The 72,089-nt window shown below is 40.6% G+C and overlaps 1 protein-coding gene across 2 annotated transcripts; it reads left to right on the top strand.

The window, feature by feature from the left end:
- Window positions 1-12,374: 12,374 nt before the first annotated feature.
- Window positions 12,375-48,495, top strand: LOC128701247 (probable RNA-directed DNA polymerase from transposon X-element). 2 transcript variants are annotated; one of them, XM_070088551.1, is made up of 2 exons: window positions 12,375-12,548; window positions 42,027-48,495. In XM_070088551.1, the coding sequence occupies exon 2, from the start codon at window positions 46,166-46,168 to the stop codon at window positions 47,225-47,227; it is 1,062 nt and encodes a 353-aa protein (XP_069944652.1). In that variant the 5' UTR covers window positions 12,375-12,548; window positions 42,027-46,165; the 3' UTR covers window positions 47,228-48,495. The 2 variants fall into 2 exon arrangements, with proteins under 2 accessions (XP_069944652.1, XP_069944655.1); XM_070088554.1 differs by lacking the exon at window positions 12,375-12,548 and adding an exon at window positions 39,642-40,159.
- Window positions 48,496-72,089: the final 23,594 nt, after the last annotated feature.

Raw genomic sequence — 72,089 nt, 5'->3', positions numbered from 1 at the left:
TGTATAAACTAAGGGAGGAGGAAGTTCGGGTGAGATATAAGCGACTATTGGCAGAAAGGTGGGCTAGTGCAAAGATGAGTAGTGGGGGGGTTGAAGAGGGTTGGAATAGTTTTAAAAATGCAGTATTAGAATGTGGGGCAGAAGTTTGTGGTTATACGAGGGTGGGGGCAGGAGGAAAGAGGAGTGACTGGTGGAATGCTGAAGTAAAGGGTGTGATAAAAGAGAAAAAGGTAGCTTATGAGAGGTTTTTACAAAGCAGAAGTGTTATAAGAAGAGCAGAGTATATGGAGAGTAAAAGAAAGGTAAAGAGAGTGGTGAGAGAGTGAAAAAGGAGAGCAGATGATAGAGTGGGAGAGGCACTGTCAAGATATTTTAATGAAAATAAGAAAAAATTTTGGAGTGAGTTAAACAAGTTAAGAAAGCCTAGGGAAAGTATGGATTTGCCAGTTAAAAACAGAGTAGGGGAGTTAGTAGATGGGGAGATGGAGGTATTAGGTAGATGGCAAGAATATTTTGAGGAACTTTTAAATGTTAAGGAAGAAACAGAGGCAGTAATTTCATGCACTGGTCAGGGAGGTATACCATCTTTTAGGAGTGAAGAAGAGCAGAAGGTAAGTGTGGGGGAGGTACGTGAGGCATTACGTAAAATGAAAGGGGGTAAAGCAGCTGGAACTGATGGGATCATGACAGAAATGTTAAAAGCAGGGGGGGATATAGTGTTGGAGTGGTTGGTACTTTTGTTTAATAAATGTATGAAAGAGGGTAAGGTACCTAGGGATTGGCGGAGAGCATGTATAGTCCCTTTATATAAAGGGAAAGGGGACAAAAGAGACTGTAAAAATTATAGAGGAATAAGTTTACTGAGTATACCAGGAAAAGTGTACGGTAGGGTTATAATTGAAAGAATTAGAGGTAAGACAGAATGTAGGATTGCGGATGAGCAAGGAGGTTTCAGACTGGGTAGGGGATGTGTAGATCAAGTGTTTACATTGAAGCATATATGTGAACAGTATTTAGATAAAGGTAGGGAAGTTTTTATTGCATTTATGGATTTAGAAAAGGCATATGATAGAGTGGATAGAGGAGCAATGTGGCAGATGTTGCAAGTATATGGAATAGGTGGTAAGTTATTAAATGCTGTAAAGAGTTTTTATGAGGATAGTGAGGCTCAGGTTAGGGTGTGTAGAAGAGAGGGAGACTACTTCCCGGTAAAAGTAGGTCTTAGACAGGGATGTGTAATGTCACCATGGTTGTTTAATATATTTATAGATGGCGTTGTAAAGGAAGTAAATGCTAGGGTGTTCGGGAGAGGGGTGGGATTAAATTTTGGGGAATCAAATTCAAAATGGGAATTGACACAGTTAATTTTTGCTGATGATACTGTGCTTATGGGAGATTCTAAAGAAAAATTGCAAAGGTTAGTGGATGAGTTTGGGAATGTGTGTAAAGGTAGAAAGTTGAAAGTGAACATAGAAAAGAGTAAGGTGATGAGGGTGTCAAATGATTTAGATAAAGAAAAATTGGATATCAAATTGGGGAGGAGGAGTATGGAAGAAGTGAATGTTTTCAGATACTTGGGAGTTGACGTGTCGGTGGATGGATTTATGAAGGATGAGGTTAATCATAGAATTGATGAGGGAAAAAAGGTGAGTGGTGCGTTGAGGTATATGTGGAGTCAAAAAACGTTATCTATGGAGGCAAAGAAGGGAATGTATGAAAGTATAGTAGTACCAACACTCTTATATGGGTGTGAAGCTTGGGTGGTAAATGCAGCAGCGAGGAGACGGTTGGAGGCAGTGGAGATGTCCTGTTTAAGGGCAATGTGTGGTGTAAATATTATGCAGAAAATTCGGAGTGTGGAAATTAGGAAAAGGTGTGGAGTTAATAAAAGTATTAGAGGGCAGAAGAGGGGTTGTTGAGGTGGTTTGGTCATTTAGAGAGAATGGATCAAAGTAGAATGACATGGAAAGCATATAAATCTATAGGGGAAGGAAGGCGGGGTAGGGGTCGTCCTCAAAAGGGTTGGAGAGAGGTGGTAAAGGAGGTTTTGTGGGCAAGGGGCTTGGACTTCCAGCAAGCGAGCGTGAGCGTGTTAGATAGGAGTGAATGGAGACGAATGGTACTTGGGACCTGACGATCTGTTGGAGTGTGAGCAGGGTAATATTTAGTGAAGGGATTCAGGGAAACCAGTTATTTTCATATAGTTGGACTTGAGTCCTGGAAATGGGAAGTACAATGCCTGCACTTTAAAGGAGGGGTTTGGGATATTGGCAGTTTGGAGGGATATGTTGTGTATCTTTATATGTGTATGCTTCTAAACTATTGTATTCTGAGCACCTCTGCAAAAACAGTGATAATGTGCGAGTGTGGTGAAAGTGTTGAATGATGATGAAAGTATTTTCTTTTTTGGGATTTTCTTTCTTTTTTGGGTCACCCTGCCTCGGTGGGAGACGGCCGACTTGTTGAAAAAACAAAAAAACAAAAACAAAAAAATTTCTCTATGTGGTCTGATTTTGCTTTCTCCCAATGCTATTAACTCTTTGAGGGTTGATCACGTACAAGTATGTCATTGCAGCCAGGGTTGGTCACATATTTGTACAAATAAATTCTAGCACCTTCAAATCAAGCGGGAGAAAGCTGTTTGGCCTACATGTGATAAACTGGCTCTGTGTGGTTAGTGTGCACAGCAGGAAAAAATCTAGACACCAGCATTGCATTGTGGGAGTGATAATTCAGTGTGCCTTTGTCACCAAGCCAAGCGGTAAGGAGGACCTCACTCTTCCTTGAATCGAGACTATTCTCTTCCCAAGTGATAGTTCTAACACAGACTGAAGTGTCACTGAAGATGGGGAAGGCAGTGTGAATTTGTGTAAACAACATTGGCTGGGTGACTGGCTGGTTGGCTGGTCAGTTGGCTGGCTGGCTGGCTGGTCAGGTGGCTGGCTGCCTGGTCAGGTGGACGGCTGGCTGGCTGGCTGGTTGGCTGGCTGGTCAGGTGGCTAGCTGGCTGGCTGGCTGGCTGGTTGGCTGGTCAGGTGGCTGGTTGGCTGGTCAGGTGGCTGGCTGGTCAGGTGGCTGGCTGGCTGGTCAGGTGTCTGGCTGGTCAGGTGGCTGGGCAGGTGGCTGGCTGGTCAGGTTGCTGGTTGGCTGGCTGGTCAGGTGGCTGGCTGGCTGGCCAGGTGTCTGGCTGGCTGGTCAGGTGACTGGCTGGCTGTTCAGGTGGCTGGCTGGCTGGCTGTGTCTGTGTCTGTCTCATAGGTACACATAAATGCAATTATACATAGTGTAAATTACCTAGGATAACCCAAAAAATCCAGACTGGCAAACAATAGTATCAGGACTCAGATATGATGCACTGCGTCATGTGTAATACGTGTTGGTTCACTAGTGGCTCTCTCTGAGACAGAGAGAGAGAAAGAGAGGCAAGCAGACAGACATGTTTGTGTAAAGTGAAAACAAATAAAGCGAAGGCAGTGTACCCTAATCAAATGTCACCACTGTATCCCACCGAAGTGGGGTGGCCCAAATGGAAAAACGAAAGTTTCTCCTTTCAAATTTAGTAATATATACAGGAGAAGGGGTTACTAGCCCCTTGCTCCCAGCATTTTAGTCGCCTCTTACGACAAGCATGGCTTAAGGAGGAAGAATTCTGTTCCACTTCCCCATGGAGATAAGAGGAAATAAACAAGAACAAGAACTAGAAAGAAAATAGAAGAAAACCCAGAGGGGTATGTATATATATGCTTGTACATGTATGTGTAGTGTGACCTAAGTGTAAGTAGAAATAGCAAGATGTACCTGAGATCTTGCATGTTTATGAGACAGAAAAAAGACACCAGAAATCCTACCATCATATGAAACAATTACAGGTTTCTGTTTTACACTCACTTGGCAGGATGTTGGTACCTCCCTGGACGGTTGCTGTCTACCAACCTACTACCTAGAACGGCTTATTTATCTATCACAATTCAACTAATATGACATAATAAACAATATTAATAACATAGAAACATGGAATATACTCTAGAATGAATAAAATAAGTCATTATGTCATGGTGTTGTTGGGTGTATAAGGGCTAGTGAGAGCATTAGCCATCCATAATGGTGGTGAAGCAACAGCTGAGGCACTGATGTTTTTTGTAGCCCTATATATAACTCCAACAACATTGGAGGAGTTTGCAGAATTGCTGAATCACTGAAGAAGGCACCCTCTACCACTATCACAACCACTACCACCATCACAACCACCATCACTGCCACCCTCTACTACTATCACAAGCACTACCACCATGTACCACCATTACTACCACTATCACAACTGCTACCATCACTGCCACCTTCTGCCACCATCACTACCACCCTCTACCACCATCACTACCTCCCTCTACCACCATCACTACCACCCTCTACCACTATCACAACTGCTACCATTCTGCCACCACCACTTTCGTATTTTTCTACAAACCTTTTCTTAAATTACGTATATGTGTTTCTCACATTCTTTACTAAAGAGCTGGCACTAGAATCTTTCTTTGGAGCCATGGTGACTTATTTAGCAGTTGCAAGCACTAAAACAAATGGAATATTATGAAATGTATCATATGAACTCATGGGATCATCCTCACTCACTGATAAACAATGGCACACTGGCTGGGAGTGGACTGTGAGGCGGCTCGGGGCCGTGTGTACACGTCCCAGACAAACGACTATTTGCGAGTCAAACGACTATTTGTGAGTCAAACGACGATTTGCGAGTCAATGTTTTGAAAAAAAGTTACGATTTCCGAAAATAACAACTTTCGAGCCTTACGAAAAACGAGGGTCCACTGTATATATTTCTAGACAATAGTATGTGACTAAAATAGGTGAAAATGTTCACCTGTCAATGTTTGTACAGTTACTGTGTAGTATACAACGAGTGTATACGTATATCCAAAATATGGCTTACATTGAAGATTGAGACACTAATGCAACATATGGGAATCTTTATTGAGGAAATGTTTTGCCTCACAGTGGCTTCATCAGTCCAGTGTAAGGAGAGGAGGAGTTTGAGGTAATCAGTCCCTCAGCCTGGAGTTGATGTGTTCAGTTCATCAATCTTGTAGAAAGTACAGCATAGGGCCGTAGACGTGGCTTATATGCTGTAGTCAGGCAAGGCGAAGCAGGAGGCAGCGGGGTCATAGTGGTACCATCCACTAGTCAAAGTAGGTCTTCGTCTGAAGGTTGGACAAGGTTGAAGAAGCTTTTGTATCAAGATCCCATGATGTTGCAGTGTCTGACAGTTGTGATAAATGGTTTAAAAAACAGACAAGTTGACGATTTAGACACTTATGCATAAGTGTCTTAATCTTCAACTTGTTAGTTTTATCACATGGCTTATATTGGTCTCACAAGCCATAAAAGTTACTTGAAAAAAATAAAATGTTAAAAAATAAAAGAAAAAAGTAGAAAAATAATAAATAAACTATTACCACGTGACCGGCAGTCAGCGATGTTGCCGTAAGCAGCTCACTTTCTGTCAACTTCATGCCTCCATATCTCGGCAAGTATTGATCGCAATTTTTTTTTTTTGGCCTATAACACTCACAAAAATATGCTTTAATCATTTTGTAAGAAAAAATAATTTTTTTCTTTTGAAAATTTTTTGACCCTGAGAACAAGTTTGGGGGAGGGCCTGTCAACCCTGAAAGGGTTAAAGGCATTTTAGGAGCACATGCAGATCCTTGTATCACCCAAATGTTAACATTTTAGGGGCACATGCAGAACCTTGTAGCACCCCATGCTAATGTTTTAGGGGCACATGTAGATCCTTGTATCACCCCACTACTAACATTTCCCCAAGACGACATATTTTCCTCTTATCACTACAGTATATGTATTTTACTCTCAAAGTCTCTCATCCATTGTAGCAGTTTACCTTTTATTCCTCCTATGCTTTGAAGTTTTCATAGGGAACTATATCAGAAGCTTAAAATCTAGATAAATACAATCTGCCCATCAATTGTTTTTTCTTATACAGTTTCTGTGACTGTCATCACAACTAAATAAATTTGATGTACAGGAATTTCCAGACTGCAAGCCAAATATTCAGTGCATTATTTCTTTCGAAGTGGTTGATCCACTGTTTTCTAATGAATTTGCTCCAATATTTTTCAACATTTGCCAGTGAAACTGGCTTATAGTTTAACCCTTAAACTGTCCAAATGTAGATCTACATCCACTCGTGTAGTGCTCCAAATGTAGATCTACATCCACTCGTGTAGTGCTCCAAATGTAGATCTACATCCACTCGTGTAGTGCTCCAAATGTAGATCCACTCGTGTACAAATGTAGATCTACATCCACTCGTGTAGTGCTCCAAATGTAGATCTACATCCACTCGTGTAGTGCTCCAAATGTAGATCTACATCCACTCGTGTAGTGCTCCAAATGTAGATCTACATCCACTCGTGTAGTGCTCCAAATGTAGATCTACATCCACTCGTGTAGTGCTCCAAATGTAGATCTACATCCACTCGTGTAGTGCTCCAAATGTAGATCTACATCCACTCGTGTAGTGCTCCAAATGTAGATCTACGTTTCATTTTTCCTGTCTCAAAATTTGGCATGATTGGCCTGAAATGCCTGGTCAGTATAGAATGGGTCTCAGCACTCAGTGTGTGCAATATTAACCCTTTGACTGTCGCGGCCGTATATATACGTCTTACGAGGTACCGTCTTTGACGTATGTATACTCATAAATTCTAGCGGCTTCAAATCAAGAAGGAGAAAGCTGGTAGGCCCACATGTGAGAGAATGGGTCTGTGTGGTCAGTGTGCACCACATAAAAAAAATCCTGGAGCATGCAGTGCATAATGAGAAAAAAATAACTCCGATCGTTTTTTTTAATTAAAATGCCAACTTTGTGGTCTATTTTCGTATAGTATTTATGGTTGTATTCTCGTTTTCTTGGTCTCGCTTGATAGAATGGAAAAAATATTATAGAAAAAGAGATGATTTTGATTGATTTTACTATAAAAAGAACCTGGAAATGGAGCTCAAAGTAGGGGAAATGTTTGATTTTTGCCGATGTTCAAAAGTAAACAAATGACATCAGTGTCCAATAAATGTCCAACTAGCCATTCTAATATGCAGTCATGAATTGGTTCATGTTATTTATGCAATTATTACAGTATTGGAGTAGTCTGCATAATAGTAAATCTTCTATTTTTTGTTTGAATAAAAATTCGAAATAGAAAGCAAGAGTAATATCAGAGGGGCCTGGAGACATGACTGATGAACAAAGAAAATGTTATTTTAGAGCCAGGAATGTCTGCATTGTTCATTCTGGGCCTTATTTTGAAATTGTCATATTTTTTAATTTTCGTGAAATTGGCCAAATTGCAAATTTCTGACCACATTATTGGGTAGTTGAAATTGGTAAATGGGCAGTTTCTTGTACTCAATCGATAGAAAAAACGGAGTTCTAAAGAAATAGCTATAAGTTTGGTCGACTGGAACAATGGAATTAGCCGAAAATAGGGCTCAAAGTGGGCGAAATCGCCGATTTGTGAATATCGCCAAGGTCGCTAACTTCGCTAGAGCATAATTCCGTCAGTTTTCCATCAAATTTCGTTTTTTTGGTGTCATTACAATCAGGAAAATATTCTCTATCATTTCATAAGAAAAAATAATTTTTTTTTTTTTTAAATTTTGCGACACCAGGAGACACCTCAGGATTGAGGGGTTGCGACAGTCAAGGGGTTAATAAAATCTGGGACCACTTAGTGCCTTGTGGGAGCACCAGTTCAATTGAGTGCCAGCTAGAGCAAATAGCATGGCAAACACCAGGGATTCAGTGATGTCATGTTGTATTAGCACTCCCCTCTTAAGAGGAAAGTGATGGATGTGGCCACAAGTGGTCGAGGAAATATCAAAAACCTCGATGATAACCCATGTGTAACATTTGTACAACATCCTTTCATTTTTAATACCATTGGTAGTGTCATCCTGCCAGAATGTCTGATAACTTCTGCCCTAAGTAAAGAGAAACAATTCTGGAACATGTGTAATATGTATTTGGCTGGGTGGCTGCCTGGCTTTGGCTGGGTGGCTGCCTGGCTTTGGCTGGGTGGCTGCCTGGCTTTGCCTGACTTGCTGGCTTTGGCTGGCTGGCTGGCTTTGGCTGGCTTGCTGGCTGGCTTTGGCTGTGTCGTGGGGGTTCATAGGAGATATGATGGTTAGAGTTAAACACACTTGTTGGATGGTAACACATATATTGCAGTGTGTGGAAGAGGGAGGCCCAGCCTGCCTGTCCTATCGCCTGCTTGGATTACCGGGAACTGAGAGGGATCCCAGGCACTAAGGGCTCACAACAGCGTCACGTGACGTTACACAAACTAGTCCCTAGGCCTAGCAAGGGATCGTGTATGTAAAACATATGGATGGTGCTAACTATGATACTCAAATAAGCTATACAACACATGTAGGGGATCAGCAACTATGCTGACAGCTGGCTGGCTGGCTTTGGCTGTCTCTCTGTATCTGTCTGTCTATATCTCTGTCTCTTTCTCACATGTACACATAAGTATGTTTATTATATATAGTGTAAATTACCTAGGATAACCCAAAAATTCCAGGCAAAGTGCTGTACAGTGCTTGTAGATATAAGACATAAATAAGCATGATTGGCAAGTAATACGCAGTGTCACTTTTGCATTGTGTGTAATACCTGTTGATTCACGAGCCGCTCTCTGAGACTGAGAGACAAGCAGACGGAAAGACACACACACAGGCAGATAGAAAGACTGAGACATACAGGCAGACAGAAAGACAGATAAGCAGAGCTAGACAGATAGACAGACAGACAGAGATACATGTTTGTGTGTAACAGTGAAAACAAATAGAGCCAGGATTCCCTGCAGCAGTGCTTTATCATCAAGTGTCACTCCACTGCAGGGTGGCCCGAAAAAGAAAAGCTTTCATCATCATTCACTCCATCACTGTCTTGCCAGAAGGGTGCTTTACACTACAGTTATAAAACTGCAACATTAACACCCCTCCTTCAGAGTGTAGACACTGTACCTCCCATCTCCAGGACTCAAGTCCGGCCTGCCGGTTTCCCTGAATCCCTTCATAAATGTTACTTTGCTCACACTCCAACAGCACGTCAAGTATTTAAAACTATTTGTCTCCATTCACTCCTATCAAATATGCTCATGCACGCTTGCTGGAAGTCCAAGCCCCTCGCACACAAAACATCCTTTACTCCCTCCCTCCAACCCTTCCTAGGCTGACCCCTACCCCGCCTTCCCTCCACTACAGATTTATACACTCTCGAAGTCATTCCGTTTTGTTCCATTCTCTCTACATATCTGAACCACCTCAACAACCCCTCCTCAGCCCTCTGGATAATAGTTTTGGTAATCCCACACCTTCTCCTAATTTCCAAACTATGAATTCTCTGCATTATATTCACACCGCACATTGCCCTCAGACATGACATCTTCACTGCCTCCAGCCTTCTCCTCATTGCAGCATTCACACCCATACAAGAGTGTTTGTACAACTATACTCTCATTCATTCCCCTTTTTGCTTCCGCGGACAAAGTTCTTTGTCTCCACAGACTCCTAAGTGCACCACTCATCCTTTTCCCCTCATCAGTTCTGTGATTCACCTCATCTTTCATAGACCCATCTACTGACACGTCCACTCCTAAATATCTGCATACATTCACCTCCATACTCACTCCCTCCAATCTGATATCCAGTCTTTCATCACATAATCTTTTTGTTATCCTCATAACCCTACTCTTTCCTATATTCACTTATAATTTTCTTCTTTTACATACCCTACCAAATTCATCCACCAACCTCTGCAACTTCTCTTCAGAATCTCCCAAGAGCACCGTTTCATCAGCAAAGAGCAACTGTGACAACTCCCACTTTGTGTTTGATTCTTTATCTTTTAACTCCACACCTCTTGCCAAGACCCTAGCATTCACTTCTCTTACAACCCCATCTATAAATATATTGAAAAACCATGGTGACATCACACATCCTTGTCTAAGGCCTACTTTTACTGGGAAAAAATCTCCTTCTCTCCTACATACTCTAACCTGAGCCTCACTATCCTCTGCTTTCAGTAACCTACCTCCTATACCATACACCTGCAACATCTGCCACATTGCCCTCCTATCCACCCTGTCATATGCCTTTTCTAAATCCATAAATGCCACAAAAACCTCTTTACCCTTATCTAAATACTGTTCACCTATATGTTTCACTGTAAACACTTGGTCTACACACCCCCTACCTTTCCTAAAGCTTCCTTGTTCATCTGCTGTCCTACTCTCTGTCTTACTTTTAATTCTTTCAGCAATAACTCTACCATACACTTTACCATTGCTTAGTTAATTTTAAGCCAGCCCGTAATGCTATGCATAGTATAAGTGGCTTTGGCATGCTGCTCTTATGTGTATTTTTTTGTACCTTTGTATGTATGCTCAAATTGTTAATAAATAAATAAATAAAAAAAAACCAGGTATACTCGACAGACTTCTTTCTTTCTTCTTTCAACACACTGGCTGTATCCCACTGAGGCGGGGTGGCTCAAAAGGAATGTGAGGGAAAAGTTCAACACATAGGAGTAGCGAGCGAGTATATGGTAACGATAGTTTGATTGCCGGCTGCTTGTTAACCCTTAAATGGTCCAAACGTATATATACGTTTTTTCAACATCTGAAAGTATGTATGTAGGTTTTACATTTGAAAACGATAGAAAATATGTAAAAAAAAGTAGATCTACTTTTGTAGCTCTACGAATTTGAACATCGATCTGTTTGGACCGTTTAAGGGTTAACATAGGGTCAGTCTAGCTCCCGCTATCCCCTCCCCCCCCTTTCTCCCCACCCCAAAAGGTGACGTGTGGGGCTCCGGCCAAACAGTAATCACTCGACTCACAGCTCCCAGCACAACTGTAAGTAAAAGCCTCTGCTCCTATTCTAGTTGATATTGGTTGAAAGCTTCACTTTTGAACAATAATATTAAGCTCCACATGAGACTTTTCGATAATCACCACCTTTTTTAAGTATCTTACACTTATCATGGAGAGTGATTTCTTAAACAGTGGGTAACCTGTCTCTCTTTCCAGCTTGGAATGACAGATCGGGTCACCTGCCAACCAACGAGAAGTGTTGAAGGAGACAGACTGAAAAGGTCTTGGGATGTCACTTCATTATCTACCTACTTGATTAATTGTACAGGACACTGCCCCTCATCTTTGTAGTGGTAAAGAACCTGCATTCCTGTCATCTGGACTGACTATTCAAGGCTATAGACTCTGTGAAGAACTAGTCGTTGGGTTGTCACTCAACACCAGTGACCCCCCCCCCACACACACACACATCATCAGCAACAGCTACAATTTCTACAAGACGGTGTCAACCTCAACCAGACACCCCAGTATAACTGTACATATTAGCGTTGAATTCAAATGTCATTTTTTCATTTCATTTTTCATTTTTCTTTCAAGTAGGATACACCTTCATTTTTCAATGTCTTATCTTTGCATTACTAAATAATAAAGTGTTTATCTTTGTGAATTACAGTGGACCCCCGGTTAACGATATTTTTTCACTCCATAAGTATGTTCAGGTGCCAGTACTGACCGAATTTATTCCCATAAGGAATATTGTGAAGTAGATTAGTCCATTTCAGACCCCCAAACATACACGTACAAACGCACTTACATAAATACACTTACATAATTGGTCGCATTCGGAGGTAATCGTTATGCGGGGGTCCACTGTATATCTTTTTCTATTCATTAATTTTCCTGAGGAGGAGCCAGCCTTGGTAATACTGTCTGAAGTTGTTACAGGGCTGAGTAAGCCTTCACAAGGAAAAACGAAAGTTTCTCCTTTTACATTTAGTAATACATACAGGAGAAGAGGTTACTAGCCCCTTGTTCCCGGCATTTTAGTCGCCTCTTACAACACGCATGGCTTACGGAGGAAGAATTCTGTTCCACTTTCCCATGGAGATAAGAGGAAATAAACAATAATAAAAACTAGAAAGAAAATAGAAGAAAACCCAGAGGGGTGTATATATATGTGCTTGTACATATATGTGTAGTGTGACCTAAGTGTAAGTGGAAGTAGCAAGACATACTTGAAATCTTGCATGTTCATGAGACAGAAAAAAGGACACCAGCAATCCTACCATCATGTAAAGCAAATACTGTACAGGCTTCCTTTTTACACTCACTTGGTAGGACGGTAGTACCTCCCTGAATGGTTGCTGTCTACCAACCTACAACCTACAAAACTTATTATTATTTTTATTATTCCATATTAATTCATTTCCAGTCTATTTGTGTACTAGTACATTCATTGGTCTGGTTTTTGCTTGTAAATCTAGTTGTCACTTTTTCTGCTTCAGGGTGGGTGTTCGTGTCAACTGTGTACTTCCTGGTTTCATCCAGACTTCAATGGTGGAAACTGTACCAGAAAAAGTAAAGAACATGATGTTGAAACTCACTCCTCTCAGAAGATTAGCACAGCCTGAAGGTAAAGTGGCAGCAAATACTAAATCACAGTTTAATTTTTATTTAGGTCAGTCTTACCTTCTTTTACTTACATGCAGTATAAATTTTACTTTCTTGTGTATATTTTATTAGTTCTTATTCTTGTAATATTTCTCTTTCTAAGTCCCTTGGGATATGGGATAAAACCCGTTCCTTGTAGCAGAGAACAAAGGACTAGTTATGACCATTGAGGTATAACTTCTTTTAGGAGTGTTGAAGAGCTGGATGTGAGTGTGGGGAAGGTGTGTCAGTCATTGGGTAGAATGAAAGTGGTAAAGCAGCTGGAACAGATGGGATCATGACAGAAATGTTAAAAGCAGGTGGGGATATAGTTTTGGAGTGGTTGGGACTTTTGTTCAATAAATGTTTGAAAGAGGGAAAAAGTACATAGGGACTGGCAGAAAGCATGCATAGTTCCTTTATATAAAGGGATGGGGGAGAAAAGAGAGTGTAAAAATTATAAGGGATTAAGCCTGCTAAGTATACCTGGTAAAGTGTATGGTAGGGTTATTATAGAAAGTATTAGAGGTAAGAAAGAGCAGGATTGCAGATGAACAAGGAGACTTTGGAATGTGTAGGGGATGTGTAGGCCAAGTGTTTATATTGAAGCATATAAGTGAACATTATTTAGATGAAGGTATGGAAGTTTTCATGGCTTTTATGGATTTAGAAAAAGCTTATGATATGGTGGATAGGGGTGCAATGTGGCAGATGTTGCAGGTGTATGGAATAGCTAATAAGTTACTAAATGCTGTAAAGTTTTATGAAGTTAGTGAGGCTCAGGTTAGGGTGTGTAAGAGAGAGAGGAAGATTACTTTCCAAACAGGGATGTGTAGTGTCACTATGGTTGTTTAACATATTTATAGATGGTGATGTAAAAGAAGTAAATGCTAGGGTGTTGGGGAGAGGGGTGGAATTAAGTTACGCAGATTCAAATACAAAATGGTAGTTAACACAGTTACTTTTTGCTGATGATGCTGTGCTTTTGGCAGTCTCAGAAGAGAAGTTGTGAAGGTTAGTGGACGAGTTTGGGAGGGTGTGTAGAGGAAGAAAGTTGAAAGTGAACATAGATAAGAGTGATGAGGGTATCAAATGATATGTAGATGAATGGTTCACAGAACCGACACGTTGTTAAATTAGATACATGTGCAACTCTTGGGTATCTTTATTAAGGAAACGTTTTGCCACACAGTGGCTTCATCAGTCCATACACAGGAGAAGTTTGAAGAACAGGAGGAGAATGCGGTAATCAGTCCCTCAACCTTGAGTTGATATGGTCAGTCCATCAATCTTGAAAAGAATACGGCATATGAGTGGAGAAGGAGCTTATCAACCGTAGGCAAGAGAGGTGCAGCAGTCGTAGGTGGTGTCACATTTGCCCAATGTGGAAGTAGGTCGTGCCCAAGGGTTAGGCAAGCGAAGAATTCCTAAGTATTAAGATCCTCTCCTGCCTATGGTTTATAAGCTCCTTCTCTGCTCATATGCCGTATTCTTTTCAAGATTGATGGACTGACCACATCGACTCAAGGTTGAGGGACTGATTACCTCATTCTCCTCCTGTTCTTCAAACTTCTCCTGTGTATGGACTGATGAAGCCACTGTGTGGTGAAACATTTCCTTAATAAAGATACCCAAGAGTTGCACATGTGTCTAATTTATCAACGTGTCGGTTCTGTGAACCATTCACCTACAATCCTGTCAGACACTGCAACTTCTTGGGATCTTAATACTTGGGAATTCTTCGCTTGCCTAACCCTTTGGCACGACCTACTTCCACATTGGGCAAATGTGACACCACCTACGACTGCTGCACCTCTCCTGCCTACGGTTTATAAGCTCCTTCTCCGCTCATATGCCGTATTCTTTTCAAGATTGATGGACTGACCACATCGACTCAAGGTTGAGGGACTGATTACCTCATTCTCCTCCTGTTCTTCAAACTTCTCCTGTGTATGGACTGATGAAGCCACTGTGTGGCGAAATGTTTCCTTAATAAAGATACCCAAGAGTTGCACATGTCTAATTTATCAACGTGTCGGTTCTGTGAACCATTCATCTACAATCCTGTCAGACTGCAACTTCTTGGGATCTTAATACTTGGGAATTCTTCGCTTGCCTAACCCTTGGACACGACCTACTTCCACATTGGGCAAATGTGACACCACCTACGACTGCTGCATCTCTCCTGCCTACGGTTTATAAGCTCCTTCTCCGCTCATATGCCGTATTCTTTTCAAGATTGATGGACTGACCACATCGACTCAAGGTTGAGGGACTGATTACCTCATTCTCCTCCTGTTCTTCAAACTTCTCCTGTGTATGGACTGATGAAGCCACTGTGTGGTGAAACATTTCCTTAATAAAGATACCCAAGAGTTGCACGTGTGTCTAATTTATCAACGTGTCGGTTCTGTGAACCATTCATCTACAATCCTGTCAGACACTGCAACTTCTTGGGATCTTAATACTTGGGAATTCTTCGCTTGCCTAACCCTTTGGCACGACCTACTTCCACATTGGGCAAATGTGACACCACCTACGACTGCTGCACCTCTCCTGCCTACGGTTTATAAGCTCCTTCTCCGCTCATATGCCATATTCTTTTCAAGATTGATGGACTGACCACATCGACTCAAGGTTGAGGGACTGATTACCTCATTCTCCTCCTGTTCTTCAAAGTTCTCCTGTGTATGGACTGATGAAGCCACTGTGTGGCGAAACGTTTCCTTAATAAAGATACCCAAGAGTTGCATATGTGTCTAATTTATCATCAAATGATATAGATAAGGAAAAATTGGTTATCAGATTTGAGGGAAGGAGTATGGAAGAAGTGAATGTGTTCAGATATTTGGGAGTAGACTTGTCAGCAGATGGGTTTATGAAGGAATAAAGGTGAGTGGTGCATTGAGGTATCTGGAAAGACAAAGTACATTATCCATGGAGGCAACAAAGGAAATGTATGAGAGTAAAGTGGTACCAACACTCTTATATGGATGTGAGGCATGGGTTGTGAATGTTGCAGTGAGGAGGCGGCTGGAGGCAGTAGAGATGTCGTGTAAATATTATTCAGAGAATTCATAGTGTGGAAATTAGGAGGTGTGGAGTTACTAAAAGTATTATTTAGAGGGCTGAGGAGGGGTTGTTGAGGTAAAAAATTATGCAATAATAACTGACATAATCCATGCTTAACCCTTTGACCGTCACAACCCCAAATTCTGAAGTGTCTCCTGTTGTCGAAGAATTTAAAAAAAAAATTATTTTTTCTTATGAAAATGTTATGATTAATTTTCCGATTGTTTTAAGCCCCCCAAAAATTTTTGCGATCAGTATTTATCGAGATATAGAGGCGCAAAGTTGGCAGAAAATGAGCCATGTATGGCAACAGTGGCAAATGCCGCTCACCTGGTAAACTTTGGTTTACTTGCATTTCAAGGTTTCTTGTTTTTTTCACTATTTTATTTTTTGAGGTAACTTATGTGGCCAGTGAGTCTAAAGTAAGGTGCAGTGTACATATATACACTCGTTGTATACAAGACAATAAGTGCACAAACATAATTATCAATATATTGTTTACAAGACTTGTTAATGCAAACAAACACTACAAAAAATTGTTTATTACTGTTATTCTATAATACAGTAGGGCCCCACTTATATGGCAGGTTAGGTTCCAGACTACCGCCATAAAGTGGAAATCGCCGTAAAGTGGAACACCCCTTTTTTTCACTTATAAATGCATATAAATAATAGCTAACATATTTACACTAATATGTATTAAATTAGCAATAGAACTAGGCATTAAAAAAAATAAAAAAGTAAAATACGTACACATATAGTACACTCATTACTTACCTTAAAATATTTATAGTCTTAATCTGTGGTGAGACAAGTAATATTTATTGTAAGAAATCAAGTGTGGTGTATATGGTAGCCAGCCAGGCCAACCCACTCACACATAATATTCTATAACATTTAAGCATCCCAGAGCTAAAAATATATATATACAATTTACTCATTACTTACCTTAAAATATTTGTAGTCTTAATGTAGGGTCAGAGGTGAGTAAACGAGATAAAACGAATACAGTGGTCCCTCGATAATAGTTGGGCTCGATAGTCGTTCTTTTTGGAAATCGTCGCTTTATTTTCGTCCAGACATTGACTCACAAATGGTCGGTTGACTTGCTAATCGTCGTTTGTCCTGGACGCGTACTCACGGCTCTGAGCCGCCTCAGCCTCCCTTCCCAGCCAGTGTGCCATTGTTTACCAGTGAGCGACGGTCCCCTTACTTGTTCATACGAAATATTTCATAATATTCCATTCATTTTAGTGCTTGCAAGTGCTAAATAAGCTACCATGGCTCCAAAGAAAGCTCCTGGTGCCAAGCCTTTGGTAAAGAAGGTGAGAAATATGATTGAATTTAAGAAAAACATCATTGAACAATATGAAAGTGGCATATGTGTGGCCGAACTGGCCAGGATGTATAACAAATCCCGTACAACCATATCTTCCATCGTTACCAAGAAAAAGGAAATCAAGGAAGCTGTTGTTGCAAAGGGGGTAAATATGCTGACAAAAATGAGATCACCAGTACTCAAAGATGTTGAGAAGTTATTATTGGGGATAAACGAGAAACAATTAGCAGGAGATAGTCTTATGACATCGATTATTTGTGAAAAGGCTAGGCAGTTGCATGACAATCTTTAAAGAAATTGCCTGCAACGAGTACTGATATTTGTGAATTTAAGACCAGCAAAGGTTGGTTTGAGAGATTTAAGAACCGTAGTGGCATACACAGTGTGATAAGGCATGGTGAGGCTGCCAGTTCGGACAAAATTGCAGCTACAAAATTCGTAAGTGAATTCAAGGAGTACATAGAGGCTGAAGGACTGAAACCTGAACAAGTGTTCAGTTGTGACGAAACAGGCCTCTTTTGGAAGAAAATGCCAAAGAGGACCTACATTACTCAGGAGGAAAAGGGACTGCCAGGACACAAGCCTATGAAAGACAGGCTGACGCTCATGTTCTGTGCTAATGCTAGTGGAGATTTCAAAGTGAAGCCGTTACTAGTGTACCATTCTGAAAATCCCAGAGTGTTCAGGAAAAACAATGTTATGAAGAGTAAATTGTGTGTGCTTTGGAGATCTAATAATAAGGCATGGGCCACGAGGGAAATTTTCGTCGAGTGGTTCAATGAAGTGTTTGGCCCTAGTGTGAAGAATTACCTCCTGGAAAAGAAATTGGATCTCAAGTGCCTCCTAGTAATGGACAATGCACCTGCTCATTCTTCAAACTTGGATGACCTAATTCTGCAGGAGTTTGGGTTCATCACAGTAAAGTTCTTGCCCCTGAATACCACTCCTCTCCTCCAGCCCACGGACCAGCAGGTCATTTCAAATTTTAAAAAAACTCTACACCAAAGCAGTGTTTCAAAAGTGCTTTAATGTGACCTCAGACACTCACTTGACCCTTAGAGATTTTTGGAAAGAACACTTCAGTATCCTCCATTGCATAAGCCTTATAGGTAAGGTTTGGGAGGGAGTGACTACCAGGACTTTGAACTCTGCTTGGAGAAAATTGTGGCCAGATTTTGTCCACAAGAGGGATTTTGAAGGGTTTGTGGCTGACACTGATGAGCCTATGTCAGTTGTGAACTCTGTTGTGGCACTGGGGACTTCCATGGGGTTGAATGTGAGTTTGTAGGATGTGGAAGAGTTAGTGGAGGACCACAACGAAGAGCTAACCACTGAGGAGTTGCAAGAGCTTCAGCAGGAACAGCAACAGATTGCAGCTCAGAATCTTGCTGCAGAGGAGGAGGAAGAGAGATGGAAGAAGGGGCCTTCTTCAGAAATTAAGGAGATTTTTGAAATGTGGGGGTAGGATGGAAAGATTTATGGAGAAACATCACCCTGAGAAGGATGTTGCAAGCCATATCGGCAACTTGTACAGTGACAAGAGTCTTGGCCCATTTTAGGGAAGTTTTAAAGAGACGTCAGAAACAAAGCTCTCAGGACACTTTCTTTGCGAGACAGGACTCCAGTGACTCTCAAGCTGGTCCTAGAGGCATTAAGAAACAGAGAAGAAAAGTAACCCCAGAAAAGCACTTGGTACCTGAGGTGCTGATGGAAGGGGATTCCCCTTCCAAACAGTAACTAATCCAATCTCTCTCCTCCCCCAGTCTTCCATACACTAAGAAGAATCGCCAGTAAAGGTAAGTGTTATGCTGTTAATGTTTCATTCATTACGTCCCATTGTATTGTTTATGTACTACATCTATATTTCATGTAAAAAAATTTTTTGTTTTAATACTTATGGGTATCAGGAACGGATTAATTGTAGTATTTACATTATTTTTTATGGGGAAAATTGATTTGAAAATCGTCTATTTCGATAATCGTCGCACTTCCAGGAACGGATTAACGACGACAAATGAGGGACCACTGTAAATGAGAAAGAGAGAGAGAATAAGTACGAGAGGGAGGACAGGCACAGAGTTAAGTAAACAAACCAGGCGAATGCAAGTTTTGTAAACAAACCAGGTGTACACATCTGGTTTGGGTACAAGTTACATTGTGTACAAGTTGTCTCTACATTGATATGATAGAATAAATAAAGAAGAGGTAGTAGGTTGGTAGACAGCAACCACCCAGGGAGGTACTACCGTCCTGCCAAGTGAGTGTAAAACGAAAGCCTGTAATTGTTTTACATGATGGTAGGATTGCTGATGTCTTTTGTATGTCTCATAAATATGCAAGATTACAGGTATGTCTTGCTATTTCTACTTACACATAGGTCACACTACGCATACATGTACACATTTATTTATTCACACTCATCTGAGTTTTCTTTGATTTTATCTTAATAGTTCTTGGTCTTATTACTTTTCCTTTTATATCCATGGGGAAGTGGAATAAGAATCTTTCCTCCGTAAGCCATGCGTGTTGTATTGATAAAGCCACTGGATGGCGAAACGTCTACAATAAAGATACCCAGATGTTGCACATGTGTCTTAATTTCATCTTGTCGGTATTATATACCATTCTTACACAACGTTGTAAAAGTCAACTAAAATGCTGGGAACAATGGGCTAGTAACCCCTTTTCCTGTAAAGATTACTAAAAAGAATAAGAAGAAAATTGTCAAAGTGGGAAGTCTGAATGTGTGTGGATGTTGCGCAAATGATAAGAAAGAGATGATTGTGGATGTTATGAATGAGAAGAAGCTGGATATCCTGGCTTTAAGTGAAACAAAGCTGAAGGGGGTGGGAGAGTTTCAATGGAGAGGAATAAATGGGATTAGGTCAGGGGTTTCAAATAGAGTTAGAGCTAAAGAAGGAGTAGCAATAATGTTGAAGGATAAGCTATGGCAGGAAAAGAGGGACTATAAATGTATTAATTCAAGGATTATGTGGAGTAAAATAAAGATTGGATGTGAAAAGTGGGTTATAATAAGCGTGTATGCACCTGGAGAAGAGAGAAGTGTAGAGGAGAGAGAGAGATTTTGGGAAATGTTGAGTGAATGCATGGGGAGTTTTGAATCAAGTGTGAGAGTAATGGTGGTTGGGGATTTCAATGCTAAAGTGGGTAAAAATGTTATAGAGGGAGTAGTAGGTAAATTTGGGGTGCCAGGGGTAAATGTAAATGGGGAGCCTTTATTTGAGCTATGTGTAGAAAGAGATTTGGTAATAAGTAATACATATTTTATGAAAAAGAGGATAAATAAATATACAAAGTATGATGTAGCATGTTTATTAGATCATGTATTGGTGGATAAAAGGTTGATGGGTAGGCTCTAGGATGTACATGTTTATAGAGGTGCAACTGATATATCTGATCATTATTTAGTTGTAGCTACAGTTAGAGTAAGAGGTAGATGGAAAAAGAGGAAGGTGGCAACAACAAGTAAGAGAGAGGTGAAAGTGTATAAACTAAGGGAGGAGGAAGTTTGGGTGAGATATAAGTGACTATTGGCAGAATGGTGGGCTAGTGCAAAGATGAGTAGTGGGGGGGTTGAAGAGGGTTGGAATAGTTTTAAAAATGCAGTATTAGAATGTGGGGCAGAAGTTTGTGGTTATAGGAGGGTGGGGGCAGGAGGAAAGAGGAGTGATTGGTGGAATGATGAAGTAAAGGGTGTGATAAAAGAGAAAAAGGTAGCTTATGAGAGGTTTTTACAAAGCAGAAGTGTTATAAGAAGAGCAGAGTATATGGAGAGTAAAAGAAAGGTAAAGAGAGTGGTGAGAGAGTGCAAAAGGAGAGCAGATGATAGAGTGGGAGAGGCACTGTCAAGAAATTTTAATGAAAATAAAAAAAAATTTTGGAGTGAGTTAAACAAGTTAAGAAAGCCTAGGGAAAGTATGGATTTGTCAGTTAAAAACAGAGTAGGGGAGTTAGTAGATGGGGAGATGGAGGTATTAGGTAGATGGCGAGAATATTTTGAGGAACTTTTAAATGTTAAGGAAGAAAGAGAGGCAGTAATTTCATGCACTGGTCAGGGAGGTATACCATCTTTTAGGAGTGAAGAAGAGCAGAATGTAAGTGTGGGGGAGGTACGTGAGGCATTACGTAGAATGAAAGGGGGTAAAGCAGCTGGAACTGATGGGATCATGACAGAAATGTTAAAAACAGAGGGGGATATAGTGTTGGAGTGGTTGGTACTTTTGTTTAATAAATGTATGAAAGAGGGGAAGGTACCTAGGGATTGGCAGAGAGCATGTATAGTCCCTTTATATAAAGGGAAAGGGGACAAAAGAGACTGTAAAAATTATAGAGGAATAAGTTTACTGAGTATACCAGGAAAAGTGTACGGTAGGGTTATAATTGAAAGAATTAGAGGTAAGACAGAATGTAGGATTGCGGATGAGCAAGGAGGTTTCAGAGTGGGTAGGGGATGTGTAGATCAAGTGTTTACATTGAAGCATATATGTGAACAGTATTTAGATAAAGGTAGGGAAGTTTTTATTGCATTTATGGATTTAGAAAAGGCATATGATAGTGGATAGAGGAGTAATGTGGCAGATGTTGCAAGTATATGGAATAGGTGGTAAGTTATTAAATGCTGTAAAGAGTTTTTATGAGGATAGTGAGGCTCAGGTTAGGGTGTGTAGAAGAGAGGGAGACTACTTCCCGGTAAAAGTAGGTCTTAGACAGGGATGTGTAATGTCACCATGGTTGTTTAATATATTTATAGATGGGGTTGTAAAGGAAGTAAATGCTAGGGTGTTCGGGAGAGGGGTGGGATTAAATTTTGGGGAATCAAATTCAAAATGGGAATTGACACAGTTACTTTTTGCAGATGATACTGTGCTTATGGGAGATTCTAAAGAAAAATTGCAAAGGTTAGTGGATGGGTTTGGGAATGTGTGTAAAGGTAGAAAGTTGAAAGTGAACATAGAAAAGAGTAAGGTGATGAGGGTATCAAATGATTTAGATAAAGAAAAATTGGATATCAAATTGGGGAGGAGGAGTGAATGTTTTCAGATACTTGGGAGTTGACATGTCGGCGGATGGATTTATGAAGGATGAGGTTAATCATAGAATTGATGAGGGAAAAAAGGTGAGTGGTGCGTTGAGGTATATGTGGAGTCAAAAAACGTTATCTATGGAGGCAAAGAAGGGAATGTATGAAAGTATAGTAGTACCAACACTCTTATATGGGTGTGAAGCTTGGGTGGTAAATGCAGCAGCGAGGAGATGGTTGGAGGCAGTGGAGATGTCCTGTTTAAGGGCAATGTGTGGTGTAAATATTATGCAGAAAATTCGGAGTGTGGAAATTAGGAAAAGGTGTGGAGTTAATAAAAGTATTAGTCAGAGGGCAGAAGAGGGGTTGTCGAGGTGGTTTGGTCATTTAGAGAGAATGGATCAAAGTAGAATGACATGGAAAGCATATAAATCTATAGTGGAAGGAAGGCGGGGTAGGGGTCATCCTCAAAAGGGTTGGAGAGAGGGGGTAAAGGAGGTTTTGTGGGCAAGGGGCTTGGACTTCCAGCAAGCGAGCGTGAGCGTGTTAGATAGGAGTGAATGGAGACGAATGGTACTTGGGACCTGACGATCTGTTGGAGTGTGAGCAGGGTAATATTTAGTGAAGGGATTCAGGGAAACCCGTTATTTTCATATAGTCGGACTTGAGTCTTGGAAGTGGGAAGTACAATGCCTGTACTTTAAAGGAGGGGTTTGGGATATTGGCAGTTTGGAGGGATATGTTGTGTATCTTTATATGTGTATGCTTCTAAACTGTTGTATTCTGAGCACCTCTGCAAAAACAGTGATAATGTGTGAGTGTGATGAAAGTGTTGAGTGATGATGAAAGTATTTTCTGTTTGGGGATTTTCTTTCTTTTTTGGGTCACCCTGCCTCGGTGGGAGACGGCCGACTTGTTGAAAAAAAAATAAATAAAATAAAGAAGAACACTCCCATTCTCATGTAACACTATTTTTAGAAGAAATGACGCTCTGAGTGAAGGCAGTGGAAATAAGTCACTCTGTCTGGCTTTTTTGGGTTATCCTAGGTTCTCTACACATATGCTGTTGTGTATGATAATCTATGTAACTGTATTTGTGTATACATAAATAAACTTACATATAAAAGGAATAATTTTCTACAGTTACCCCCAGTAACACATTTTCTCTGATGTTGGACTAGAGAAAATGTTTTTCTTGCCATCACTCGTACAAGTCTGGCTCCCACATCTCGTAGTATTTATGTTTGTTTATTCTACTGTGGAGTGTATGTATCATCTTTATATGTTATGTATCATGTTTATTATATAATTTTGAAAAACTATCATAATTGGATTAATGAAAATATGTCACCCTGCCTCAGTGGGAGACGGCCGACTTGTTGAAAAAAAAAATGTATATTAATGTAATATACGACATTTAATGAGACTTGGTGATTATTATTATTATTATCATACACGGCAGTCATGGCAGCAGCGGCATCCTAGCAGCTCTTATTCTTCAAGAAACCATCACTCGTCAAAGCTTGTGATGGCCTAATTGAAGGTACAACTACATGAACCCACTTAGACCACAAAATGATCCAAGAATACTAAGAATGTAACCCAAATCTTGACAAAATACAAGATCTAAGGAAGACAGCCCTGCTAACCCAAACACTGCCTCCACTGCCAGACAATCACTTAACCCAAGCAGACTCTTGGATGTCACTACTGCCCGGCTCCGGCTGGGTTACAAGTATCTTTGGCAGGTTAAATCACCACCACTTGATGTAGACCAAACGAAATGTAAACTTTGCCAGATGGACTATTGGCACACCCTGCGTCATTATGTACTGGAGTGTGATAAAATTAATGAATTTAGAAACAACTCGCTCAGAAATGTTCAAGAAATGGCAAAGTACTTTATCTTATCCACAGTGGTATATTGCAGACCATTCTGGAGAAATACCCTGACTTTGCTAGCTGTAAATAAAGCATTACCACATGTGTGCATGTGTGTGTGTGTGTGTGTGTGTGTGTGTGTGTGTGTGTGTGTGTGTGTGTGTGTGTGTGTGTGTGTGTGTGTGTTTGTGTGTGTGTATGTGTATGAGTGTATATGAGTGTGTGTGTGTGTGTGTGTGTGTACTCACCTAGTTGTACTCACCTAGTTGAGGTTGCAGGGGTCGAGTCCAAGCTCCTGGCCCCGCCTCCTCACTGGTCACCACTAGGTCACTCTCCCTGAACCATGAGCTTTATCGTACCTCTGCTTAAAGCTATGTATGGATCCTGCCTCCACTACATCGCTTCCCAAACTATTCCACTTCCTGACTACTCTGTGGCTGAAGAAATACTTCCTAACATCCCTTTGATTCATCTGTGTCTTCAGCTTCCAACTGTGTCCCCGTGTTGCTGTGTCCAGTCTCTGGAACATCCTGTCTTTGTCCACCTTGTCAATTCCTCTCAGTATTTTGTAAGTCGTTATCATGTCCCCCCTATCTCTCCTGTCCTCCAGTGTCGTCAGGTTGATTTCCCTTAACCTCTCCTCATAGGACATACCTCTTAACCCTGGGACTAGTCTTGTTGCAAACCTTTGCACTTTCTCTAGTTTCTTTACATGCTTGGCTAGGTGTGGGTTCCAAACTGGTGCCGCATACTCTAATATGGGCCTAACGTACACGGTGTACAGGGTCCTGAACGACTCCTTATTAAGATGTCGGAATGCTGTTCTGAGGTTTGCCAGGCGCCCATATGCTGCGGCAGTTATTTGGTGTGTGTATGAGTGTGTGTGTGTGTGTGTGAGTGTGTGTGCGTGTGTGTGTATGAGTTTGTGTATGTGTGTGTGTGTGTGTGTGTGTGTGTGTGTGTGTGTGTGTGTGTGTGTTTATGTGTGTGTGTGTGTGTGTGTGTATGAATTTGTATATGTGTGTGTGTGTGTGTGTGTGTCTCAACAATCAATATTTGCACCAATAACTCACTACAGTTGTGACCGGGTGTGGAAGTGTGAATTGCTCATTACACTATAATTTGTTCATGATTGTAGCCATGTATAAACGTAAGTAACCATTCTTACAGGATTCATTACCTTTGTAACTTGTGAGTTCATTACCTTGTACCTAGTTCAGCCATCACAACTTTGGGAGCCCAGTCCCTGGACCCATTACGTCTCTGTAATCTGTAAATACCTTTGTAACTTGTCATGATTGTGACTAGACCTACCTGGAGTTCATTACCTTTGTAAATTGTGAGTTCATTACCTTTGTAAATTGTGAATTCATTACCTCTGTAACTTGCTCAGCTATCAAAACTTTGGAGTCCAGTCCCTGGACCAATTATGTACCTCTGTAATCTTTTGACTACTGCCCACAGGATGGGTATGGGGTGCATAATAAACATATTAAACTAACTAACCCAAGCTCAGGGAAATCAAGCCTTCTCCGTCATAGCTACACAGTACGTATCTACTTTAGTGATACTATGAAAGGATATCGCAGAAGAATCAACAGCAGTAAGAAAAGAATAATACCAAGGACCCTAGAACTCAACTTGTCTACCCAGCAGGAAGCCGGTGTATCATCAACCCCCCTCACCACCACCGCCCAGGGAACAACAACAACAAACATGGCTGACTCCCCCTCCAACTCCACTCCCTTCAAAGGATTCGCCCATGATAATTCAGGTATGATTATTCCTGACAATATCAGGGACTACATCGTCGCTCTATAAAGCAAAATCAAAGATATTAAAGCAACACTTGCGCGACGAGAATCCAAGATAACCAACCTCGAGAACAAGATCAAAAACCTTGAAGAGAAGATTACATCGGGAAGTGCTGACACAGAAAATACTCTGAAAACAGCTATAGCCAGTCACACTGAGCATATAACTCTAAATATGAAGGTTGAAGAAGCAATCAAGGACTGGAATCAGAACATGCACACTCGACTGAATGAATACCTTGATTTCCAAGACGACAAAACCGAACAAGATAAGCTGTCTGATGCAGTTATAATAAACAGTCCACACATTCCTAGTGAAATAACCCAAGAACAGTGCAGAGAAACTGCTATCAGGATAATACAGGACCATGTAAAAGTTATCGTGCAAAAAATGAAATCAGAAACATGTTTGTTAGGAAAACAAGGTAGTAAACACACTATTATGATCAGACTTCATTCATATGATAAAAGAAAGGACTTAATTAAATCAGCAATTACAATGAAAAATGGAGTGTTCATCAACGAGTGTCTAATGAGAAAAGGTCAAAGCCTTCTGTTTAGGCTGAGAAAACTTAAACAGGAAAACAAAATACATCAGTGGTTCACTCGAGATGGGAAAATACTAGTTAGAAAAACTTCAACAGGACAACAATACACCATCTCAAATGAACATGATTTCTCTACCTTCCTTAGAAAAGCTGACATTTCTGTAACAGATTAGATAAGTGTCCTTAACACATAAATACGTGTGGTGCATATAGTGTACGTTACTATTACATTATTGTGCTTTATTATTTTTTTCTTTTACTAGCTAATACCAGCTACCTCAGATACTTTTTACTTTTTAATTGCTTTTAATTGCTCATAATTTTGTGTTGCAAGTCAAATCTTATTCCAAATTAATGTTATTCTTCATTGCTACCTGTCCATTTAATTCTGTTTACCACTACTTTTTTTTAGTCCCTTTCATATTGTGTGTGCAATTAGTGTATATTCCAATTACATTATTGTGAGAGTCCCAAAACTATCTTTTGCTAGCTAGTACCAACTACCTCATATTTCTCTACTTTTTTATAGTGCAATTAATTGCTCAACTTATTATACATTACAAATCAGATCTTACTCCCAAATCAATATTATATCATAGTGACTATCTGTCCATTGAACTTTGTTTACCATTACTTAATTTTTTTGTTTTTTATTATCACACTGGCCAATTCCCACCAAGGCAGGGTGGCCCGAAAAAGAAAAACTTTCACCATCATTCACTCCATCACTGGCTTGCCAGAAGGGTGCTTTACACTACAGTTTTTAAACTGCAACATTAACACCCCTCCCTCAGAGTGCAGGCACTGTACTTCCCATCTTCAGGACTCAAGTCCGGCCTGCCGGTTTCCCTGAATCCCTTTATAAATGCTACTTTGCTCATACTCCAACAGCATGTCAAGTTTAAAAACCATTTGTCTCCATTCACTCCTATCAAACACGCTCACGCATGCTTGCTGGAAGTCCAAGCCCCTTGCACACAAAACCTTATATATTTTCTCCTTTATTTTAGCTCTGTATAACTACCTTAGTTCATATATTCACAATTGTTAAAATAATCAAAGTGCTATTCTCAGGGGCTAAAGTGTAATAAGTTCACTATTTTGCCATTAAAATGCTCCAGGTGCTATTGACTACCTCAGGTGCTACTGATTTTGCTTTTAATACATTCTTTTATTATTATATTCATTAGCTCCTTTATTTTAACTGTAAATATCTACTGTAGTTCATAAACTCACTTGTTAAAATAATTAAGGTGCTATTAGATGCCTAAGTGTATAACTGAATTATCTATTCTGTAATAATCTCTTTTTCTTTCAAATTTTTACAAGTTTTAGATTAATCACGGAGTCTTAGTCATAAGTCTAGTTGTAGATTCAATATAAATCTTATATCATTTTACTCAGAAAATCTAGTTTGTAAAATTACTCTCATCCTATGATTACAGGCATAGATCCAGTAATCCAGTAACTGTAATTGCTACACAGCAGACCAAGCAAAGACATTACTCAGTGCAAACAATAACATAACCATCTTTAACTACAATGTCAGATCCTTGAGCAAACATTATGATAACCTCACAGCATTACTCAGTTCCCTTAATTCCAATATATCAATAATCACACTCACAGAAACCTGGCTTAAGCCTGATATTACAGATTTCTATACCATTCCTGGCTACATGGCCATACACAACTATAGAACAGACCAGCAAGGGGGAGGAACAGCTATATACTACTCAAATCAACTCGAATGTATCAATAAATCTTGCACAAGGGACGAACATGGAGAATATATCATAGCCAAATTTAAATCAAAAGACCTGCAAAAACCCCTCACAGTTATAAACATCTACAGAGTACCACAGTCAAACATTTATCACTTTAGTGAAAAACTAGGAAACATGATTACTGATGCACACATGAATAAAGACCACCTACTACTAACAGGAGATTTCAACATAAACATACTACACGACCAGGACCCACAAGTAACCGAATTCACAAACACAATGAGTAACTGCCTGTTGCAACCAGCAATATCTAAACCAACAAGAATCTCCGAGACAAGCATCTCCTTAATAGACCACATCTGGACAAACACCATATCCCCTTTAAAATCAGGCATAATCACAGACAACACTACAGACCACTACCCAACCTTTCTCATAACTAATCTGGACAAACTACCACAAGACATTACTAAAGTAACCTTCAGACTACATAACGAGACAGCAGTTAACAACTTTATAGCAGCTATGAATAACATCGATTGGCAAAATAAGCTTGAAACATATACAGATATGAATGAATGTATAAATAATTTTCTAAAAAGCCCAGTGCCTCTATAACAGACATTGCCCCAGAAAAAATAAACAGATCACAGCAAAGAGACTGAATAATCCCTGGCTAACGCCAAGCATCCTCAAATCCATTAACACAAAGCACAAATATGAAAAACAGTATAGAATGGGTCAAATAACTAGAGTACAGTCAAAAAGTTACTCATCAGCACTTACCAGCCTGATAAGAAGGTCAAAAAAATTGTATTATGAAAATTGATTACATAACATCAAAGGTGATATGAAAAATTCTGGAAAACTATATCTGAAATTCTTGGAACTAAAAAGTTATCCAAAAACAAAACAATCAAACTAACAAAATTAGATGAACCCCTACTCCAACCGAAACAGCGAACAGACTTAATGTTTTCTTCTCCACCATAGGAAAAAATCTAGCAAACAAAATACCAAGCACAAACGCCCGTCCATCAGATTACCTCATAGGTACCTACCCAAATACGCTATTCCTAGCTCCAACCAACCCCATTGAAGTTATGCTCATCATAAACACCCTTAAAAACAAGGCAGGAGACATAAACAACTTGCCTGCTTTTATGTGCAAAAAAGCTTCTTAAGTATTGCCACCAATTATTGCAACGCTTTTTAATAAATCCATTGAATCATCTACCTTCCCAACAATCCTCAAAATAGCGAGGGTCACTCTGATCCATAAAGGAGGTGACCAAGCTGACTTGAATAACTATAGATCAATATCTAACTTACCACTGCTCTCTAAAATCTTTGAAAAATTAATTCATAGACGGATCTATTCCTACCTCGTTTCACACAACATGTTAAACCCTTGTCAGTTTGGATTCAGGAATAATAAAAGCACAAATGATGCTATCATACAAATGCTAGAACTAATATATACCACACTTGAAAAGAAAGAAGTCCCGCTGGGCATTTTCATTGATTTATGTAAAGCTTTCAATACAATTGACCATGAACTGCTGTACTCCAAATTAATGCACTGTGGTATCACAGATCACTCCCTCAACTACCTAAAGTCATACCTTAGAACAGAACTCAATATGTGTATGCAAATGATGCAAACTCTTCCACCCAACCAATCACAGTAGGAGTCCCACAAGGAAGCGTCCTTGGACAACTCCTCTTTCTCATCTACATCAATGATCTACCGAATGCATCACAGCTACTCAAACCCATATTATTTGCAGATGACACTAAATATGTCTTTTCCCACCCAAACACAGTCATACTAGCAAACACAGTCAATGCTGAATTACAGAAAATATCTGCCTGGATGATGACTAACAAACTTACCCTAAACACTGATAAAACCTATTTCATTCAGTTTGGAAACAAAGCTGCAAATGATCCAATTAACATAACGCTAAATGGATCATCAGTCACAAGACTCACAGAGGGAAAATTCCTAGGTATCCACCTTGACAGTAGCCTTAAGTTCTGGACACACATACAACAAATCACCAAGAAAATCTCCAAGACTGTAGTCATACTATCAAAGATAAGGTACTACATTCCACAATCAGCTCTCCTGGCACTGTACCATTCACTCATATACCCTTATCTTACATATGGAATTTGTGCATGGGGATCAACAACATCCAATCACCTAAAACCCTTAATAACCCAGCAAAAGGCAGCAGTAAGAATAACAAATTTCCACTTCCGCCAGCATACTCCACCAATTTTCAAAAGTCTGAATCTGCTCACTATTAAAAACATCCATACTTATTCATGTGCCTACTACATACACAGAACAATACACGCAAATATAAACCCTCCACTCAAACTTCTCCTCACCAACCTAAACTGAACACATGACCACAACACAAGACACAGATCTCTTTTTGATATACCTCGTGTCCATATCACACTGTGTAAAAACTCTATGCACATAAAGGGCCCCAAAATATGGAATTCATTACCAGAAGATATTAAGTAACCCGGTCTGAAAATCAATTTAAGACTCTTCTCAAAAGCCACTTAATCACCCTAGACTAAATGCTAAATATTCAGTACACACTTACTCACTTATGTGCTCCCACATCATAACTGAAACAATCACTTTGAACCTTTTATCCATTGTTGACAGGAATATAATTGAATCATTGTTTTCACAAAAAGCATTTTCGAATAAAAATATATCTTTATATTATACAAATTTTGATTCATTTATAATTAATATTCTACTGTACAACTATGAAATAATTACTATCCTACTGTACAACTATGATATACTCCTTAGTGTTAAGTAGTCTGTAAGTCAATAATGTTAAGTTGGCCCATAATGCCTAGGCATAATAGAGGTTCTCTTTGCACTGCAACCCACTATTGTAAATACAAAATCTCAATGTACTGTTTGCAAAGACATAAAATAAATAAATAAATAAATCATCATCATTACTGATATGGTGTCTCGAGACATAAGACACTCTTACTGATATTAATATGTAACTGCACGCCAACACAGTGTGTAAGTTTATTTAGGTACAGGTACGTATACATAAGTGTAATTATCAGAGTATATATAAAATATGAAATACCTTTTAAAAACACTTGAAATTTTGGAGTTTCCAGACATAATGAAGAGACAGTACTTACGGATCTCACAGAGAATGTAAACAAAGCGGATGGGACACGGCGACCGTATTAGAAAGTCAGGTGGGGGGGGAGTCGTATAGTATAATTTGAAATCACAATACAGTGGACCCCTGGTTAACGATATTTTTTCACTCCAGAAGTATGTTCAGGTGCCAGTACTGACCGAATTTTTTCCCATAAGAAATATTGTGAAGTAGATTAGTCCATTTCAGACCCCCAAACATACACGTACAAATGCACTTACATAAATACACTTACATAATTGGTCGCATTCGGAGGTAATCGTTATGCGGGGGTCCACTGTATTAGCGGAATGCCATAAAGCGAAATGCCGTAAAGCGGGGCCCTCCTTTATATATACAAATGTACAGTCACTGGACATGTTGCTAGAAGTTCTGCAGCTTGTGGAACTCTTTGAAATGTGGTTTCATACACAATGGTGTTTTACACTTCTCACACATAAAATGAGTGTGTCAGCATTTTTGTGAGCGTTTTTATGTGCACAGACAAAACACCTCATCTGAGCAGTTTTCTTAAAAGTATTATCAGGCAGTTGTGTTAGGTAGTTATTTTTATTTATTATCACACTGGCCGATTCCCACCAAGGCAGGGTGGCCCGAAAAAGAAAAACTTTCACCATCATTCACTCCATCACTGTCTTGCCAGAAGGGTGCTTTACACTACAGTTTTTAAACTGCAACATTAACACCCCTCCTTCAGAGTACAGGCACTGTAGTTATCGTCGGTAAATGGTCGTGTGTCATCATTCCTTCCTTTCTGCCTTCCTGCATTCCTTCCTACCTTCCTTCCTACATTCCTTCCTTCCTTCTTTCCTACCTACCTACCTTCCTACATTCCTTCCTTTCCTACATACCTACCTTCCTTTCTTCCTTACTTCTTTCCTTCCTTCCTTACTTTTTCCCTTCCTTCCTGCCTTCCTTCCTTCTGGTTTCTATAATATATATTCACATATATAGTCACTGGATACTTTCATATAACTGCTATTATCTTCATTCAGCAAGCTTGTCTTGTGTGTGAGTGTGTGGCTTCTAATTGTTTTGAGTCAGGGTAGCAGCTTTCAAAATGACATTGTCTCATTACTCACTTCCCCTACTGCCTGTCAAAACAATATGGTCAGATGCTCGCTTCCCCTCCATTCTATCTAATTATTTTTCTCCCTCATCCTCTCTTTCTCCTTCATTCTTCATTCTCGTGCATTCTTTTGGTATCCTGGGCTATTATCTTCATTCAGCAAGCTTGTGTTGTGTGTGAGTGTGTCGCTTCTAATTGTTCTTAGTCAGGGTAGCAGCTGTCAAAATGACATATTGTCTCATTACTCACTCCCCCTACTGCCTGTCAAAACAGTGGGGTTGGATGCTCCCTTCCCCTCCATCTTATCTAATTATCTTTCTCCCTCATTCTCTCTCTTTCTCCTTCATTCTTCATTCTCGTTCATTCTTCATTCTCCTTCATTCTTCTGGTATCCTGGGCATTGCTTTTGGTCACAAACTCCTCAAAACCATTAAATTGATCTTCACTGACACTTCCATCTGTGTTAGAGCAACACTTGGGAAGAGTAGAGTTCCAGATTTGCCAGGGAGTCACATATTTCTTACAGCTAGGCATGCTGAACAAGGACTACTGAAATGGCATTCCCACAATGCACCACTGGCTACCCGATGTTTTGCATATGGTGCACACTGACCATGGAGACCCATTCTCTCACATGTGGGCCTACCAGCTTTCTCCTGCTTGATTTGAAGCCGTTAGAATTTATGCGTATTAATACGTCAAACACGGTGGCTCGTAAGACGTATATATACAACTGAAATAGTCAAAGGGTTAATAACATAGAAACATGACAAATACTACTCTAGAATGAATAAAATATGTCATTACGGATGTCACGAGTGGTGTTGTGTTTTGTTGTTGGGTGTATAAGGGCCACTGAGAGCATAAGCCTTACATTGTGGTGGTGGAGGCGGCAGCGGAGGTGATGGTGGTGTTGTCATTCGCCCTATGTAACTTCAACAACATTGGAAGAGTTAGGTTCATGCTGTCCTTTTTCTGTCGATTAATCGCTTAACTTACTTGCTACACTGTTAATGCTACACTTTATCACTGGCTGGCACTATAGCTTTTATCGACTCGTGCTGCTTTAGTATCGTACATATCGTAGAATCACTGAAGAAGGTACATTCTCCCCTCTCTCTTCCTTCTCCACTTTGGTACTCTGCTATGAGTTGTTTCTTGAATTCTATAGTCTTTCTCACCTTCTGTACCAAAGGGCTGGCACAAGTACAGTATTTTACAAGTACACTGAGTACACCATGAGTACACTGAGAGACAACACAATAAGTGTCAGGGACCCAAGACTGTTCAACTGCCTCTCGGCATACATAAGGAGGACTACCAGTAGACCCCTGGCTGGTCAGTACCTGACCAGCCAGGCTGTGGTTTGTACATCAGTTTGTGTGCAGCCAGCAGTAACAGCCTGGTTGATCAGACCCTGAGCCACCACGAGGCTCGGTCTCAAATCAGGCCGCGGGGGCATTGACCCCCAAAACCCTCTCCAGGTACACTCCAGATATACCCCAAATGGTGCTCCCAACTTTATATCACTCTGTAATACATGTATACCCTTACCTCACCTATGGTACAGTGGACCCCCGCATACCGTTGGCATCACATAACGTTAAATCCGCATACTGATGCATTTATCGCTAAGATTTTGCCTCGCATACCGCTAAAAAACCCGCTCAACACTATTCGTCCGAGACGCGTCTAATGTGCAGCCTGAGCCAGCCTCGCATGTTCCGCCGGTGGCATTGTTTACAAGCCAGCCTCCGCGGTAACATCCAAGCATACAATCGGAACATTTCGTATTATTACAGCGTTTTTGGTGATTTTATCTGCAAAATAAGTGACCATGGGCCCCAAGAAAGCTTCTAGTGCCAACCCTGTGGTAAAAAGGGTGAGAAATATTATCGAAATACTGTGGTACCATGGTCAACTGCTGATGCTGCTGCTGCTGTAGCACTGTCAGCTGCTGCTGCAGCACCGTCAGCTGCTGCTGCTGCTGTACCACTGTCAGCTGCTGCTGCTGCTGTAGTACCATCTGCTGCTGCTGTAGCACCATCTGCTGCTGCTGTAGCACTGTCAGCTGCTGCTGTATTCTGTCAGCTGCTGCTGTAGCACTGTCAGCTGCTGCTGCTGCTGCTGCACTGTCAGCTGCTGCTGCTGCTGTAGCACCATCAGCTGCTGCTGCTGCTGCTGCTGTACCACCGTCAGCTGCTGCTGCTGCTGCTGTAGTACCGTCTGCTGCTGCTGTAGCATCGTCTGCTGCTGCTGTAGCACTGTCAGCTGCTGCTGCTGCACTGTCAGCTGCTGCTGCTGTAGCACTGTCAGCTGCTGCTGCTGCTGTAGCACCGTCAGCTGCTGCTGCTGCTGTACCACCGTCAGCTGCTGCTGCTGCTGCTGTACCACCGTCAGCTGCTGCTGCTGCTGTAGTACCGTCTGCTGCTGCTGTAGCATCGTCTGCTGCTGCTGTAGCACTGTCAGCTGCTGCTGTAGCACTTTCAGCTGCTGCTGCTGCTGTAGCACCGTTGTTGGTGTGGCTTATTGAGAATACCAAGAAACAATTAACCCCAGAGGGTTAGCCACCCAGGATAACCCAAAAAAGTCAGTGTCATCGAAGACTGTCTAACTTACTTCCATTGGGGTCCTTAATCTTGTCTCCCAGGATGCAACCCACACCAGTTGACTAACACCCAGGTGAACAGGGAAAAATGCCTGGAACTAGTGCTCATATTGGTGAATTTAAAGCCAGCAAAGGTTGGTTTGAGCGATTTAAGAATCGTAGTGGCATACACAGTGTGATAAGGCCTGTTCTGGAAGAAAATGCCAAACAGGACCTACAGTACTCAGGAGGAAAAGGCACTCCCAGGACACAGTGTCTCTTCAGTCATTGCTGCATCTTCAATAAAGGTAAGTGTCATTTATTCTTCATTTAGTAGAGTAGTACATGCACAATATATATTGTGCATGTACTACTCTACTATTGTGCATGTATCCTTCTCTTTGTGTGTAGATATTTGCTCCAATAACTCATTACAGTTGTGACCGGATGTGGAAGTGTGAATTGCTCATTACACTATAATTTGTTCATGATTGTAGCCATGTATAAACGTAAGTAACCATTCTACAGAATTCATTACCTTTGTAACTTGTGAGCTCATTACCTTTGTACCTAGTTCAGCTATCAATACTTTGGGGGCCCAGTCCCTGGACCCATTACGTACCTCTGTAATCTGTAAATACCTTTGTAACTTGTCATGATTGTGACCAGACCTACCTGGAGTTCATTACCTTCGTAAATTGTGAGTTCATTACCTTTGTAAATTGTGAGTTCATTACCTTTGTAAATTGTGAGTTCATTACCTCTGTAACTTGCTCAGCTATCAAAACTTTGGAGTCCAGTCCCTGGACCAATTATTTACCTCTGTAATCTTTTGACTACCGCCCACAGGATGGGTATGGGGTGCATAATAAACATATTAAACTAACTTTGTGTGTAGGAAAATGTATATTTCATGTGGTAAAAAAATTTTTTTTCATACTTTTGGGTGTCTTGCACGGATTAATTTGATTTCCATTATTTCTTATGGGGAAAATTCATTCGTATAACGATAATTTCGCATAACAATGAGCTCTCAGGAATGGATTAATATCGTTATGCGGGGGTCCACTGTATTTGTGCTTGGGGATCAACTATGGCCAATCACCTTAAGCCTTTAATAGCTCAACAAATAGCTGTGGTGCGGATGATCACAAACTCCTGCGCCAGACAATACACCCCACCACTCTTCAAGAGCTTGAACTTAATTATTGTGCCTTCTTTATATACAGAACATGTATGTGCGCCGCCGCATGCGCTCGGGTAGTGTACCCTATGCTATGCCCAGGGGACGGAGTACATCCCGTAGTACATCCCGGAGTACATCCCGTGGCCCTACACCCGTTTTAGGTAGTGATAGTGAGGATGATGTGGCTACACTTGGCATGGATGGGCCACAGACATCAGTGGATGGTGTTAGTGGGGCTGGTGGTGGTAGTGGCACCGCCATGCGTGACTCGCTGTGCCACGCGGGAACCCACGCTGCTGACTCGTCAGTTCAAGGACAAAGCGGAGCGTCACCCACCAGCCCGCCACAACCACCCGTACAACCAGCCTATGATGTCCAGTATCCACCAGCAAACCGTATCTGGGATTGGCAGCAAAATCCCAATTTTGTTCCCAGCCCTCACCACTTTGATGACTCGCAAAGTGGAATTCTACCTACCTGTCCCCTTGGAACCACGGCCAATGAACTGGAATTCTTTGAATTATTCTTTGACCAGCCATTGATGGAAACTATTGTCAGGGAAAGTAATAAGTATTTTCAGTACACCATGGCAAATACGATCTTATCACCACAGTCAAGACTACACAGGTGGAAAGAGACGACTGTTGCAGAAATGTATTTGCTTTTTGCAACAATAATGCTTATGCCTCACGTCTATAAGCATAATATAAAAGCATACTGGTCCACAGATCGGCTAATTTGTACCCCATCCTTCAGTGAAATAATACCAGTGAACAGGTTTATCTTACTCTTACGTATGTTGCACTTCTCTGACAAAACCAGGCCTGACAGAAGTGACAGGTTATACAAGATTAGAAATGTTTTCATGTATCTCAAACAAAAGTTCAGGATATACTTTTATCCATTCAAGAATCTTGTAATTGACGAGTCTTTGATTTTGTTCAAAGGTAGACTGTCATTCAAGCAGTATATACCGAGCAAGAGGAACCGCTTTGGTATAAAATTGTTTGTACTCTGTGATTGTGACAGTGGCCTGGTGTTGGATATTGTTGTATACACGGGTAGTAAAACATTGAAAGATACCAAGATGTTATTGGGTATATCAGGTGACGTAGTGAGAAACATGATGGCACCTTATCTTGGTAAGGGCCATACATTATATACTGATAACTGGTACACAAGCCCATTACTCAGTGATTTCATGCGAGTGAACAAGACAGATGTGTGTGGCACAGTGCGTTCTAATCGTAAACATATGCCCAGGCTCAACGCAGGTGTTCGTGGTGATGACGTGCAGGTGTTTACTGCCAATGACATCATGGCATTACGGTGGCATGACAAACGAGATGTCACATTGTTGACAACCATTCACCGTAATGAAATGCAAGACAGTGGCAAAGTTGATCGAGTGACTAATGAACGTATTCGAAAACCAGTGACAGTGATTGATTATACACAAAACATGCGCTTGGTTGACAAGTGTGACATGCAGATTGGTTTTGTTGACTGTGTTCGTAAGAGTTACAAGTGGTACATGAAACTTTTCTTCCATCTCATGGACATTTCAATGCTGAATGCATATAATATGTACCAAATAAAGACTGGTAACAGACCACCGTATGGTGAATTTTGTTTGTCTGTTGTCAGACAACTCATAATGAAGTACCAGGTAACAACACCTGCAATACAACATGGTCCTCGAATTCATCACAATATACCCAAGCGTTTGAGAAGAGAAGGTGATCATTTCATAATACAGCTTCCTTCAACTCAAAAGAAATTTGCTCAGAAGAGATGCATTGTCTGTGCACAAACAAAACGACGGCAACAAAGACGCAAAGACACTCGGTTTATGTGTGAGGAATGTAAGGTGCCTCTGTGCATGGTGCCTTGTTTGAAGGAGTTCCACAAGCTCCAGCAGTTCTAAAACCATGTCCAGTGATTGTAAATATGTAAATATATGATAGAACATTAGTATTATACAATATTTGTGCATGTTTATTGTAATAAACAACAGTGGTAAACAATAATATGATAATAACTTTAGTGCGGTTATTGTGTTCAATACAGTGAGTTTATATATATAAATTATATACAGTATTGGTCTCTCAGGCCCCAAATGTTAGTAGGAATAGAAAAAAATTGGAAAAGAAAAGAAAAAACAACTAAAACAACAAAATAATATAATACGCGTATGTGGAATTCGTCGATGTTGCCGCCACCACATCATTTTCTACAAACTTCTTGGCACTGTATCTCGGTAAGTACTGATCAGATTCTAATTTTTTTTGTTTTATTACCTTCACAAAAATATGCTCTTTAATTCTGTAAGAAAAAATAATTTTTTTTTTTTTCAAAATTTCTTGGACACTGGTGCGTGACTTCAGATTTTGGCCTTGGACCCTGAAAGGGTTAAACACCAATATAAACCCTCTGCTCAAACTTTTCTTAGACAGCTACAACAGTACACACAGGTATAATATAAGGCACAAAACACTTTTTGACATCCCTTGTGTCCATCTCACACTGCAATGCACATAAAGGGCCCGAAGATCTGGAACTTTTTGTCCGAACCAGTAAGAGGTCCTCTGCCCACAAATCAATTTAGGCCTATACAGTAAGGCCCCGCTTTACGGAGTTTTGCCTTACGGCATTCCGCTAATACGGCAATGTCAAATTATGACCAAAATTTGCTATACGGCAAGCGGTCTTTTAAATACGGCACCCCCCACCTGGTTTGTTTACATTTTCCGTGACCACATCTATTATGTCAGGAAACTTTCCAAAATTTCAAGTGTTTTAAAGTTACTGCATATTTTATATGTACTCTGATAATTATACTTAGTGTACCTGTACCTAAATATACTTAAACACTGTGCTGGTGTGCAGGTACACATTAAAATCGCTAAGTCTCTCTCTACTCATGACGCCAATACTACGTAATAATAATCACCCTTGGGCACACTAAATGTCTTATTTTACTTCAATATAGGCATTTTCATTAATCCATCTATGATATTTTCCTCAAAATTATATATGAAACCCATTACATAGCATATAAACATGATACATACACTCACAGAATAAAAATTGATGTAAATATGAGATTTGTTTACAAAGCAGCTGTGTAGATAGTGTCGGAAGAATTACGTTTTCTCTAGTCAAACACTGGGGGGTAACTGTAGAAAAATATTCTTATCGTATGCCTTTATGTATAGCAATTCACGACCCTTGTGGGTTTAGTGCTTTTTATAATTAATAATTATTATTATTAATATTAATAATAATAATATTATTATTATTAATATTAATACTAATAATAACATTATTATTATTATTATTATTATCTTCATTCACTCTAAAAATGGTGTGTTTCTGTTTGTTTATTCTGAACTAACTTGTACACAATGTAAGAGTATTTGTATTGTGAGGTAATTATTATTAAAATAAAAAAATATTGAGGTAAATGTTTTACAAACTATTACAAATGGACGTGAATGAACTAAAAGTAGACACATATTAATACGCATTTATTTCGCCTGACCAAGTGATCGTCCACTACCTGTTCAGTTTGTGTTCTTACATTGTCTCAACTCTATCTGGTTCTCTCTCTCGTTTACTCTTTCGTTAACTAGTTGGCTCTCATTGACGAAGGCGTCTAAGGTTAGCTGTAATAAAAAGAGAAGTCGTAAGCCTCTTGCTTTAAGTGCCAAGTTAGAGGATGATGGTGTGCCATTCTGATTTTATTCAATAAACACCCTGCCACTCACCTCTCACATTAATATTAATATTTTAAGGTAAGTAATAAGTGTACTCTGTGTGTATTTTACCTTTTATTGTGTTTTTAATGCCTATTTCTATTGCTAACTTAATATAAGTTAGTGTAAACTTGTTGTCTGGCATTTATTGCATATTTTATATGCTCTGATAATAATACTTGTGGAGTCGGGTGGAGGGACAACATTACATTTTCTCTGTTCAGCATCAGAGAAAACGTGTATGAATCTGCATTTGGTCCAGCCACTCCCCCACTCCGCTTTTGTTTACAATTTTCAGCATGAATTATTCATTACTTGTACCTTCGTTTATGATGGCATCTAAAGGTAGTTGTTAGATTCAGTGAACAAGGCATGTCGATGTTAATAATATGGCTCTGGGCCACAGTGTAGGTAGCCGGTAGGTGTAGCCCAGACTACACCTACCGGCTACCTACACTGACTTTATACAAATAAATACTGCTCACCTCTCTTCCCATATTAAGACTACACATATTTTAAGGTAAATAATGAGTGTACTGTATGTGCATTTTACCTCTCTGGGATGTTTTAAATATCGTATATTAAGTATGAGATGGGGAGCCAGTGCTACCTACACCTGGGCTACCTGCACCTGACTTCCTACAAATAAGTACTACTCACCTCTCTCCCTAAATTAAGATTACAAATACTTTAAGATAAGTAATGAATTTACTGTGACTGTATTTTACTTTGTGTGTTTTTAATGCCTAGTTCTATTACTAACTTAATATAATTTATTGTTAAACTTGTTGTCTGGCATTTATATGCATTTATAAATGGAAAAAAATGGAGTTCTGCCTTCCAGCGATGTCTGCTTTCCGGTGACAGCCTGGAACCTAACCCGCCGTATAAGTGGGGCCCTACTGTACTTAAAAATCATCTCATCTCTCAGTAATAACCATACCCACACTATGCTAATCACTAACCAGTTTTGAAGCAACTCTCCCAAATATTTTATTACCCCTTATCTATTAAACCGTTTTTACATACCTAAAAATGTACGTTTGTATCATAAATTGTACTATGTACTTCATATTACTAATAGAGTAAAATATTGAATGCATTTGAAATTTACCACTCTTTACCTGTCTCGACTTATGTAGTCTTTAAGTATGTATTAGATTAAGTCTGCCCGAAATGCCCCGGCATGATAGTAGCTTTTTTTGTTCCAATCAAATTATGAATTGTAAACATACATTGCAAAGAAGGGAGTGTATGAAAGTATAGTAGTACCAACAATCTTATATGGGTGTGAAGCTTGGGTTGTAAATGCTGCAGCAAGGAGGCGGTTGGAGGCAGTGGAGATGTCCTGTCTAAGAGCAATGTGTGGTGTAAATATTATGCAGAAAATTTGGAGTGTAGAAATTAGGAAAAGGTGTGGCGTTAGTAAAAGTATTAGAGGGCTGAAGAGGGTTTGTTGAGGTGGTTTGGTCATTTAGAGAGAATGGATCAAAGTAGAATGACATGGAGAGCGTATAAATCTGTAGGGGAAGGAAGGCGGGGTAGGGGCCGTCCTCGAAAAGGTTGGAGGGAGGGGGTAAAGGAGGTGTTGTGGGCGAGGGGTTTGGACTTCCAGCAAGCATGCGTGAGCGTGTTAGATAGGAGTGAATGGAGACGAATGGTATTTGGGACCTGACAGTCTGTTGGAGTGTGAGCAGGGTGATATTTAGTGAAGGGATTCAGGGAAACCGGTTATTTTATATAACTGGACTTGAGTCCTGGAAATGGGAAGTACAATGCCTGCACTCTAAAGAAGGGGTTTGGGATATTAGCAGTTTGGAGGGATATGTTGTGTATTTTTATACATATATGCTTCTAAACTGTTGTATTCTGAGCACCTCTGCAGAAACAGTGATTATGTGTGAGTGAGGTGAAAGTGTTGAATGATGATGAAAGTATTTTCTTTTTTCAGATTTTCTTTCTCTTTGGGTCACCCTGCCTCGGTGGGAGACGGCCGACTTGTTGAAAAAAAAAACAAAAAAAACATTGTAACCTTTGCAAAGAAATAAACTTTTGTTTTGTTTGTTTTGCTTCAGTGAGTAAAAGGACTGAAGAACTCTACTAATGTTTGAAGGGAATGTAGTCTATGAGATTTAGAGCTGTATGAATTGTATTCAACCAATAATTATTTCTAGAAATTTTCCTAATGTATCTTTTTTTTTTTCTTAAACAGAAGTTGCTGAAGTTGTGGCATTCTTACTCTCTGACAAGAGTAGCTTCATGACCGGTGCCTCTGTGGAGGTGACAGGAGGACTGGCAATGTGATTGCTGTGGAGGCAACAGGATAAATTTGTACATAACTGTATTTTTTCTTGAAGCATACTAATTGGGAAAGGGAGCTGATTATCAAACTGCAAATTCTGGAGCAGAGAACTTTCTCAAAATGACTAAACATCACTATAATATATATTTCTCCCAAGAGATGAAACAGTTAACCAAAAAAGGCAAAATAATGCATGGCTCACAAAAGGTTTACTCAGGTCAATTTAGAAGAAACATAATAACATGAGATACAGATTAGGCCTAATTTCTAAGGAAATAGTAAAGAAATACTCTTCAGCCCTCACAAGTATTATAAGAAAATCAAAGAAACACTACTGTTCCACTAGATTTTTGATAGTTAAATAAGTTAGAGTGGTAATGAACTATGTACATATACCCAAACTTTGCAGGCCAGTCCCAGGACTCATTATGTTCCTTTGTAATCTTTTGACTACTGCCCACAGGATGGGTTATGGGATGCATAATAAAGATATTAACTAATTCACTAGATTTGATTTTAATAATTGCAAAGGAGATATAAAACAAACTTGGAGAACACACTTCCAAATTGTAAGATGAAAAAATATCTTGAAGCAAACAAATAACACTCGACAGCAATTGAACCCCTCCCCTCTCAACTTTTGATACTGTAAATAACCTCTTCAAGGGGTGCTCCTTGGCGTGGTGAAGAGGCTCTTGGTCTGAGGAATTACACCTGTTGGTCTCCTTCCTCAAACCAAACCTAATTACCTCCCGATCCCCCTTTCCCTATCCCATCCTCCCTTTTTCCTTCCCTCTTCCTCCTCCCTACCCCTCCCTTTTGCCCTTCCTCTTTTTTGCCTTTGGGATTTTTCCCACAGGCACGCTAGTTCCTGGGTAGGGAAAAGGGTACTGGGGTCCATCCCATTCCATTGAAGTTCTTGGTGGTGGTATAGTTTGCCGTGGAATCTGGATCGTCAGGGGATGCCCCAATCCCTCTCCGGTCTCCCGGGGGGTGGCTTTGGGTGTCTTTCAGGTGATGGGTGTATCTCTGGAGGCTGCCTTTCGGATTCTGGGGGCGGTGGCCAAAGGAGATATGCTTTGTGGCGGATATCCGGCTGTCCTCTCTTTTGTCCACCGAGGTAGCTCGGCAGATGTGAGGTTGCTATCCCGGATTGCTGGTTTACTGGCATAAAGGGTAGGGTATGGCACGGGTTCCATGCCGCATCTGTGCTACTTGCAGTACTGAGGTCCTCTTGGGGGCGGAGGGAGATATCTGGCCCTTTCATTCCTCCTAGGAACTATCCCTCCCCAGTCCCCCCTTTTTTTTATTCTTTTTTTATTGTTATTTTATTTTCTTTTTTTTCTTAAAAACAAAAAGAAGGAAGTATCCTAACCATGGAGGACCCAACCCATGACTCCGCTACCCCCGGGCCCCTTCTTGTTACCGCACCCCGTTCTGACCCCGCCTCGTCTTTTGACTACTCTTCGGACACTCCTAAGGCCCCTGTACCTCTTGCTGGTGCTGTTTCATCACCTGCTTCAGGTGCCGGGGTTTCGACTGACTCCTTCGATTTGTCTGACCTCCGCTCTCCTTTGACTATGCTTCCGGCCTCTCTCTCTATGTTGCGGCAATTTTCGAATCGCCAGCCCGTCCCATGTCGGACCAACTCTGGTCCCACTCCTAAACGCCAACGACAATTGCTTGATGATACTTCTTTGCCACCTTCTCGTTCTACTCAGAAAAGACCGACACGTCGTGCTCTCCCTTTCCACGCTCAGTTTCGGAATGCACAATGGACTAAATTCTTTGCTTTATGACCGACTTCCTCTATTGCCTATCTTTCCGACCATAGTATTGGCAAGGCGCTCATATGCCATGTTGGTAGAGATATTTGCTTTCACGCTCTCGAGAGCGGTACCCGCATCATCACTGTCCAGAATGTCACCCAAGCTCGTGATCTTTCTCTTCTTTCACATATCGATACTATTCCTGTCACTATCGAAAAAACATCATTCCCTCAATTCTTGTAGTGGTACTGTTATTCTGACCCATACCATAATCCAACAGAATTTCCAGACATGTGGCATGACATTCTTGAACAGTTGGAACTCCAAGATCTCCCAATCCTCAAAGTAGACACTTACGTCCTTCCTGCCCGCGGGCGGAGACATTACCCTTGCAATGTGGCTTGATTAACTTTTGACAGCCGTGAACTCACATCCTCTGTTTATGTAGCAAGACATCATTTACACGTTCGAAAGGTGATCCCTACACCGCAACAGTGTAGAAACTGCTGGCAATTTGGTCACCCTGCAAAATATTGCACATCTGTAGCCGAATGCCCAGTCTGTGGTGCTGATGACCATTCTAACACGTCTTGTAGTCGACCTCCCTCTTGCCTTAACTGTCATGAGGCTCGCCCTTCTTAATCTCGCCATTGCCAGGTCTACTTAAATGAGCAAGAAATCCGTTGCCTCAAAGAAGCTGAAGGTCTCCCTTATTCTATGGCAGTTTCTCAACTGCGCCTCCAAGGGAGACTGCCCCGTATTTCTTATTCTCGTGTTTCTAAACGTCCCCCCACTTCTGCTGTCCCATCTTCTGCAACTTCCTCTGTGGCTACCCCTCCCATAGTTACTTCTGTCTCTAATTCTTTTGCTGTCCTGGGCTCAGAAGTCCCTACTTCAACATCTTGGTCTGTTCTCACTTCTTCGTGTTCTCCCTCGCAAGCCCCAGTATCAACAAGACCTCGTACGACACCTCCTCCCAATCGTCCCTCTACTTCTCAGAAGTCCAAAAAATCTCCAGTGCTCAAATCTCCTTTAACTCCTCCTTCACTTCTTCCACTTCCAAATTTTACCTTCCCGGTCTCTGTACTTGGCTTTTCCCCTCTCACTGGCTGTTACAAGTGTGGAGGTTCACCCTCCTCCTCGTGCTGTGCCTTCCTCCTCTGTCTCCTCCCCAGTTTCTTCCTCTTCTGCCACCTCCCTCTTCAGTCCCCTCCCACACTTCTTCTCCAGTTCCCTCCACCCTTTCGTCCACCCCTACTTTGGTACAGTCCATTACGGTTCCAGTCTTTACTCACCCTCCTCCTTCCATCTCCAGTATTGTCTCCCATGCGACGTCTTTGAATTCCGAAACACTTGAAGCTATCTTTGAATATATTGCAGAGACCAAACCATCAATGGACACTGATCCACCACCTGTTCCTTCTCTTATCTCTCCTCCATCTGCGCAACTCCTTTCTTCGCAGCGCACTGTTCCTTCGCTGCTTGAACGTTTTCCGCTACCGCTGCACGTGGACTTTTCTAGCCCCTCTAATCTGTAAGTACCCTTACCTGCGGATTTTTGGTATTCTTATCGTTGCCAGTCATGGCCTATTTACAGTGGAATATACGCGGCCACAGGGGTAGTCGGGGTGAGCTTCAGATGTTGCTCTCTCAGTTTTCCCCTGTTGGTGTTTGTTTACAAGAATCAAAATTACACTCTGCTGTTATCTATCCCATCTCAGGCTATAATTTATTGTATTCTTCGGATCCTTTTAGTGATGGGATCTTTAATGAAAGTGCCCTTCTTCTACGCGCTGATATTCCGTACCATCAGCTATTTGTTCGTACTTCGCTGCATTACACAGCAGCCCGTATCCACTTGCATAGGTGGTATACACTCTGTTCTTTGTATCTCTCTCCTTCTCGAGCATTATCTATCCCAGATGTTGCCTTTCTTGTTTCGTCCTTACCGCCACCACTTCTGTTACTTGGCAATTTTAATGCCCATCATTTCTTCTGGGGTAGGGTCTCACTGTGATTCCTGTGGCATTCAGTTGGAGGCTTTTCTTGCTTCCCACCCCCTCCATGTTTTAAATACAGGTACTCCAACCCATTTTGATCCTTGTACTCATTCTCTCTCTTGCATTGATCTCTCAGTCTGCTCTTCCTCTACCGCACTAGGCTGTATAGTCCTTGTGGCTTAGCGCTTCTTTTTGATTATAATAATAATAATCTACCGCACTAGACTTCACCTGGTCTGTTCTCCAGGACTTACGTGACAGCGATCACGTGGCTTTGTAAATGGTCCAAGTCGGACCGAAACGTCGTCGTAAGCTCCTCTCTTCTATGTGCGGGTTATTTGTGTATCGTTCCAGTCACGGTATTGTGCCTTTTTTTGTTATTTTGGCCCAAGCCCACTCCTTAGGCCTCCGAGGCAATCTACCATCCTTCCTTAGGAACTTTTTAACTGACAGACATTTCCGTGTTCGGGTTAATAATGTGCTCTCCCCGGACTTTGTCCAAGCTGAAGGTGTCCCTCAAGGATGTGTTCTGAGCACAAATCTTTTTCTCCTTGCTATAAATGATTTTGCCTCTAGTCTTCCATCCAAAATTTGGTCATCACTCTATGTTGATGACTTCGCTATTGCTTGTGCAGGCGCTGACTGTCACCTCATTACAGTTTCTCTCCAGCATGCGGTTGACCGTGTTTCTAATTGGGCCACCATGCATGGGTTTAAATTTTCCAGTACCAAAACTCACCAAATTACTTTCACTAGACTCTCTGTCATCTCCGATCATCCTTTGTACCTTTATGGCTCACGTATCCCTGAACATGATACAGTCAGGTTTCTAGGCCTTCTCTTTGACCATAGGTTATCTTGGAAACCTCACATTACCTCTCTAAAGGCAACTTGTCACAGCCGGCTGAACCTTCTTAAAACCCTTGCTCATCTTTCATGGGGAGCTGATTGTCAAACTCTCCTTCGCCTACATTCAGCCCTCATTTTATCAAGACTCGATTATGGTGACCAGATCTATTCAGCGGCCTCTCCTGCTACTCTCTCTAGCCTTAATTCCATCCATCACCAAGGATTATGTTTATGCCTTGGTGCTTTTCGCTCTTCCCCTGTTGAGAGCCTCTATGCAGAAGCGAATGTTCCATCCTTGTCCGATCGCCGTGATGCCCATTGCCTTCGCTACTATGTACGCTCTCATGATCTCCGCAATCCTTCCATTTATAGAATAGTCACCGATATTAGTAGGCATTCTTTATTTTTTCGCCGCCCGTTTGCTCTGTCCCTTTTCTCTTCGCCTACATTCGCTCTTCTTCCCTTCAGTTGCCACTTTTTTATGTTCATGTAGCATCTCACTTTTCCCTTCATCCCCTGGGAAGTTCCAGATGTTCGAGTCTGTTCTTTCTCACTCCCTTGCTCAAAAGCCCAACTGCCTACAATAGCTTCCCGCTCTCTTTTTCTTGACCACTTCCACTCTCATTCTCATGCCATCGCAGTGTACACAGATGGCTCTAAGTCTTCTGACGGTGTCGGATTCGCAGCAATGTTTCCAGACAGTGTCGTGCGAGGGCATTTGCTGTCTTTGGCTAGCATTTTTACTGCTGAATTGTATGCCATTCTTGCAGCACTTATCCATATTGCAGCTTTGCCTGTGTCATCATTTGTGGTTGTTTCAGACTCTTTTTGTGCTTTACAGGCTATACAAAAATTTGATACACCTCACCCTGTAGTTCTCCGTATCCAACTTTGGTTACGCCGTATCTCTACCAAGCATAAAGATATTGTTTTTTTTGTTGGGTCCCTGGTCGTGTCGACATACAGGGCAATGAACAGGCAGACACTGCTGTGCGGTCAGCAGCACATGACCTTCCAGTTTCATATAGAGGTGTTTCATTCACGGACTATTTTGCTGTTATCACTACCCACCTTCACACCCGTTGGCAACAACGTTGGTCTGCTCTGCTCAATAACAAACTTCGTTCTATTAAACCGATTATAGGTTGCTGGCTGCCGCCTTGTCATCAGTGTCGAGGTTGGGAGACTACTCTCTCCCGCCTTCTCATTGGCCACACTCGTCTTACTCATGGATATCTCATGGAGAGGCGCCCTGCTTTTCTCTGTGAGAATTGTCAGGTTCCACATTCTGTTAGACTGCCCACTATCAACGAGCATGCAGAATTTACCTCCAACGTCATCTTCGCTCTGCTGCTCTCTACCTTCCCTTCTTGCTGATGGACCCTCCTTTAATCCGGACTCTCTCACTGACTTTTTGACAATAACTGACTTGCTCCACAAACTCTGATGATGATACCTTTAGCACTCCCCTCAGCCCTTTCTACCTCAATCTCTTGCTACCCTCTACCCTCGCACTATCCCCTGCCCCGCTGTTTTCTGTAACCTACTAATCGTCCCTTCCCCCTTTTGCCGCCCAATACCCTCGCTTCCTTCCCTGCCCTGCAGCACTGTATAGCCCTTGTGGTTTAGCACTTCTTTTTTATTATAATAATAATGATACTGTAAATAAATTTGTGATGGTAATTTCGTTGAAGCAGTAGGAACTAATGTAGATAAATGGTTCAGAGAACCAACAAGCTAATAAATTTGACACATGGACAACACTTGAGTATCTTTATTATGGAAATGTTTCATCACACAGTGGCTTCATCAGTCCAGTACAAAGAAGAATGGTGAGGATCAGAAGGAGTTTGAGGTAATCAGTCCCTCAGCCTGGAGTCTATGTAATTTAGTCCATCAGCCTTGATAAGAATAAAGTATATGCATGAAGAAAGTATCCAAAACAGGGGGGATCCTCTCCAAGATATGATATTACATGCCGCAAACTGCCCTTCTCACACTATGCCATTCACTCATTTCCAAGACTGTAGGCGTACCATCGAAGATATGGTACTATGTTCCACAGTCAGCCCTCCTGGCCCTATATCACTCACTTATTTACCCCTATCTCACCTATGGAATTTGTGCATGGGACTCAACAACAATAAACCATCTCAGACCACTAATCACCCAACAAAAGGCTGCAGTCAGAATGATAACAAATTCCCACTGTCAGACAGCACACTCCACCAATATTCAAAACTCTAAACCTACTCACAATACAAAACATCCATACTTATTACTGCACCTACTACATACATAGAACACTTAACTCTGACATAAACCTTCCCCTCAAACATCTGCTTACCAACCTCAACAGAACACATGGCCATAACACAAGGCACAGATCACTCTTTGATGTTCCTCGTGTCCATCGCACGCTATGCAAAAACTCAATGCACATAACAGGCCCTAAAATCTGGAATTCATTACCTGTGAATATAAAAGAAACACTGTCTGTTTATAAATTCAAGTCTCTTCTCAAAAATCACTTACTCACCCACAACTAAATAAATACTGAATAATTGTATCTCATAAATTGTATCTCATAAGTGTTTCTCATTATTGTATCTCATAAATATCAACCTGTGACCCAATCAAACTTTGTTACTATTTAACTTCATTACCTAACAGAATACTCTATTCTACTGATTACACAGCAACACAGTAAATGACCATATGACCTGTCTTTGTAATACTCATTTGTACTAAATTGTTATCTGTTTTACAATAATTTTTGTACCACAGAATATATCATTGCTTAGTTAATCTTAAGTTAATTTTAAGCCTGCCCGTAATGCACTGCATACAAGGGGCTTTGGCATGCTGCACTTTAAAAATTGTATTCCTTGTACTTCTCTGTATCATGTTCAAATTAATAAATAAATAAAAATCCATACCTCACTTAAGCTATTTGTGCTTGGGGATCAACTGCAGCAACACATCTAAAGCCAGTAATAACCCAACAAAAAGCCGCAATAAGAATCACTAAATCCCATCCCTGGCAACACACCCCCCTACTCTTCATAGATCTAAGCTTCCTCCCTGTTCAGAACATCTACACTTACTACTGTGCAATCTACATCTACAGGACCTTAAATTCCAATATTAACCTTGACCTAAAATGCTTGATAGTTGTGACAGGACCCACAGGCATAACACCAAACACAAACATCTCTATGACATTCCCCGTGTCCGACTAAACCTTTACAAAAATTCAATGTACGTATGTCAAAGCGCCTAAAATCTGGAACACCCTACCTGAAAACTCTAGAACTGCAGACACATTCATCACTTTCAAAACTACAGTTAGAAAACATCTTATCTCCCTGATATGCCCCGTCAACTAACTACATGTAAACCACCTGGTGGTTCACACTTACACTCACCCATTGACTATAAACACTGAAATACGAATCTTAATCTTAAAATAATGAATCATAACTAGTCATAAGCTTGCCTATGATATTCCAATATAAACACTATGTATTGTGCCAAAACAAAAGTATGTATTCACATTGCTAAACTCACAAACTGTAATGTAGTCACTTAGCCTTAATACCATAATCTGTAATAATGTCAAGTTTAGAATTAATCTAAGTCTGCCCGAAATGCCTAGCCATGCTAGGTGTCCTAGTGGCCCCCTCTGTAATTAGTATTTTAAAACATGTAAACCACACAATATTCAAAATCTGTAAACCCCGCATTGTAATTCTTATAGAGAATAAACTTGATTGATTGAAGAAGGGGCTTATATACTGCAGACAGGTGAGTTGAAGCAGTCTTACACCTATGGGCATGACCTGCTTCCACCTATTGATGTGGCCAAGGTGACATCATCTACAACTGCTTCACCTCACCTGTCTGCAGTAAGAACATTAGAACATAAGAAAGAAGGAACACTGCAGCAGGCCTACTGGCCCATGTGGGGCAGGTCCATGTCAACCCCCGGCTTAGACCAATGGCCCACCCAGGAAAGAGCACAGCATCTGACCCAGTAGCACCAGCTAGTCAAGTCCAACTCACACCCACTCATGTATTTAACCTATTTTTAAAACTACACAACGTCTTAGCTTCTATAACGGTACTCAGGAATTTGTTCCAATCATCCACAACTCTTACCAAACCAGTGCTTTCCTATATCCTTCCTGAATCTGAATTTTTCCAGCTTAAAACCATTGCTGTGAGTCCTGTCTAGGCTAGATATTTTTGGCACGTTATTTACATCTCCTTTATTCATTCCTGTTTTCCATTGATACACCTCAATCATATCCTCCCCTAATTCTATGCCTTTCTAGAGAGTGCAGATTCAGGGCCCTCAGCCTATTTCTGATACATCCTCCTCTGTACGTTTTCCAGTGCATTTATATCCATTCTGTAATACAGTGATCAGAACTGTGCAGCATAATCTAAATGATGCCTAACCAAGGATATATAGAGTTGAAGAACAACCTCCCCTCAAGGAAGGTTCCTTGATGTTGGTGAGGGGCTCTTGATTTAGGAAATTGGATCTGTGCTCCAGTTCCCCGAATTAAGCCTGAATGCCTTCCACATCCCCCCCCCCCTCCAGGCGCTGTATAATCCTCCGGGTTTAGCACTTCCCCCTTGATTATAATAATATTAATAATGAAGAACAACCTGAGGATTTCTATTTATGTTTCTTGATATAAAGCCAAGGATTCTGTTAGCTTATGGCCTAAGATGCCTGGCCAGCATAGAATGGGTCTTATCCCTTGGTGTGCGCTGTATTAAAAAAATCTGAGACCACTTAGTACCCAGTGGGAGCACCAGTTCCATTGAGCACCAGCCAGAGCATACTGTGCAGCAAACACCAAGGATTCACTGATGCCATGTCCTATTAACACTCCCCTTTTAAGAGGAAAGTGTCATCCTGCCAGAATATCCTATAACCTATGCCCTAAGTAAAAAGAAACAATTCTGGAACTGTAATTTCTGCAGGCTGGCTGGCTGATTGGCTGTCTGTATCTCTCTACATCTGTCTCAATCTCACAGGAACACTTTTTTTTTTTTTTTTTCAACAAGTTGGTCGTCTCCCACCGAGGCAGGGTGACCCAAAAAAGAAAGAAAATCCCCAAAAAGAAAATACTTTCATCATCATTCAACACTTTCACCACACTCACACATTATCACTGCTTTTGCAGAGGTGCTCAGAATACAACAGTTTAGAAGCATATACGTATAAAGATACACAACATATCCCTCCAAACTGCCAATATCCCAAACCCCTCCTTTAAAGTGCAGGCATTGTACTTCCCATTTCCAGGACTCAAGTCCGACTATAAGAAAATAACCGGTTTCCCTGAATCCCTTCACTAAATATTACCCTGCTCACACTCCAACAGATCGTCAGGTCCCAAGTATCATTCGTCTCCATTCACTCCTATCTAACACGCTCATGCACGCTTGCTGGAAGTCCAAGCCCCTCGCCCACAAAACCTCCTTTACCCCCTCTTTCCAACCCTTTCGAGGACGACCCCTACCCCTCTTTCCTTCCCCTATAGATTTATATGCTTTCCATGTCATTCTACTTTGATCCATTCTCTCTAAATGACCAAACCACCTCAACAACCCCTCTTCTGCCCTCTGACTAATGCTTTTATTAACTCCACACCTTCTCCTAATTTCCACACTCCGAATTTTCTGCATAATATTTACACCACACATTGCCCTTAGACAGGACATCTCCACTGCCTCCAACCGTCTCCTCGCTGCTGCATTTACCACCCAAGCTTCACATCCATATAAGAGTGTTGGTACTACTATACTTTCATACATTCCCTTCTTTGCCTCCATAGATAACGTTTTTTGACTCCACATATACCTCAACGCACCACTCACCTTTTTTCCCTCATCAATTCTATGATTAACCTCATCCTTCATAAATCCATCTGCCGACACGTCAACTCCCAAGTATCTGAAAACATTCACTTCTTCCATACTCCTCCTCCCCAATTTGATATCCAATTTTTCTTTATCTAAATCATTTGATACCCTCATCACCTTACTCTTTTCTATGTTCACTTTCAACTTTCTACCTTTACACACATTCTCAAACTCATCCACTAACCTTTGCAATTTTTCTTTAGAATCTCCCATAAGCACAGTATCATCAGCAAAAAGTAACTGTGTCAATTCCCATTTTGAATTTGATTCCCCATAATTTAATCCCACCCCTCTCCCGAACACCCTAGCATTTACTTCTTTTACAACCCCATCTATAAATATATTAAACAACCATGGTGACATTACACATCCCTGTCTAAGACCTACTTTTACCGGGAAGTAGTCTCCCTCTCTTCTACACACCCTAACCTGAGCCTCACTATCCTCATAAAAGCTCTTTACAGCATTTAGTAACTTACCACCTATTCCATAAATTTGCAACATCTGCCACATTGCTCCTCTATCCACTCTATCCTATGCCTTTTCTAAATCCATAAATGCAATAAAATCTTCCCTACCTTTATCTAAATACTGTTCACATATATGCTTCAATGTAAACACTTGATCTACACATCCCCTACCCACTCTGAAGCCTCCTTGCTCATCCGCAATCCTACATTCTGTCTTACCTCTAATTCTTTCAATTATAACTCTACCGTATACTTTTCCTGGTATACTCAGTAAAGTTATTCCTCTATAATTTTTACAATCTCTTTTGTCTCCTTTCCCTTTATATAAAGGAACTATACACGCTCTCCGCCAATCCCTAGGTACCTTCCCCTCTTTCATACATTTATTAAACAAAAGTACCAACCACTCCAACACTATATCCCCCCCTGCTTTTAACATTTCTGTCATGATCCCATCAGTTCCAGCTGCTTTACCCCCTTTCATTCTACGTAGGAACACATACTAAATACAATTATACATAGTGTAAATTACCTAGGATAACCCAAAAAATCCAGACAAAGTGCTATACTGTGCTTGTAGAAAGCGATCGTGTGTGATACCAGCTGGTTCGTGAGAAACTATGAGACAGACAGACAGACAGATAGATACACGGACAGATAGACAGAGACATGTTTATGTGTAAGAGTGAAAACAAATAAATCGAAGGCCCATCAAATGTCACCACTCTCATTAGCAGAGAGATAAGGGGAAGCTCATCGAATGTCACCACTCTCATTAGTGGGGTGATAAGATAAGATGATGCTCATTAGTGTCAGCAGTGAAGACGAGGCTCATTAGTGTCAGCAGTGGAGTGAAGAGATAAGTGACACACTCTTATATCAAGCATCAAGGAAACTTATTATTATTCTCATTATTATTATATTATACTCATTATTATTATTATATACTCCCATGTATCCAAAACATTGCTGGGACCTAAAATACTATGTCAGAACAAAGATTAACTATGAAATCACAAGAACTACTACAAATTGTCATTATCAGAACAAAAATTATACAAATTAAAAAAAAATGAGGAAAAATTATATCGGCAACACATTTGCAAGTGGTAGCGCTTCATGTTGCCATCAGGCTCGTACGTTGGTTTGCGTGCAGCCAGCAGTAACAGCCTGGTTGATCAGGCTCTGATCCACCAGGAGGCCTGGTCACACACCGGGCCGCGGGGACGTTGACCCCCGGAACTCTCTCCAGGTAAACTCCAGGTAATAAGTGCCGACTTTGCAGCCTTATATCTCTGTAAGTACTGACTCTAGAATTTTTTTTTTTACATTACTTTATGTAGAAAAAATGTCCTCTTCCTTTAAAAAAAAAATTATTTTTCAAAATATTAGGAGTGCTAGGTGAGAGAACGTAGATCTACGTTTGGACAGTTAAGGGGTTAAGATCTACATTATTTAGTCTATATGTGATATGGTTATTATCCTTTCCAACATTTAGGACTTCAATTCAATTCAATTCAAAGTTTATTCTCTATAAGGATTACAATGCTGAGTTTACAGAATTTGGTTATTGTGTGGTTTACATGTAGTAAAATAATAATTACAGAGTGTACCACTAGAACACCTAGCATGGCTAGGCATTTCGGGCAGACTTAAATTAAATCTTAAAGTTTAAAATACAGTGGACCCCCGCATAACGATCACCTCCGAATGCGACCAATTATGTAAGTGTATTTATGTAAGTGTGTTTGTACGTGTATGTTTGGGGGTCTGAAATGGACTAATCTACTTCACAATATTCCTTATGGGAACAAATTCGGTCAGTACTGGCACCTGAACATACTTCTGGAGTGAAAAAATATCGTTAACCGGGGGTCCACTGTATTACAAAATTATGAGGTAAGTTGGTATTATGGCTAAGTGACTAAATACTAGTTTGTGAGTTTAGCAATGTGAATGCTTTTGTTTTGGCACTATACAAGTTTCAGTATTGGAGTATCACAGGCCAACTTATGACTAGTTAAGATTCATTATTTTGAGATTGAGATTGATATTTCTATTTATGGTCAAATGGGTGAGTGAGTGTAAGTGTGGTATTCGTGACTTGACATGCATCTGCATCTGCCACTTCTCTGACCATTGCATCAGTCTATTCAAGGCATCCTGGAGTGCTCTAATGTCCTCATTAGATGTTATCAGCAAATTTGCTCATGTCGCTATTTATTCCTTCATCTATATCGTTTATGTAAATTGTGAACAAGGGGCCCAACACTGTCCCCTGTGGAACACCGCTTGTGACATGCCCCTGTTCTGATTTCTCCCCATTTATGCAAACTCTCTGCTGCCTATTTGTCAACCATGCCTCTACCCAAGAATTTTTTTTCCTATTCTGTGTGCCTTAAGTTTCCTCAATAGCTTCTGATGTGGAACTCTATCGAAAGCCTTACTGAAGTCCATATACACAAAATCATGTTCAATTACCTGGATTACCTGGAGAGAGTTTCGGGGGTCAACGCCCTCGCGGCCCGGTCTGTGACCAGGCCTCCTGGTGGATCAGAGCCTGATCAACCAGGCTGTTACTGCTGGCTGCATGCAAACCAACGTACGAGCCACAGCCCGGCTGGTCAGGAACCGACTTTAGGTGCTTGTCCAGTGCCAGCTTGAAGACTGCCAGGGGTCTGTTGGTAATCCTCCTTATGGATGCTGGGAGGCAGTTGAACAGTCTCGGGCCCCTGACACTTATTGTATGGCCTCTTAATGTGCTAGTGACACCCCTGCTTTTCATTGGGGGGATGTTGCAACAGTCTCGGGCCCCTGATACTTATTGTATGGCCTCTTAATGTGCTAGTGACACCCCTGCTTTTCATTGGGGGGATGTTGCATCGTCTGCCAAGTCTTTTGCTTGCGTAGTGAGTGATTTTCGTGTGCAAGTTCGGTACTAGTCCCTCTAGGATTTTCCAGGTGTATATAATCATGTATCTCTCCCGCCTGCGTTCCAGGGAATACAGGTTTAGGAACCTCAAGCGCTCCCAGTAATTGAGGTGTTTTATCTCCGTTATGCGTGCCGTGAAGGTTCTCTGTACATTTTCTAGGTCAGCAATTTCACCTGCCTTGAAAGGTGCTGTTAGTGTGCAGCAATATTCCAGCCTAGATAGAACAAGTGACCTGAAGAGTGTCATCATGGGCTTGGCATCCCTAGTTTTGAAGGTTCTCATTATCCATCCTGTCATTTTTCTAGCAGATGCAATTGATACAATGTTATGGTGCCATGTATAAATGTAAGTAACCATTCTTACAGAATTCATTACCTTTGTAACTTGTGAGCTCATTACCTTTGTACCTGGTTCAGCTATCAAAACTTTGGGGACCCAGTCCCTGGACCCATTATGTACCTCTGTAATCTGTAAATACCTTTGTAACTTGTCATGATTGTGACCAGACCTACCTGGAGTTCATTACCTTTGTAAATTGTGAGTTCATTACCTTTGTAAATTGTGAGTTCATTACCTTTGTAAATTGTGAGTTCATTACCTCTGTAACTTGCTCAGCTATCAAAACTTTGGAGTCCAGTCCCTGGACCAATTATGTACCTCTGTAATCTTTTGACTACCGCCCACAGGATGGGTATGGGGTGCATAATAAACATATTAAACTAAACTAACCTTGAAGGTGAGATCCTCCAACATGATCACTCCCAGGTCTTTGACGTTGGTGTTTCGCTCTATTTTGTGGCCAGAATTTGTTTTGTACTCTGATGAAGATTTAATTTCCTTGTGTTTACCATATCTGAGTAATTGAAATTTCTCATCGTTGAACTTCATATTGTTTTCTGCAGCCCACTGAAAGATTTGGTTGATGTCCGCCTGGAGCCTTTCAGTGTCTGCAATGGAAGACACTGTCATGCAGATTCGGGTGTCATCTGCAAAGGAAGACACGGTGCTGTGGCTGACATCCTTGTCTATGTCGGATATGAGGATGAGGAACAAGATGGGAGCGAGTACTGTGCCTTGTGGAACAGAGCTTTTCACCGTAGCTGCCTCGGACTTTACTCTGTTGACGACTGCTCTCTGTGTTCTGTTAGTGAGGAAATTATAGATCCATCGACCGACTTTTCCTGTCATTCCTTTAGCACGCATTTTGTGCGCTATTACGCCATGGTCACACTTGTCGAAGGCTTTTGCAAAGTCTGTATATATTAGATCTGCATTCTTTTTGTCTTCTAGTGCATCTAAGACCTTGTCGTAGTGATCCAATAGTTGAGACAGACAGGAGCTACCTGTTCTAAACCCATGTTGCCCTGGGTTGTGTAACTGATGTGTTTCTAGATGGGTGGTGATCTTGCTTCTTAGGACCCTTTCAAAGATTTTTATGATATGGGATGTTAGTGCTATCGGTCTGTAGTTCTTTGCTGTTGCTTTACTGCCCCCTTTGTGGAGTGGGGCTATGTCTATTGTTTTTAGTAACTGTGGGACAACCCCCGTGTCCATGCTCCCTCTCCATAGGATGGAAAAGGCTCGTGATAGGGGCTTCTTGCAGTTCTTGATGAACACGGAGTTCCATGAGTCTGGCCTGGGGCAGAGTGCATGGGCATGTCATTTATCGCCTGTTCGAAGTCATTTGGTGTCAGGATAACATCGGATAGGCTTGTGTTAACCAAATTCTGTGGCTCTCTCATAAAAAATTCATTTTGATCTTCGACTCTCAGTCTGGTTAGCGGCTTGCTAAAAACTGAGTCATATTGGGACTTGAGTAGCCCACTCATTTCCTTGCTGTCATCTGTGTAGGAGCCATCTTGTTTAAGTAGGGGCCCAATACTGGACGTTGTTCTCGACTTTGATTTGGCATATGAGAAGAAATACTTGATCTACCTCCTCAGACACCTTAGTGAAAAAAGTTAGTAAATTAGTAAGACAGAAATGCCCCTTTGTAAAACTGTGTTGAAATTCAATAATCAATTTATGCCTTGCAAGTTCGCTACGAATTGCCTCGGCAATTATTGATTCCATAAATTTTCCCACTATAGAGGTAAGGCTTATTGGTCTATAGTTTGAAACTAAGGACCGGTCACCTGCCTTGTAAATTGGTATTACATTTGCCATTTTCCACTTCTCAGGCACTATGCCAGTTTCTAGTGATATGTTGATAAGATTAGCCAAAGGTTTGCTAAGTTCATCTTTACAATTCATCAGGGCCTGGGGATTTGTTAGGCTTTAATTTCTCTATTTGTCTGAGGACCATGTCACTAGTTACCCCAATCGTGCATAGTTTATTACCGTCCTGTTCTACATAATTTATTATTTCTGGAATTTCACTAGTATCTTCCTGAGTAAAAACTGAGAGGAAGTAAGTATTGAAAATTTCACACATTTCCTTATCACTGTCAGTGATCTGACTTGAGTTACTCTTAAGTGGGCCTATCTTCAATTCAAATTCAAATTCAAATTCAAAGTTTATTCTCTATAAGGATTACAATGCTGAGTTTACAGAAATTTGGTTATTGTTTGGTTTACATGTAGTAAAATTGTGATTACAGAGTGTACCACTAGAACGCTTAGCATGGCTAGGCATTTCGGGCATACTTAGTTTTATTCTTAATTGTAAAATATTACAAATTATGAGGTAAGTTGGTATTATGGCTAAGTTACTAAATACTAGTTTGTGAGTTTAGCAATGTGAATGCTTTTGTTTTGGCACAGTACATAGTTTCAGTATTGGAATATCACAGGATTCATTATTTTAAGACTGAGATTAATATTTCTGTTTATGGTCAAATGAGTGAGTGAGTGTAAGTGTGAACCACCAGGTGGTATTCGTGTAGTTAGTTGACGGGGTGTATCAGGGAGATAAGATGTTTTCTAATGGTAGTTTTGAAGGTGATGAATGTGTCTGCAGTTCTAGAGTTCTCAGGTAGGGTATTCCAGATTTTAGGGCCTTTGACATACATTGAATTTTTGTAAAGGTTTAGTCGGACACGGGGAATGTCGTAGAGATGTTTGTGTCTGGTGTTATGCCTGTGGGTTCTGTCACAACTATCAAGAAAGCGTTTTAGGTCAAGGTTGATATTAGAGTTTAAGGCCCTGTAGATGTAGATTGCACAGTAGTAAGTGTGGATGTACTGAACTGGGAGTAAGTTTAGATCTATGAAGAGTGGGGGGGTGTGTTGCCAGGGATGGGATTTAGTGATTATTCTTACTGCAGCTTTTTGTTGGGTTATTATTGGCTTTAGGTGTGTTGCTGCAGTTGATCCCCAAGCACAAATAGCATAGGTGAGGTATGGATAAATAAGTGAGTGGTATAGTGTGAGAAGGGCATTTTGCGGCACGTAGTATCGTATCTTAGAGAGGATCCCAACCGTTTTGGATACTTTTTTGGCTATATGCTGGATATGGGTGCTGAAATTCAGGTTGTTGTCAAGGTATAAGCCTAGGAATTTTCCCCCATTATTTCTGGTAATTAGAGTGTTGTCAATCTTAATGTTAATTTGTGCATATCCTGCTCTGTTACCAAACATAATATAGTAGGTTTTGTCAGTGTTAAGCGTAAGTTTATTGGCTGTCATCCAAGTCGATATTTTAATCAGCTCCTCATTCACAATGGTGTTGAGGGTGGCAAGATTAGGGTGAGAGATGACATAAGTCGTGTCATCAGCAAAGAGAATGGGTTTCAGGTGTTGGGATACGTTTGGAAGGTCATTAATGTATATGAGGAAGAGCAGGGGACTAAGGACACTTCCCTGCGGAACTCCAGTATCAAGTGGCCGTGTTGCTGATGCTGTGTCTTTAATGGTGACGTACTGATACCTATTAGTAATGTAAGATTTGAAATAAGCAAGCGCATGGCCTCTTATACCGTAGTGATCAAGTTTGTGGAGTAGGATGTCGTGGTCTACTGTGTCAAAAGCTTTTCTTAGGTCAATAAAAATTCCTAGTGGATATTCCTTATTTTCCAAAGCTGTGTAAAGCAGATCTAGCATTTTTATGATTGCATCATTAGTGCTTTTATTTTTCCTGAATCCAAACTGGCAGGGGTTGAGTATGTTTTGAGCCGTTATAAATGAATACAGTCTCCTGTGCACGAGTTTCTCAAAGATTTTGGATAGCAATGGTAAGTTAGATATTGGCCTATAGTTGTTTAAGTCTGTATGTATTGGTGTAACCCTTGCCATCTTGAGTAGTTTCGGGAAGGTGCTAGTCTCTATTGACTTTTTTTTATTATTATCACACTGGCCGATTATGTATTGCTTTACACTACAGTTTTTAAACTGCAACATTAACACCCCCCTTTGCACATCCCATTGAGTCCGGCCTGCCGGTTTCCCTGTAGTTACTTTGCTTCGTCAAGTATTAAAAACCATTTGACGCTCACGCATGCCTGCTGGAAGTCCAAGCCCCTCGCACACAAAACCTCCTTTCTCCCTCCAACCTTTCCTAGGCCGACCCCTACCCCGCCTTCCTTCCACTACAGACTGATACACTCTTGAAGTCATTCTGTTTCGCTCCATTCTCTCTACATGTCCGAACCACCTCAACAACCCTTCCTCAGCCCTCTGAACAACAGTTTTGGTAATCTCGCACCTCCTCCTAACTTCCAAACTACGAATTCTCTGCATTATATTCACACCACACATTGCTCTCAGACATGACATCTCCACTGCCTCCAGCCTTCTCCTCGCTGCAACATTCATCACCCATGCTTCACACCCATATAAGAGCGTTGGTAAAACTATACTCTCATACATTCCTCTCTTTGCCTCCAAGGACAAAGTTCTTTGTCTATTGACTTGTTAAAAAGTAATGAAATAGCATGCGAAAGGACATGGGCCGCTCGCTTGTACAGTAATGGTATTCCTGAAAGAACCCATTTGGGTTAGTCTTCGAATCGCTTGCAACCTTAATCTCATAATCCATTTACTTTTCTTATTCCTTTTTTTTATTTATCTCTTTAATTGAATATATTGATTTTTTAACTGCCCTTTCCCTCTTTTGATATGCCTATATACATATGCCTCTCTTTTGACCAGTGAGATGTTTTACTCTATTGTTCATCCATTTGGGATCATTTATATTAGATCTGATTTCCCTACTAGGAACAAAAGTTGTCTGGGCAGCTAGGACAATACTCTGAAAAACATCATATTGGCAGCCAACACCACCTACCGGACCCATAGTCAAGTCATCCCAATTTAGCCCAACCAGGTAATTTGTCAGTGCCATGAAATTAGCCAAGCGGAAATCTCTGACAGAAACTTGATTGCAGTTATCTGGGTAATTCCGTGATATATTGAAATTGTGACTTGTGATCGCTTTCCCCAAGCTCATCATTAACCTCAAGATTATTAATTAGTGATTCTTTGTTGGCAAGAACCAAGTCAAGCAGATTGTTCCCTCTAGTTGGTTGTGTCACAAACTGTTTTAGAAAGCAATCCTGAACCTTATCAAGAAAGTCATTAGACTATTGATTTCCTGTCACATTGTTCCAATCCATTTGTCTAAAGTTAAAATCTCCTATTAACCCTTTGAGGGTCGACAGGCCCTCTCCGAAACTCGTTCTCAGGGTCGGCCAAATTTCAAAAAAAAAAAAATTATTTTTTCTTATGAAAAAATAGAGTTTTTTTTTTCTGAACATTATAGGATAAACAAAAAAATTTTACCATCAATACTTACGGAGATATGGATGCATGAAGTTTGCAGAAAATGAGCCGCGTATGGCAACAGCGGCGACTGCCGCTCACCCGGTAAACTTTGATTTACTTGTATTTGAAGGTTTGTTGTTTTTTTCACTATTTTATTTTTTCACATAACTTATGTGGCCTATGAGACCAAAGTAAGGTGCAATGTACATATATACACTCGTTGTATACAACACAATAAGCACACAAACATAATTATCAATATATTGTTTACAAAACTTGTTTACAAAAACAAACAATACAAAACATTGTTTATTATTATTGTTCTATAATATATATACCAATATACAGTCACTGAACATATTCCTATTAGTTCTGCAGCTTGTGGAACTCTGAAACATGGTGTCATACACAATGGTGTTTTATCTTTCTCCCTCATTCTATCTCTTTCAATCTGTCTCTCTCTTTCTGTCTGTCTATCTCTGTCTCACAGGTACACATAAATACAAGTATACATAGTATAAATTACCTAGGATAACCCAAGAAATCCAGACAAAGTGCTATACTCTGCTTGAAGATGTGAGTAAAAGTGATGACACAGTCTTGTGGCTCTCTGAGACAGAGAGCTAGACGGATAGACAGATAGACAGGGAGCTTGACAGACAGACAAATAGACAGACAAATGTTAGTGTACCAGTACCAGTGTACTAGTGTTCCACCCTCCTCCTCCTCTTCTTCCTCTTCCTCCTCTTCCCCCTACTCTTCCTCATACTCTTCCTCTTCCTCCTCTTCTTCCTCTTCCTCCTACTCTTCCTCTTCCTCCTACTCTTCCTCCTCCTCTTCTTCCTCTTCCTCCTCCTCCTCCTCTTCTTCCTCTTCCTCCTCTTCCCCCTAATCTTCCTCCTACTATTCCTCTTCCTCCTCCTCTTCCTCTTATTCCTCTTCCTCCTCCTCCTTCTCCTCCTCGTCCATAGTGTAAATTACAAGGAGTCGGCAGCTGTCAAAGTGACATATTGGCTAATTACTCTTTCCCCCTCCGGCCTGTCAAAACAATGGGGTCGGATGCTGCTTCCCCTCCTCCATTCTATCTAATTATCTTTCTCCCTCATTCTATCTGTCTGTCTATCTCTGTCTCACAGGTACACATAAATACAAGTATACATAGTATAAATTACCTAGGATAACCCAAGAAACCCAGACAAAGTGCTATACTCTGCTTGAAGATGTGAGTAAAAGTGATGACGCAGTCTTGTGGCTCTCTGAGACAGAGAGCTAGATGGATAGACAGGGAGCTTGACAGACAGGCAAATAGACAGACAGAAATGTTAGTATACCAGCAAAAACAAAGGGAGGGCGATGTTCATCTCATCTTTTGGCATCAGCTCTACCCTCATTTACCCTCATCAAACGTCAGCACTTATCAGATGTTATCTCCCCTTATCTTGTTACTGTCATGGGTGAACATTTATTATTACATATTATTATTATGTATTATTATTATTATGTATTATTATTATTATGTATTATTATTATTATGTATTATTATTATTATGTATTATTGTTATCATTACGTATTCTTCTTCTTCCTCCTCCTCCTCCTCCTCTTCCTCCTCCTCCTCCTCTTCTTCCTCCTCCTCCTCTTCTTCTTCCTCCTCCTCCTCCTCCTCCTCCTCTGCCTCCTCCTCCTCTGCCTCCTCCTCCTCTTGCCTCCTCCTCCTCTTGCCTCCTCCTCCTCTTGCCTCCTCCTCCTCTGCCTCCTCCTCCTCTGCCTCCTCCTCCTGCTCCATTCTTGGAACAAGTTTGAAGAGCTTGTAGTTCATAATCACTATCATTATCATCACCAATGTCTGAGTCTGGGATTTTGGAAAATAGGAGTTTCCTCTTTGATTTGGTAGAACGAAGCACCAGATGGAAGGCTGTGGGTTGTCTGGGGTTTCCTCACTATTACCCATATTATGGTCATTAGTTTCGGTCAAAACCTCACCAGAAGAAACTCAACTGTCACTTCCATCTGTATTAGAACTGTCACTGGGGAACAAAAGTGTCCCAATTCGCGGAGGGGTGAGGAACTTCTTACCGCAGGGCACGGTGGAAATTGTGTACTATGATGGCATTCCCACAATGCACCACTGGGTCCCAGATTTTTTTCCTACTGACCCATTCTCTCACATCTAGGCTTATCATCTGCGAGATTTGAGGCCGCTAGAATTTATGCGTACTAGTAGTTACGCGTAAGACGTACTAGTACGACCAAAACCCTCAAAGGGTTAAAGGAGGGGTTTGGGCTATTGGTAGTTTGGAGAGATATGTTGTGTATCATTATACATATATGCTTCTAAACTGCTGTATTCTGAGCACCTCTGCAAAAACAGTGATTATGTGTGATTGAGGTGAAAGTGTTGAATGATGATGAAAGTATTTTCTTTTTGGGGATTTTCTTTCTTTTTGTGACCTGGTGGCTAAAGCTCCCGCTTCACACACGGAGGGGCCCGGGTTCGATTCCCGGTGGGTGGAAACATTTCGACACGTTTCTTTACACCTGTTGTCCTGTTCACCTAGCAGCAAATAGGTACCTGGGTGTTAGTCAATTGGTGTGGGTCGCATCCTGGGGGACAAGATTAAGGACCCCAATGGAAATAAGTTAGACAGTCCTCGATGACGCACTGACTTTCTTGGGTTATCCTGGGTGGCTAACCCTCCGGGGTTAAAAATCCGAACGAAATCTTATCTTATCTTATCTTACCCTGCCTCAGTGGGAGACGGCTGACTTGTTAAGTGTATATATATATATATATATATATATATATATATATATATATATATATATATATATATATATATATATATATATATATATATATATATATATATATATATATATTTTTTTTTTTTTTTTTTTTTTGTTTATTATCACACTGGCCGATTCCCACCAAGGCAGGGTGGCCCGAAAAAGAAAAACTTTCACCATCATTCACTCCATCACTGTCTTGCCAGAAGGGTGCTTTACACTACAGTTTTTAAACTGCAACATTAACACCCCTCCTTCAGAGTGCAGGCACTGTACTTCCCATCTCCAGGACTCAAGTCCGGCCTACCGGTTTTCCTGAACCCCTTCATAAATGTTACTTTGCTCACACTCCAACAGCACGTCAAGTATTAAAAACCATTTGTCTCCATTCACTCCTATCAAACACGCTCACGCATGCCTGCTGGAAGTCCAAGCCCCTCGCACACAAAACCTCCTTTACCCCCTCTCTCCAACCTTTCCTAGGCCGACCCCTACCCCGCCTTCCTTCCACTACAGACTGATACACTCTCGAAGTCATTCTGTTTCACTCCATTATCTCTACATGTCCGAACCACCTCAACAACCCTTCCTGAGCCCTCTCGACAACAGTTTTGGTAATCCCGCACCTCCTCCTAAGTTCCAAACTACGAATTCTCTGCATTATATTCACACCACACATTCCCCTCAGACATGACATCTCCACTGCCTCCAGCCTTCTCCTCGCTGCAACATTCATCACCCATGCCTCACACCCATATAAGAGCGTTGGTAAAACTATACTCTCATACATTCCCCTCTTTGCCTCCAAGGACAAAGTTCTTTGTCTCCACAGACTCCTAAGTGCACCACTCACTCTTTTCCCCTCATCAATTCTATGATTCACCTCATCTTTCATAGACCCATCCGCTGACACGTCCACTCCCAAATATCTGAATACATTCACCTCCTCCATACTCTCTCCCTCCAATCTGATATTCAATCTTTCATCACCTAATCTTTTTGTTATCCTCATAACCTTACTCTTTCCTGTATTCACCTTTAATTTTCTTCTTTTGCACACCCTACCAAATTCATCCACCAATCTCTGCAACTTCTCTTCAGAATCTCCCAAGAGCACAGTGTCATCAGCAAAGAGCAGCTGTGACAACTCCCACTTTGTGTGTGATTCTTTATCTTTTAACTCCACGCCTCTTGCCAAGACCCTCGCATTTACTTCTCTTACAACCCCATCTATAAATACATTAAACAACCACGGTGACATCACACATCCTTGTCTAAGGCCTACTTTTACTGGGAAAAAATTTCCCTCTTTCTTACATACTCTAACTTGAGCCTCACTATCCTCGTAAAAACTCTTCACTGCTTTCAGTAACCTACCTCCTACACCATACACTTGCAACATCTGCCACATTGCCCCCCTATCCACCCTGTCATACGCCTTTTCCAAATCCATAAATGCCACAAAGACCTCTTTAGCCTTATCTAAATACTGTTCACTTATATGTTTCACTGTAAACACCTGGTCCACACACCCCCTACCTTTCCTAAAGCCTCCTTGTTCATCTGCTATCCTATTCTCTGTCTTACTCTCAATTCTTTCAATAATAACTCTACCATACACTTTACCAGGTATACTCAGCAGACTTATCCCCCTATAATTTTTGCACTCTCTTTTATCCCCTTTGCCTTTATACAAAGGAACTATGCATGCTCTCTGCCAATCCCTAGGTACCTTACCCTCTTTCATACATTTATTAAATATTTGCACCAACCACTCCAAAACTATATCCCCACCTGCTTTTAACATTTCTATCTTTATCCCATCAATCCCGGCTGCCTTACCCCCTTTCATTTTACCTACTGCCTCACGAACTTCCCCCACACTCATAACTGGCTCTTCTTCACTCCTACAAGATGTTATTCCTCCTTGTCCTATACACGAAATCACAGCTTCCCTATCTTCATCAACATTTAACAATTCCTCAAAATATTCCCTCCATCTTCCCAATACCTCTAACTCTCCATTTAATAACTCTCCTCTCCTATTTTTAACTGACAAATCCATTTGTTCTCTAGGCTTTCTCAACTTGTTAATCTCACTCCAAAACTTTTTCTTATTTTCAACAAAATTTGTTGATAACATCTCACCCACTCTTTCATTTGCTCTCTTTTTACATTGCTTCACCACTCTCTTAACCTCTCTCTTTTTCTCCATATACTCTTCCCTCCTTGCATCACTTCTACTTTGTAAAAACTTCTCATATGCTAACTTTTTCTCCCTTACTACTCTCTTTACATCATCATTCCACCAATCGCTCCTCTTCCCTCCCGCACCCACTTTCCTGTAACCACAAACTTCTGCTGAACACTCTAACACTACATTTTTAAACCTACCCCATACCTCTTCGACCCCATTGCCTATGCTCTCATTAGCCCATCTATCCTCCAATAGCTGTTTATATCTTACCCTAACTGCCTCCTCTTTTAGTTTATAAACCTTCACCTCTCTCTTCCCTGATACTTCTATTCTCCTTGTATCCCATCTACCTTTTACTCTCAGTGTAGCTACAACTAGAAAGTGATCTGATATATCTGTGGCCCCTCTATAAACATGTACATCCTGAAGTCTACTCAACAGTCTTTTATCTACCAATACATAATCCAACAAACTACAGTGGACCCCCGGTTAACGATTTTAATCCGTGCAAGAGGGGTAATTGTTATGCGAAATAATCGCTATGTGAATGAATTTTCCCCATAAGAAATAATGGAAATCAAATTAATCCGTGCAAGACACCCAAAAGTATGAAAAAAAAAATTTTACCACATGAAATATACATTTTCCCACACACAAAGAGAAGGATACATGCACAATAGTAGAGTAGTACATGCACAGTATATATTGTGCATGTACTAGTCTACTAAATGAAGAATAAATGACACTTACCTTTATTGAAGATGCAGCAATGACTGATGAGACACTGTGTCCTGGGAGTGCCTTTTCCTCCTGAGTACTGTAGGTCCTGTTTGGCATTTTCTTCCAGAACAGGCCTTATCACACTGTGTATGCCACTACGATTCTTAAATCTCTCAAACCAACCTTTGCTGGCTTTAAATTCACCAATATGAGCACTAGTTCCAGGCATTTTTCCCTGTTCACCTGGGTGTTAGTCGACTTGTGTGGGTTGCATCCTGGGAGACAAGATTAAGGACCCCAATGGAAATAAGTTAGACAGTCTTCGATGACACTGACTTTTTTGGGTTATCCTGGGTGGCAAATCCTCTGGGGTTAATTGTTTCTTGGTATTCTCAATAAGCCACACCAACAACGGTGCTACAGCAGCAGCAGCTGACAGTGCAGCAGCAGCAGCAGCTGTACCACCAATAGTAGCGATGGTTGATTGGGGTTTATTATACAACCTGACCAGCTCGGAGACATGCACTCCACTTTCATACTTATCAATGATCTTTTTCTTCATCTCTATTGTAATTCTCACCCTTATTGCTGTAGGGTTGGCACTAGAAGCTTTCTTGGGGCCCATGGTCACTTATTTTCCAGAAAAAGCACCGAAAACACTGTAATAATACGAAATATTCCGATTGTATGCTTGGATGTTACCGCGGAGGCTGGCTGGTAAACAATGCCACCGGCGGAACATGTGAGCGTGGCTCAGGCCGCACATTGGACGCGTCTCGGACGAAAATCGGTAAGCGGGTTTTTAAGCGGTATGTGAGGCAAAATTTTTGCAATTAAAGTAAGCGGTATGCGAAATAATCGCTATGTGATGCCATCGTTATGCGGGGGTCCACTGTACTGTCATTTCGCCCTACATCATATCGTGTATACTTATTTATCCTCTTTTTCTTAAAATATGTATTACCTATAACTAAACCCCTTTCTATACAAAGTTCAATCAAAGGGCTCCCATTATCATTTACACCTGGCACTCCAAACTTACCTCCCACACCCTCTCTAAAAGTTTCTCCTACTTTAGCATTCAGGTCCCCTACCACAATTACTCTCTCACTTGGTTCAAAGGCTCCTATACATTCACTTAACATCTCCCAAAATCTCTCTCTCTCCTCTGCATTCCTCTCTTCTCCAGGTGCATACACGCTTATTATGACCCACTTCTCGCATCCAACCTTTACTTTAATCCACATAATTCTTGAATTTACACGTTCATATTCTCTTTTCTCCTTCCATAACTGATCATTCAACATTACTGCTACCCCTTCCTTTGCTCTAACTCTCTCAGATACTCCAGATTTAATGCCATTTATTTCCCCCCACTGAAACTCCCCTACCCCCTTCAGCTTTGTTTCGCTTAGGGCCAGGACATCCAGCTTCTTTTCATTCATAACATTTATATATATATATATATATATATATATATATATATATATATATATATATATATATATATATATATATATATATATATATATATATATATATATATATATATGTATATATATATATTAGTATCTTTCCACTAACGGTGTAACCTCAACTACTTAGCCTGTAGTCGTTGGAGTGCCACAGAGCAGCGTCCTTGACCCTCTGTTGTTTCTCATTTACATCAACCTCTGCAACGCATCTCAGCTCCTTAAACCAGTTTTATTTGCAGATGACACTACTTAGGTCTTCTCCCACTCAAACCCAACTATGCTTAGTGACATTAACCATGAGATACCAACAAACTCACTCTCAATATAGATAAAACCTACTTCATGCTGTTTGCAAGCAAAGCTTTAAATATCCATCTTAATATATTGATTAATGGTTCCTCCATTACAAGATACACTGAGGGCAAATTTTTAGGGCTACACCTTGACTGTAACCTTAAATTTCAGACCCACGTTCAACATAGCCAAAACTGTATCCAAAACATTAGGCATCTTTTCCAAGATACAGTACTTGTACCTCAAACAGCACTACTTACACTATAGCACTCTTCAATCTACCCTTATTTCACCTATGGTATTTGTGCTTGGGGATCTACCATGAGAAATCACCATAAACCATTAATAACCCAACAAAAAGCTGCTGTGCTGATGATCACCAATTCCTGCAAAACACAACACACCTCTCCATTCTTCAAGAGCTTGAACTTTCTTAAATATACAAAGCATGCATATATATATGTATTTATATATATATATATATATATATATATATATATATATATATATATATATATATATATATATATATATATATACATATATATATATATATATATATATATATATATATATATATATATATATATATATATATATATATACATATACAGTGGACCCCCGGTTAACGATATCTTTTCACTCCAGAAGTATGTTCAGGTGCCAGTACCGACCGAATTTGTTCCCATAAGAAATATTGTGAAGTAGATTAGTCCATTTCAGACCCCCAAACATACACGTACAAACGCACTTACATAAATACACTTACGTAATTGGTCACATTCGGAGGTAATCGTTATGCGGGGGTCCACTGTATATATATATACATATATATATATACAGTGGACCCCCGCATAACGATGGCATCACATAGCGATTATTTCGCATACCGCTTACTTTAATTGCAAAAATTTTGCCTCACATACCGCTTAAAAACCCGCTTACCGATTTTCGTCCGAGACGCGTCCAATGTGCGGCCTGAGCCACGCTCACATGTTCCGCCGGTGGCATTGTTTACCAGCCAGCCTCCGCGGTAACATCCAAGCATACAATCGGAATATTTCGTATTATTACAGTGTTTTCGGTGCTTTTTCTGGAAAATAAGTGACCATGGGCCCCAAGAAAGCTTCTAGTGCCAACCCTACAGCAATAAGGGTGAGAATTACAATAGAGATGAAGAAAAAGATCATTGATAAGTATGAAAGTGGAGTGCATGTCTCCGAGCTGGCCAGGTTGTATAATAAACCCCAATCAACCATCGCTACTATTGGTGGTACAGCTGCTGCTGCTGCTGCACTGTCAGCTGCTGCTGCTGCTGCACTGTCAGCTGCTGCTGCTGCTGCACTGTCAGCTGCTGCTGCTGCTGCTGTAGCACCGTTGTTGGTGTGGCTTATTGAGAATACCAAGAAACAATTAACCCCAGAGGATTTGCCACCCAGGATAACCCAAAAAAGTCAGTGTCATCGAAGACTGTCTAACTTATTTCCATTGGGGTCCTTAATCTTGTCTCCCAGGATGCAACCCACACAAGTCGACTAACACCCAGGTGAACAGGGAAAAATGCCTGGAACTAGTGCTCATATTGGTGAATTTAAAGCCAGCAAAGGTTGGTTTGAGAGATTTAAGAATCGTAGTGGCATACACAGTGTGATAAGGCCTGTTCTGGAAGAAAATGCCAAACAGGACCTACAGTACTCAGGAGGAAAAGGCACTCCCAGGACACAGTGTCTCATCAGTCATTGCTGCATCTTCAATAAAGGTAAGTGTCATTTATTCTTCATTTAGTAGACTAGTACATGCACAATATATACTGTGCATGTACTACTCTACTATTGTGCATGTATCCTTCTCTTTGTGTGTGGGAAAATGTATATTTCATGTGGTAAAATTTTTTTTTTCATACTTTTGGGTGTCTTGCACGGATTAATTTGATTTCCATTATTTCTTATGGGGAAAATTCATTCACATAGTGATTATTTCGCATAACAATTACCCCTCTTGCACGGATTAAAATCGTTAACCGGGGGTCCACTGTATATATATATTTATATATATATATATATATATATATATATATATTTATATATATATTTATATATATATTTATATATATATTTATATATATATTTATATATATATGTCGTGCCGAATATGTAAAACTGGTCAATTAGCAAGAACTCATTTAAAATTAAGTCCTTTCTGAAATTTTCTCTTATTTGTTTAAAGATATATTTTTTTCATTAACATTAATGTTAAATTTTTTAATTTTTCACCAAAAGAATCTTAGAAAACTTACCTAACCTTATAATGACAAGAACAATTTATTTTAGCCTAACCCAACTAAATATATTTTAAATACGTTTACAATAATTTAGTAATAAACAAATGCAATCAAATATATTTTTTTCGTTAGGTTTAGAATGATTTCGGCGAAATTATTGCATACATAAATTTTCACTTGTCCTATATGGCAAGATGAGCGTTGCTATTTAAGCCAAGATCGCAAGTTCTGCCTATTCGGCACGACATATATATACAGTGGACCCCCGGTTAACGAACTTTTTTCATTCCAGTAGTATGTTCAGGTGCCAGTACTAACCGAATTTTTTCCCATAAGGAATATTGTGAAGTAGATTAGTCCATTTCAGACCCCCAAACATACACGTACAAACGCACTTACATAAATACACTTACATAATTGGTCGCATTTGGAGGTGATCGATAAGCGGGGGTCCACTGTATGTATATATATATATATATATATATATATGTATATATATATATATATATATATATATATATATATATATATATATATATATATATATATATATATATA

Source organism: Cherax quadricarinatus, chromosome 2, assembly GCF_038502225.1.
Source record: "Cherax quadricarinatus isolate ZL_2023a chromosome 2, ASM3850222v1, whole genome shotgun sequence".
In the NCBI taxonomy this organism is placed as follows: domain Eukaryota; kingdom Metazoa; phylum Arthropoda; class Malacostraca; order Decapoda; family Parastacidae; genus Cherax; species Cherax quadricarinatus.
This window is presented reverse-complemented; position numbering and strand designations above follow the sequence as displayed.

Excerpts from the sequence above, each read along its gene's own strand:
- LOC128701247 (XM_070088551.1), top strand. The coding sequence starts at position 46,166 with ATGGTCCAAGTCGGACCGAAACGTCGTCGTAAGCTCCTCTCTTCTATG.